This window comes from Phaseolus vulgaris, chromosome 10, assembly GCF_051622355.1.
Source record: "Phaseolus vulgaris cultivar YP4 chromosome 10, ASM5162235v1, whole genome shotgun sequence".
In the NCBI taxonomy this organism is placed as follows: domain Eukaryota; kingdom Viridiplantae; phylum Streptophyta; class Magnoliopsida; order Fabales; family Fabaceae; genus Phaseolus; species Phaseolus vulgaris.
Window position 1 is genome coordinate 7,583,948 of NC_143507.1, and position 71,424 is coordinate 7,655,371.

General features: G+C 34.8%; 6 protein-coding genes across 12 annotated transcripts; 1 reads left to right on the top strand and 5 right to left on the bottom strand.

The window, feature by feature from the left end:
• The first annotated feature begins 6,340 nt into the window (after positions 1-6,340).
• LOC137818463 (signal transducer, putative (DUF3550/UPF0682)) lies at positions 6,341-18,292 on the top strand. Of its 6 annotated transcripts, none has more exons than XR_011082076.2 (11): positions 6,341-6,667; positions 7,505-7,892; positions 8,296-8,502; positions 8,655-8,876; positions 9,813-9,879; positions 9,989-10,051; positions 14,846-14,937; positions 16,587-16,763; positions 16,882-17,018; positions 17,628-17,931; positions 18,014-18,292. XR_011082076.2 is itself a non-coding variant. In XM_090296472.1 (11 exons), the coding sequence occupies exons 2-10, from the start codon at positions 7,870-7,872 to the stop codon at positions 17,857-17,859; spliced, it is 1,257 nt and encodes a 418-aa protein (XP_090152598.1). In that variant the 5' UTR covers positions 6,359-6,667; positions 7,505-7,869; the 3' UTR covers positions 17,860-17,869; positions 18,014-18,292. The 6 variants fall into 6 exon arrangements, 2 of the variants coding, with proteins under 2 accessions (XP_090152598.1, XP_068478010.2); XM_090296472.1 differs by having other exon boundaries at positions 6,359-6,667; positions 8,259-8,502; positions 17,628-17,869; XM_068621909.2 differs by having other exon boundaries at positions 6,363-6,667; positions 17,628-17,869.
• A 1,785-nt stretch (positions 18,293-20,077) lies between these two features.
• On the bottom strand, positions 20,078-26,788 carry ERS (glutamate tRNA synthetase). Of its 2 annotated transcripts, XM_068621910.2 has the most exons (13): positions 26,495-26,788; positions 26,283-26,401; positions 25,130-25,251; positions 24,247-24,426; positions 23,522-23,640; positions 23,390-23,438; positions 22,875-22,976; positions 22,603-22,705; positions 22,412-22,475; positions 21,880-21,994; positions 21,623-21,723; positions 21,248-21,404; positions 20,078-20,563 (listed from the first exon to the last, which is right to left on the bottom strand). In XM_068621910.2, exons 1-13 carry the CDS (start codon positions 26,716-26,718, stop codon positions 20,339-20,341), a joined length of 1,680 nt encoding a protein of 559 aa, XP_068478011.1. In that variant the 5' UTR covers positions 26,719-26,788; the 3' UTR covers positions 20,078-20,338. The 2 variants fall into 2 exon arrangements, with proteins under 2 accessions (XP_068478011.1, XP_090152599.1); XM_090296473.1 differs by lacking the exons at positions 25,130-25,251; positions 26,283-26,401; positions 26,495-26,788 and having other exon boundaries at positions 23,522-23,650; positions 24,247-24,386.
• Positions 26,789-35,814: 9,026 nt separating this feature from the next.
• Positions 35,815-39,321, bottom strand: LOC137818917 (uncharacterized). Its single transcript, XM_068622573.2, has 5 exons — positions 39,064-39,321; positions 38,930-38,979; positions 37,945-38,050; positions 37,779-37,837; positions 35,815-36,239 (listed from the first exon to the last, which is right to left on the bottom strand). Exons 1-5 carry the CDS (start codon positions 39,157-39,159, stop codon positions 36,188-36,190), a joined length of 363 nt encoding a protein of 120 aa, XP_068478674.1. The 5' UTR covers positions 39,160-39,321; the 3' UTR covers positions 35,815-36,187.
• Positions 39,322-41,256: 1,935 nt separating this feature from the next.
• LOC137818959 (uncharacterized) lies at positions 41,257-45,510 on the bottom strand. Its single transcript, XM_068622628.2, has 4 exons — positions 45,396-45,510; positions 43,999-44,125; positions 43,810-43,882; positions 41,257-41,734 (listed from the first exon to the last, which is right to left on the bottom strand). The coding sequence occupies exons 1-4, from the start codon at positions 45,463-45,465 to the stop codon at positions 41,462-41,464; spliced, it is 543 nt and encodes a 180-aa protein (XP_068478729.1). The 5' UTR covers positions 45,466-45,510; the 3' UTR covers positions 41,257-41,461.
• Positions 45,511-51,833: 6,323 nt separating this feature from the next.
• LOC137818466 (uncharacterized) lies at positions 51,834-55,322 on the bottom strand. The gene is made up of 4 exons (XM_068621913.2): positions 55,141-55,322; positions 53,716-53,842; positions 53,538-53,610; positions 51,834-52,321 (listed from the first exon to the last, which is right to left on the bottom strand). Exons 1-4 carry the CDS (start codon positions 55,187-55,189, stop codon positions 52,055-52,057), a joined length of 516 nt encoding a protein of 171 aa, XP_068478014.1. The 5' UTR covers positions 55,190-55,322; the 3' UTR covers positions 51,834-52,054.
• An 819-nt stretch (positions 55,323-56,141) lies between these two features.
• On the bottom strand, positions 56,142-58,961 carry LOC137818465 (2-alkenal reductase (NADP(+)-dependent)). The gene is made up of 5 exons (XM_068621912.2): positions 58,523-58,961; positions 57,828-58,005; positions 57,458-57,624; positions 56,868-56,950; positions 56,142-56,774 (listed from the first exon to the last, which is right to left on the bottom strand). Exons 1-5 carry the CDS (start codon positions 58,742-58,744, stop codon positions 56,396-56,398), a joined length of 1,029 nt encoding a protein of 342 aa, XP_068478013.2. The 5' UTR covers positions 58,745-58,961; the 3' UTR covers positions 56,142-56,395.
• Between the last annotated feature and the right edge of the window lie 12,463 nt (positions 58,962-71,424).

The following is a 71,424-nucleotide window of genomic DNA, read 5'->3' on the forward strand; positions in this document are numbered from 1 at the left end:
AGTGAAAAACATCATTGGGCAGATAAAGGAAGGTGTCTCAACACGTAGCTCCATCTCAAACTTCTGCAGGTACACTGCTTTTGTCTCTCAAATTGAACCAAAGTCAATTGATGAAGCTCTCAAGGATGAAAAATGGGTTGAAGCTATGCATGAAGAACTGAATCAGTTTGCAAGGAATGAGGTATGGTTTCTTGTCCCTAAAACAACTGAGATGAACATCATAGGTTCGAAGTGGGTGTTCAGAAACAAACTGGATGAGGATGGTGTGATCACAAGGAACAAAGCAAGGCTAGTTGCCAAAGGCTACAATCAAGAGAAGGGAATTGATTATGGTGAAACCTTTGCTCCTATTGCAAGATTAGGTTGTGAGGTTGCTGCTGGCTTTTGCATGTATGAGTGGTTTTAAACTCTTTCAAATGGATGTCAAGAGTGCTTTTTTGAATGGCTACATCAATGAGGAAGTGTATGTGGATCAACCACCGGGCTTTGAAGATCATCAACATCCCAATCATGTCTTCAAGCTGAAAAATGCTTTGTATGGGCTGAAGCAAGCTCCAAGGCAGTGGTATGAAAGGCTTAGCAACTTCTTGTTGTCTCATGGCTATGAAAGGGGAATGATTGACAAGACTCTCTTCATCAAAAAGTCAAATTCTGAAATTATCCTTGTGCAAATCTATGTTGATGACATCATCTTTGGTGCTACACTAGATAGTTTGTGTGAAGAATTTGTGGTTGCTATGAAAGGTGAGTTTGAAATGTCTATGATGGGAGAATTGCCTTTCTTTCTTGGATTGCAGGTTAAGCAAACAAAGGATGGAATCTTTCTATGCCAATCAAATTATTGTAAAGAGATTCTCAAGAAATTTGAAATGGAGAGTTGCAAGGAAGCAAGCACACCTATGCCATTAAGTTGCTACATGGATGCAGATGCTGCTGGAAAAGGGGTAGATCAAACTAAATACAGAGGTTTGATTGGCACCTTGCTCTATCTAACAGCAAGTAGACTGGACATTATGTTTGCGGTATGTCTTTGTGCAAGATATCAAGCAAATCCTAAGGAGTCACACTTCAAAGCTGCAAAGAGAATTCTGAAATATCTCAAAGGAACATCAACTGTTGGGTTATGGTATCCTTCTCACTCTCCCATTCATTTAATTTGCTATTCAGATTCTGATTTTGCAGGATGCAAGCTAGATAGGAAAAGAACAAGTGGTACTTGCCACCTTCTTGGTTCAAGCCTCATCTCATGGCATAGCAAGAAGCACGCATGTGTAACTTTCTCTACTGCTGAGGCTGAGTACATAGCTGCTGGAAGCTGTTGTGCACAAATTCTATGGCTCAAACAACAACTTGCAGACTTTGGATTGCAAATAAGCAAGGTCCCTTTGATGTGTGACAACGCAAGTGCTATCAATCTTACCAAAAACCAGATTCAACACTCAAGAACTAAGCATATTGAGATACGCCATCATTTCATCAGGGATCATGTAAGCAATGGGGACTGTGAAATGAAGTTTGTTGAGACTAAACTGCAGTTAGCTGATATCTTCACAAAACCATTACCAAAAGAGAGGTTCTTCTTCTTAAGAAATGAGTTAGGTATCCTTGACCTTCATAATCTTTCCTCAATCTGTTTTAATATCTATTAGAGTCTATTTGTGAAGACAAATAGGGGGAGAATTGATTGGTTCTTGTGTATCTATCTCTGGAAATTGTTTAAATCTGCTGAAATCTCTTATATCAAAACTGTTTCTGCTTTTGCTGATAGAAACAACCGATTGTTTCGTGTAAACAACCGATTGTTTGTCTGGAAATTTGCTTTCAATATGTGAAAATCTAACCTGCTGCTGTGAGAAGCATTGGATTGTATATATGCTATTTTTGCAGGAACTGCTTCAGATTCAATCAAATCCAGCACAAGCAACCAGGGATTTGTCTTCTTCAAATAGGGGGAGATTGTTGAATCAAGTGTGTTCAAGATTTGAAGAATCCAAACCCTTTGAAGGATGATGGAAGGCTGGATGTGCTTGTTGTTGCAGAGCTGTCTTTAGATAGGATCTGAGGTAGAATTTATGTGTAAATCCACTCTTGATTGAATCCAAAGCTTAAGCATTCTCAAACCTTTTAAAAGAAAAGTGTTTTTCAAACTAAGTGAAAAACAACCTGTTGTTTTGTCGAAACAACCCATTGTTTTATACTTAGGTGTTTTTAGAAAGGTTGAAAACTGTTTTTGATGGTTGACTTGCTGTCAAACCAAAACAACCGATTGATTCGAGCATTCAACCGTTTGTTTGTTTTGGGACCATAACAGAAAACTGTTTTGTGTTTTGACTAAGCATTAAATGATTTTATAACTGAATACGTTCCAGTTTTAAATGCTTTGACCAAGCTTTGAATGCAATAAATAGTTTGTCAGATTATGTAACAAACAACAACTTAGTTTTAATCAAAGTAAAACAGATTTGACTTTTTCACTGATTTTACTTTTGAAGAGTTGAAGATTGCTTTTGAGTTTGCTTGGATCAAAGAGAGTGTGATATAGGATTTTCATCTTGTATTGATTTCAGATCTTTTCTGTAATAAGTGTAATCCTCTCATATAAACCCGGCCGATAGGAGCTTCTCGACCTCTTTCCTTGCTGCCAACCTTTTTTCCTCCCCCATCTTACGCTTCTTTTTTGTTATCGGTCATGCCTCCTTGTAAACTGACAACCTGTGTGTGATGATATCCAGGCTCACCCCTAACATATCAAATGTCGTCCAGGGAAAGAGATATACGTTCTTCTTCAATACCTAGTGTATCGCCTTGGCCTCGGCTGCCACTATCATTGTTCCTACGCAGGTGGTGTGATCTTCGTCGAGCAGAGGTACTCGCCAAAGATCCTCTTTAGCTTTGAGCCTCGGCTCGACCGTCTGTGGGTCAAGGTCGACAAGAGCAATCGTATGCTCCCTGTGGTCTGGCTGAGCTTACCCTCGAGGGGACTTCCGTCCTCGAGAGGATTTCCGCTTAGGGGATTGATCGTAGCTAGCATCCTGGTTCGTCGACTCCACCCTCAGGCTCGGCACATAGCATTCCCGTGCAACTTTCTGATCTACGTGCACTGTCATAATGTCCCTCGAGGCTGAATGGAACTTCATGGGAAGATGGGGATGGAAACGATCGCCCTCAATCTATTGATTGACGGTCGACCGAGTAGGATGTTGTAGGAGGTGTTGACATCTATCACCAGATACCGTATTTTGATAGTTTTGTTTGCCTAGCCCTCACCGAACGTGGTGTAAAGGTCGATGTAGCCTCGGGTGCCCACTCCCTCACCTGAGAAGTTGACCACTTGATCATCATACAACTTCATTTCCTTTTGGTTATCCTCGTTTGCTTAAACGTTTTCCAGTAAAGGATGTCCACAAAACTCCCCTGATCCACCAACGTTTTCATGATCGTAAAGTTGTCTATATCAACCGATATGACCATCAGGTCGTCCTGTGAATGATCGACACCTTTGAAGTCTTCATCAGTGAAGGTGATGGGTGACATCCTCGGTCGAAACGAGACGTTGTTCACCTGTTGCACTGCCCTCAATTGTTTCTTCCTTGTCGTGTTGGAACTCCCTCCGTCGGTGAAGCCCCCAGTATTGATAACCTCTCGACCACCTCTTCCTTCACCTCCTTCCTTCCTAGAAGGCTCTTCCCTCCTAGGCTGACACTCCGGTCGGCGATCATCCTCTCTCATCCTCCAAGGGGTGTAGTCCCTCTACCTTGTTACTTCTTCCCTCATTGGAGACCGTTTCGAACCTCGACTCTCTTGTACAAACTGATGAAGATGCTCAACTTGGATAAGCTCTTCAATCTTATCTTTCAATGCCTGACATTCCTCAGTGGTGTGCCCACTGTTCCTGTGATATCGACACCTACGAGTCTGGTCAGCGTTTTTAAGGCTCGCAACCCTTCTTGGTGGCGGGATCAAATCAAGGTTCATGGCCTCATCCATAATTCTTCCCCTGTCGGCACTCAAAGTGGTGTACCTTGTGAACCGGGGCCTCCGTTTGTCCCTGTGCTTATCTCCTCGACCAACAACAAATTAGTTCATACGTTCCTTCTCCTTATCTTTCCCCTTATCGCCTTCTGCCTCAGCCCTGGCCTGATTCTTGAACCCCCTCAGCTCTTCTAGTTGCATGAACTTAGCGGCTCTTTGCCTAAGCTCATCCAGGTTTGTAGCTGGCTCCATGCACGAACTATCATCAAACGACCCTAGTTGTAGGGCCTCGACCATGTGATGCATGACCACGTTCGGACTCAGATTTCGGATGTTCAAAGCTACCTTACCGAACCTCTCCATGAACAACCTCAAAGATTCTCCCTTCTCCTGGTGAATATTGACCAAGGTGACAAAAGTTAGGTGATGCGATCGATTGGTAGCGAACTGTATCCCGAACTTGGACACCAACGTCTCGAAACAGCCGATGGAGTTTGGAGGAAGCCTCGTGAACCAGCTCAAGGCTACTCCCTTCAGCGAGGTTGGGAACACTCGGCATAGGACTGCGCTATTCGAGGTGTACAAGCTCATGTGTGTGGTGTACACGTCCATGTGCTCATCAAGGTCAGTCGTCCCATCGTACCGATCCATGTTGAAACATTTCCACATAGCCGACAGCTGTGCCCCCATTATATGGGCAGTGAAGGGATGTTAGCGAGATACGTCCAAGGTATTGGTCGTGGGGACTGACCTATTCAAATAGGACTCACCCTCAGTCTCTTGGGTGTGGATTGCCCTCGGTTCTTCAACAGTTCTAGGGTCGGTGGGGTGGATGAAGGACTTCCCAACTAGGTTGCCCGGTCCGATAGATGGACCTCCTTCAACCCACTTCTTTTTCATCTCTTCATTCTCCATTTGGAGAGCAAGAATCTCCTCTTCGCTCTTTCGCTGCACTTCCTCAATCTTTCTCTTCATTTCGGTCATCTCCCTCTGCAGAGATATCAAGAGCGCCATCTGCTCAGCATCAGACATCTTCTCGTTCACCATGCTTCTAGTCGACATCATTTACTTCTTTATTTGCACTGATTCTCTCGGTCCCATGGTGGTCGCCAACTGTTCTCGAACGAGGTTGGAACCAAGAGAACGATTGAACCACTCCTCAGTCGGTCGATCGGCCAACCTACACCTCGCTCCTTCCTCTCAGCTGAACTCCCATGCTCTCGCTCTCCTACTCCTCCTCCTCGCTAGCTCCAGTCTCGAAAGGTACCTGCAAAGGTACTACGACGCTCAAGTCATACTTCAGCACTCGACACTCAGTATTTAGGATTAGATGATTGCATACCTGATTCTTTGGGATTTGTGCTAATAATTTATACAATTATTGTGGGTCCATTGTCATTAACAAATGTTGAAACATTAGTCAGTCTCTATGTTGATCATGTCGATCGATATAGACCGAATGCCGAGTCAAAGTCTCGATCGTACCAATACAATCACTATATTACAACGTGAAATTAGTTTTTATTCATAATATAAATTTTGGATTTACTGATACTGATACTTATAGTAAACAAATTATTATTGTAGTTTTAGTTTTTTTTAACTACAAACAAGTTTCTAGCATAATCTATATTTAATCTAATTTTATAGTATGAATCAATAAGAAAATTTTGATAAACATAAATTTAAAGTAATTATTATGAAAATTAACAAGTCTACGGTTACTCACGTTAGTATTTGGGTGTTTGAATTCTCTTTACCAAGCTATTTTATATGAATTTTAATTTAGATGCATTAAATGAAATATATGCATTGTTTTTATTTTAGTTTATGTGACTTTGTTTATTATATTTATAACAATATATATATGTATATAATTAATTAAATAAATAATGAGATACTATTTAGTATATTACTTCAATCTATAATAATATATAATAAAATGTTCTAATTTAGTGTTATTTAGTTGCAATATTCTAATAAATAAAGTATATAATTCATTTTTTCCTAAATTTGTTTTATTTGAAGATTGTTGTTATAAAAGAATTATCTATTGTACTTATATTTAGTGTGGTTAAAAAATACTTTTTGCTCAACAGGTCTAAAAATTCTGAAAAATAAATCACGATAAAAAAAATTGTAATTTAGTTAAATTCGATTCAATTATTTTTTATTGATAGCTTAATTAGTGAGTAAATAAATTTATAGATCAGTATCTTTTAGAACAATAATTATATTTAATGAAATTAAAGTAATTATAATTTTTTTAAATACACACATACATATATATATATATATATAATTATTATACTTAAAATTTAAAGTTAAATTTAATAATATAAGTTAAATTTTAAAAATATATATTAAAGAAAGAAAATAAAAAGAAAAACTGGAAAATAAACGTTGAGAAAAAAGCCAAAAGGTGAAGTGGGAAGAATCATCACTGAGCGAAGAAGTTCGTGTAGTTCTTTCTCTCAGACGTGTGTGCGTTGGCGCTGTCATCACAATCCATCCATTTGGGTCGCAAATCCAAACGGCGTCGTCCACGGCGGAAGATGTCTTCGCAGCAGCAGCAAATGCAGAACAGTGGCGGCGGCGGCGGCATCCCGGTGAGCGAGGTTTTCTGGACCCTCGTCGATAAAGCCGACAAAAAGTTCTCCAAAATCAGAGACCTTCCGTTTTACCAGCGCAGCAGGTTTCCATTCGTAACTACACTCGTTCCTTTGCTAGTGTAAATTCACCTTGAGATTGGTGTGTTTTGATCCAGGATTCGCTGTTGTGAGTGTTTTTTTAGTGTTAGGTCGAATTGCTTTGTTTTTTGCTTTATTATTTATTTGTTTGTTTGTCTCGAGGAAGGTTTTAAATTTTGCGGTTCTGTCACAATTCTTGAAATTCCGGGGAAATTGCCGGCAAATGTTGCCGATGCAGGGCACTTAAACGTTAGTGTTGTGCCTGAAATTGTGGTTGCGGCTGTTTGTTGAGTTAGGTCTTATATTGGTGGTAAGAAATCAGAATTTCATGATTTTGGTTAATCAATTGGAAATTAGCAATGGTATGGTTTACAATTGACTTTTGGCTAATTAGCAATTTTGGTCCCCTTTAATTTCTGTTCCACGGTTTTGGTTCACCTATTCTTTTTTCCATGATTTTAGTTATGATATTTTAGAAAACATGCAATTTTGATCTAATCCTTAATTCTGCATACGTTTTATTTTGTTTATTTTGATACAATTAAACTCTAGACTGCATTTAAGGTACCATCAAGAAACTATTTAATTATTTAAAATGTACTAAAAAAGAAATAAACATATTTAAAATTTAAGTCTGGGTCAAAATTGCAGATTTCTAATATAAGGAGACCAAATTGACAAAAAAAAGATGGGGACTAAAATTGTGGATTAGGAAGTAAAGGAAGATTAAAATTGCAATTTAGCCTTAATTTTTGTAGGTTTACAGCACACAAATATATTGAGAGGTTACATATATGTTTTGGTTGATATCTGAAAACAAATTTTCTGTGGCTTTGTTGTAGGCATGATACGTACTTTTACAAGGTGTTCAAGCTTTACACACAATTATGGAAGTTTCAGCAGGAGAATCGGCAGAAGCTAGTTGAAGCTGGGCTTAGGAGATGGGAAATTGGTGAGATTGCATCTCGCATTGGGCAACTGTATTTTGGGCAGTACATGCAAACAAGTGATGCAAATTATCTTTCAGAGTCATATATATTCTATGAGGCCATATTGACTCGGGAGTATTTTAAGGAGGGATTGTTTCAGGATGTGAATATTGCAAACAAACAATTGAGGTTTCTTGCTAGATTCATAATGGTGTGTTTGGTTTTGAATCGAAGGGAAATGGTACAGCAATTGGTTAATCAGCTTAAAGTATTAGTTGATGAATGCAAGAGAGCATTCCAGGTTTGTCAATGTTAATTTTCTCTTCTATAGTTCATTGAAACATAATTTCATTTCCATTATAATTGGGAAATTGTTAGCGAATCTGTTTGTTTTGCAAATGATGTAAAGATGTTGCATGTTCTGAAATAGTTGGGTTCCATGCTGCATGCTAATGGTTGTCTAGTGCCTACTACCATGCAACCTATGTCCTTTTAAATATAGCCCTTCATATCTATTTGGATTTATATTATGGAGGTAGATCATTTACTGCACATTTCTTACAGATTACCTAGTCTACGTTGGACTAGACTGCTAATTTGAGTGTTCCATGCAAAACATGGTGTTGTCCAGTACCCAGAATATGTTTTGATAGATTGACATTTGCAGATGTATTGGAAGTGACCTTCGAACAATTTGGTTACAGGAAAGTGATTTTAAAGAATGGAAGCTGGTGGTTCAAGAAATACTCAGGTTTTTAAAAGCTGACACCGCATATATGAATCTCAGGCCCTTAAGATACAGTCTAGTTTTGGACCCTCATCCTGATACCTTGCCACATGTTGCTGCAGCCATTACAAAGCGACATTTGAAACTACGGGATGCTGTATTAAGTAGCTTCCATCAAAATGAGGTTGGTATCCACAACTCTTTTGGTTCATTTATATAGAAGAACAATTTGTTAAAAATGATAAAATCGTAAGGTAGTTTTCTAGTGCTACTATAATATTCTGCAACAAAATTTATGATCTTTCATTGTTGTTTTCAACTATCATTCCTGAACAGGTAAAGTATTCAGAGCTCACAATTGACACTTTTAGGATGCTTCAATGTTTGGAGTGGGAACCTAGTGGCTTATTTTACCAGTCTAGTGGTTCAAAACTTAGTCAGAATGGAGCTACTGGGACTAGTCGTATCAGCTACATCCAAGACATTGCGGACCCTACTTTACCAGCCAATCCACGGAAAGCTGTGTTATACTGTCCTACACTGACACATTTTATAGCTGTAAGTAAGAAGATAAACAATTCTTGCCAGTAGTTCAGGGGTTTAATGTAAAAGATAGAGGAGAGAATACTTCATCTATGTGTAAAATGGGCTTCCATCATTTATAATTGGGCCCTAGCCAAGCCAATGTGTCTAACATCTATTTAAAGGATGCATGGTTCTATTTGGTTGCAGACTGTTGTCCCTTGTTGATATAAGGCCATTGGCAACTTACAATCTTATATGTTATACTTATAAACAAACTCCATCTCCATTGAGAATTCCCAACTCTGCTTTGTCCACATTTCAAGTTTAAAAAGCTGCTACGAAAGGGGGAGGGGGTGGGTATTTTAGAGCCATGAAACCACTTTGTGTGCCTCTACCTAACTGTTCAAGCTTGTATTAAGTATTTGGTAATATCAAATCTGCCTATTCGCTCTGCATATTAAAAGAGCAATTCCCTTGAAACGGTTTTGCAAACTTAGGTCACAGACAAATTATAGGATCTAACTGGACCATGATTCTTCATTCTAAATGCTTGAAGTCCAAAACTGCTTGTAGTATTGGTAGCTTATTACTCATAAAACTGCTTTTCTGTTGCACAATAATCTAATAGTTGTGAATTACTCTTTCATTTGCGTTTGAAGTTCTTTGTCTTTGATTTGGGCTTCCCAAGCTTGTGAAATTGAATAATTAATGAGGTCATCTCATAGCTACCATATCATGGCGGCTAGTTGAACTTACTTGGATCATTAGCTGGAATTATCGTGGGGGGATCAGGGTATCAGATCATCTGTTCTAGGTAAAAATGTGATAGATTTGGACCTTTGTGCTTCTTTGCAATCATATGCAACTAATGTAATAAAGGTTCACATTTAGCATTAGAATGACCATTTCTTGCAATAATTTTTTTTTTCTGGATTTCCTGATATAATTGGGTTTTCCTTTTATTGGTAGGTTCTTGCCACAATATGTGAGGAGCTTCCTTCTGATGGTATTCTCCTTGTGTATTTGTCAGCTTCAGGTTAGATATCCTTTCAACTATGAATTTAATTTATAGGTTATCATACTTCTTATGTCAACTAAATTCCATTAGGTAAAGATGAACTCTGTCTTTTCAACATCAAATGCAGGATATTGTAGTGCTCCTCATAATGAATCTGGTTGCATACACTTTGGTCCTCATGGAGATAGAGGTATATCTTGGAGACAACTTCTGTGTATTTCCATTCTTGTATTTCCTTATATGTATAATGTCAAGGAACAATAAAGAACCACCCTTGCACCCTTTTTTACTCAAATTTACCCAATGCAATTGAAAGTGGCTTGATTGTGGTGTACATAACATGTTCTAGCTATTATATGCTTGTTCTCAAGACACTAGGAGTGGGATATCATAAAAGTGAACAAAACTGAGTAAATTCTTCGACAGATAAGAAGTTAAAGGGGAAAAGAAATGAAGTAAACACAGAGCATAACATAAAGAGATAGAATCAGTAGGTTGTGCATTTATCATTCCTAATAGTAGAATCAATGGAACCATTTTGCAAGAAGACAATAAATTGTTGATGTTAGAGATTTCACATTGACTAAAGATATGGTATAATCATAGTATAAAAGTGAGTGTAAACTTCACCTTGCAAGTTGGTTTTGTAGGGTTTAATTAGGCTTAAATCCACTTCTAAGTCCAGCCCTTGGCATAAAGGAGTTGTTGTAGACAATTTTATCACTTTTCAGTTATGCCAGCGCCATGGCGGAAGGCGGTGGTGATGCGGTTTTCCGATGGCGGCCGCTTTTGGCATCTTGGGGTGCTAATGGAAAACGGAAATATCCAAAAAGGCATAGAAAAAGATGGTGGTAGCGACACAAGGTGAGCGAGTGCAGTGGCGGCAACGAAAAATGAAGGAGAAGGGACTATTGTGTGCGGCGCATGAAGATAGAAGACCCTAAACCTAATTTTGAAAAAACCCTAAGAAGTTTGGGCCTTTGGCCCATTTCAACTTTTAACTAATAAAACCCTAAAACCCTAATTACTCAAATTAAAATTTGAATGTGCTATGCGGCTGCATGTGTTGTTAAACCTAATTAAAAGTTCAAAATCTACTTAAAATTAGGTTTTTTTGGGCCTATTTTTGGCCTATTTAAAACCTTATAATTATTGCAATCCACAACACACTTTTTTTATCTTTGCCACAACACTTTCTTTGTTTTATTTCTCTCTGCGACCACATTTTTTGAAGTTATCTATATGTATTATTATATTTCTTTCGACCGCAATGCTTCCGCCATAACCCATTATGGTTTCCGTTATAACTTTATAAAGGATTTATAGGGTCTCCGATATGATCCGTTATCCGATATCGATAACACTAGTTGTAGATCTTATATTAACTAGAGATATGACCAAATAAGTGAGTTTTGTAAGCTTAATTTAAACACTTTCTAACTGTTGAGATCTCACATTGAGTAAAGATATCACCAATGTGGTTCTTATAAGGCTTAAGCAGTCCTTTGGTTACGAGTTGGATTTGAGGTTCAGTTAGGTCCTAAACTCTAATTTTAAGATGATATCCAACTCTATCCTAGATCTATTATTGGGCTATGTGTATTTGTCCACACAATAGATGTCTATTCTTGTTTAGGGAGTGTTGTTATTGGTTCACTTGCATTTGTCCATGCTATATATGTTTAGTCTTAAAGGGGGGGAATGGTGTTGAGATCTTACATCAAATAGGAATGTGACCAATGTAGTCCTTATAAAAGGGCTTGGACTTGGTGATAAAAAAAAAGGGGCTTGGACAATTCTTACCTTATAAGCCAATTTTTTGGGTTGAGTTAGGTCTTTAGTTCAAATTCATAACGAGGAGAAAGAGAATTTGCATGACGAGGAGAAAGAGATGGGGTATCCATAAATGGGCTTGTCCATTTTCTCTGTTGGTGGTTTAACACAACCACACACCATGAAATTACAAGGCACCGTGAAGGGGAGAACTGCACTGGTGTTAATTGATAGTGGGGCCAATCACAATTTTATTTCGACAAAGTTGGTAAGTCAATTGGGTTTTACACATTGAATCAACACCGACTTATACCGTGAGGCTAGGGGATGGCCACAAAAAATCTGCAAGCGAATGTTGTCCTAAGGTAGAGTTGCAGCTGGTAACCTATGGACTCAAGGAGAAATTTTTCATATTTGAGCTAGGAGGGGTGGACATGATCTTGGGAGTGGCATGGTTGGCGACTCTGGGGAAGTGAAAATTAACTGGAAGACTTTGACCATGAGTTTCTGCAGGGGAGGAAAGCAAGTGCACATTCGGGGAGAGCCCAAATTAGCTCGAATGTTGGTGACTCCAAAAGCCCTCAAAAAAGAGAAAGAAATTGAAGCGGTGTCCCTTGTGTGGGGAATAGAAAATGCTGAACATTCAGTCTCAGACCAATCTAGAAATAACCAATTTCGCCGATTTAATAACAAGCAGCAGAGTTGGAGAACGTCCTGAAGGAATATGAAGGGGTTTTTGAAGAACACACAACTATTGCCCAATAGAGAAGTTGACCATAAAATTCTGATCAAAGTTGGGATGGATCCTATCAATGTAAGACCGTATAGATATCCCCATCTGCTGAAAACGGAGATAGAGAAACAGGTGGAGGAAATGATGAAGATCGGAATAATTAGACCCAGTAACAACCCCTATTCTAGTCCGGTGATACTCGTGAAGAAGGATGGCAGCTGGAGGTTTTGTATTGATTATAGGGCTTTGAACAAGGCAACTATTCCGGATAAATTCCCTATTCCGATGATAGAGGAACTACTAGACGAACTAAGTGGGGCGCAGTATTTTTCTAAGGTGGACCTCAGGCAGGATATCACCAAATTTGCATGCACGACTCAGATATACAAAAGACCGCTTTCCGTACCCACCATGGACACTATGAATCACTTGTTACGCCATTTGGGTTGACAAACGCACCTGCCACCTTCCAGTGCACCATGAACGACATTCTACAGGCTTATTTGAGGAGGTTTGTTTTGGTCTTCTTTGATGATATTCTGGTCTATAACAAAACTTGTGAGGAACACCTGGCTCATTTGAAGCAGGTTTTTGAGACGCTGCAACACCACCAGCTCTATGCCAACCACAAGAAGTGCGATTTTGGCAAGCGGGAGGTGCAGTATTTGGGTCACATCATCTCGGGTCAAGGGGTTCCAATGGATCCCCAAAAGATTGCGACTATATTGCAATGGCCAATACCTAAGTCCTTGAAGGCCCTAAGAGGGTTTTTGGGTCTCACGGGTTACTTTAGGAGATTCATTTATGACTACGGTAAGATGGCTAGGCCTTTGACGCAATTGTTAAAAAATGGAAGTTTTGTGTGGACAACAGAAAGCACAGAAGCCTTACACAAGTTGAAAACAACAATCACCATAGCTCCGGTGTTGAAGATGCCAAATTTCAGTCTAGCTTTCTATATTGAATGTGATGTGTCTGGAACAGGTCTAGGAGCAGTGCTATCTCGGCACAAACAACCTATTGCTTTTTTCAGTAACCCGAGACTTCACTAACCAAATCTGTCTATGAAAAGGAGTTAATGGCCTTAATGTTGGCTATTCAACATTGGAGACCGTATTTGATTGGGCGGCGGTTCACGGTTTATACTAACCAAAAGAGTTTGAGATACCTTCTGGAACAACAAATAACCACCCAGAACCAACAGAAATATTGGATAGACGAGAACTGTTCGCCGAAGGAGCATATATTCCACAACTATTAATAAAGTGGAATGAAGGAGAGAGGGACACGACAATGGTTATCAAACTCGCGAGTCAACTCGTTGACTCGTCCGAGTTTATGTGCCCACTTTGCCTTACGGAGTTAACTCGGTAGCAGACTCGTTTTTTGGGTAAACTCGGTGGACTCGGAGTGGACTCGCGACTCTGTTCTGAGTTGGCGAGTCCAACTGGGTTTTTTTAACCCGAAAACGGTGTCGTTCTGAATGGGGAAATTAGGGTTTCACGTTTCATTTTCGTTTGCGTTTGCGTCTTTTGAGCATTGCGTCTTCTTCTGTGGAGTGTGGCGGTCGATCGAGTGGAGCGTTCGCGGGTTGCAAGTGGTTCGTGCGGTGTTCGCGGGTAGATCGTGCAGTGGTTGTGGTGGTCGCGGATTGCAGGTTGAAAGTAGACTCTTACGAGTTGAGTCTGCGAGTCGAGTCTACAGAGCTCCCACGCTACGTAGACTCGCGAGTTTGATAACCTTGGACACAACTACTTGGGAGGACATGACGACAATCAAAGAACAATTTCCTAACTTCAACCTTGAGGACAAGGTTGTTTTGACATAGGGGAGTATTGTAAGGACAAAGAATAAGAATAAGGAAAATACATGGAAGGTATATCATAGGAGAAATAAAAATAGGATCCATGAAGGGAGCGGTTATTTAGGGGGTTGGGTATGGTTGGTCTTTAAATAAAGACCAACAAGCTTTGGGAAAGGGAGCTTTTTGGATTCTTTGGATTTTAGAATTCTGGACAGGAGTAGTCCTGTGTGAAAGGGAGTTTGTTCCCTTTGAAGGCATTCTTTTTGTAACAGTGAAACAACAATAAACAGAGGAATATTCAGTGAATTGTCTGTGTCTTTGTGTTTCTTGATAGCTTTTTCCTGGGATCCTAACACAATCAAAGTGTTGTAGTCATTGCTCGCAATCCATTTTTTCATAATTGTACTAGACACAGAGATTGATGTTTTTTTTGTGCGAGAGAAGGCACTGGCCAAGCAGCTCTGTTGAGAAGACATTATAATTTTTTTCTGAAATAGGTCCAAGCAAACTGATGAGAAGACATTAATTATGATCATGGGTATACATTGAAAAAAATCCTGTAATATCTCAATGGGTCTGTAGCTAATAAATTTGCATAAAGATAATCATTCCAGTGTTCATATCACATTATTTTTGTTGGATTTGCAGAATACTTTAACTCAATCCCTTTTCAGGATCAAACTGCATATATCCTTCTGACTTTCTACCATTTACTAGAAGACCACTTCTTTTAGTCATTGATAATGACAACAGCCAAGCATTTAAGGCAAGCCTCAGATACTTTATATATTTATCGCATCAATCTTGTTTTAAGCAATTTTTTGTATCTAATACTTGTGTTTATAGTATTTATATATGCAAACTTTACCTTATAATTAGGGGGAAGGTATAGGTTGTGCATGTAAGGGCAGCGAAGGATTATGAATAGAATCTATAGGATTAGAGTTATCCTGCTTTTGATACCCATGTTAAAGTTGATAGATAATTTAGGAAAAAGTTTTTGTATTCTGGAAAAATGAATTCCCAGTTACAAACAATGAATGATCAGCTGTTTATAGTTGTACAGATGAAGCACCTAAATACCAACCCCTCTTTATAGTTAGTTACAGACACAGCTGGGAAATAACTAATTGAAAACAACAGTTAACTACGGTATTTGCAAAAGTACACGAACTGACTTCTGAGTACTACAATAATATGGCGGGGAGTTTGGGTCGGTATAAGGGATGAAAAAGGTCCACATCCACAGATATTTGTGTATAAATATGCAATGGATACCAAACGGGTATCTTTTAATTACCAACTTGTTAATAACATTGTTAGTGATTTTTATTTAGATATTATTTTATAATCAAGTGATCAAAGTAAAGTTATTGGTGAGGAAAATATTAATAATTAAATAATTGTTTATACTTTTTTTTATAGATTTATGTTTTTAATTAGATTTATGGAATTAAAATTACTTTTAAAGAGACTAATTTTATTTAAATTTATATTTTGTGGTGCAAATTACTTATTTGAATTTTTTTTAGAAAGACTAGTTTTATCTGTACTAATATTCTGTGATGCAATTTTACTTGGACTATATTTTAAAATCAATTTTTATTTAAGTTTATGTTTTAATGAATAATTTTAAATATCTTATTTAAAATTAAAAAAATATTCACGAGTACCTAGGGATATCCACGGGTTTGATTAATTTGTGGGTACCCAGTTGCTAAGGAGATAATTTTTTTTAGATGAAGCGTGTAACAGGTAGTTATTATCTGTGCCCGCATACACATGTCATGTCACCCATTGTTGGTATTCGACATTATCCTCCGCTTGGTTTGGTGACTTCAGCACTTCTCAAACATTCATCATGGTCCATAGGAAAGTCAATGGTTCTGTTTTTTGTCCTTGTGAATCTCCCGATCAACCCAAGTGATTTACACTTTGGCAATAGTATACTGTTAGGATTCAAGTGTGGGGTTTATAACCGGGCTTTGGGTTTCCAATAAGGTATGGAATTCTAGTGTGGAGTTTCTAATAATAAGGCTTTGGGCTCTCCAACTACTATAGCTAGTTTTTATCGTGTGGTTCTCCCAGGGTTCTTATCACATACCAATTACACAAAGGAATAAATTCAACTTGTATTTACAAGAATAAATAATTATTTATCTTGCATCCATAATCTTTGGTACGGTGGTCTTCTTTCTATCTGCTATACCACTAGCATTTTCAGTGTTGGCAATTTGTGCTGCAATCTGGTATTGACAGTTTTGCTTTCTTGAATGTCAAGCACAAGTTTTAGGAATTGTATAATGGAAAAATGTTGGTTAGTCTGGAAGAAGTCATTGCTACTGTTTTCCTTCTTCGGATTCTGTGATCAGATTGCTCTATGACATTTAAAAAGTAATTGATCAAAATATGCAGGTCATAGCAGACGCAGAAAAGGGTGAGCCAGTTGCAATGCTCCTTTCACCAAGCTGTTCTCCTGTTGTGTCTGACTGCTCACATCATTCAAATGGGAGCCTATTCACCATGTTTCTTACAGCTCCGCTGCAAGCTTTCTGTCTTCTGATAGGACTTTCAGGCACTGATATTGATTTGGTCTGTAATTAGTGCCTCTTCCTTCATGCTTGCAAGTTCCATTTTTAAGAAATTTTTTTTTCATTTTCTGGAAGTGGAAAGTTTATATGCTCAACAAACAACTTAAATTTGACTTCAGGACACATTCAACAAAGCTGAAACGTTACTCACATCTTCACTAAATAACTGGGGGCTAGCATTGGCAATATCAGACACACTTAATCCTGTTTGGGGGCAGATTTTAGGTGATCCCTTCATAAGGAGGCTTCTTTTGAGGTAAAACTTCACTCCATTCCTGTTCTAACATGTATTATTATCTGCCATATAGTTCTCTTGCCTCTCTGATCAGTACTACCATGCCTTAATTCATTTTTTGTTGAGGATTTATCACAATTTTGAAGATTGAGGAGGCCATTGTTAAGAACACCACAGATTTTAATGTGTGATTATGCTCTATTTGAAGAAATTTAGTTTCTTCTGCTGCTGTGAGGGTGCAGTACATTATGTTAAAAACTTGACTCTGATTCAATGTGTGGTCATGCTTCATTTGAAGAATGTCTTTGGACCCTTCTACTGTTGTGAGATCTCAATACACTACGCAACACTTCTTAAATCACTTGAATTACCTTTTCAAATTATCCAAACTCAATCTTCCCATATTTTTTGGTTGTTTTTTAACAATGGATAACTTGGAGTTAGTCTCAACTAACTAAAATCTTTAAATCTTAACTGATACCTAAAGTTTCTATTGCAAATCTCTGGAGCGTTGAGTTACTTTTACATCATGAATGACAGGCTATTGAATAATTTTTATTCACATGAATTGTGTTTTTATGTTTGCAACTGTTGTGTTCTCATGCCAAGTTTGTTTCCCACTTTGTTCAGATTCATATTTTGTCAGGCAGTGTTGACCCTATATGCACCAGTTTACAATGAAAACAAATTCCTTCCGACATGTGTCCCTTCTCTTCCGATGCCTGTCCTGCAACCAAGTTACTCATATCAGAGTGTAATTCTGAATTTAGCCAGCATGTTTGGTGCAACTAAGTATTTCGTCTTCTCAGAGGATGTTCTTCCTGAAAATTTACAAGCCAACATGAATCAGTTGAACCTATGAAGATAACAATGTATACAGATTGTTTGTATAGCAACTAAATACATGATTTCTGTCAATATTTGTATTTTTCTGGTGGGTTTCCTAGAATTTAAGTTGCTCAGCCTTTGGTGTGAACATGGTTTTTCTTATTAAACTATTTTTTTTTGGATCTTAGGTTATGCCTTTTGACAAGAGAATGTCTAACGTGGATTGAAGCTCAACGTGTTCATTACATGGCAAGTTGCATGGTCCTGAAGAAAAGGGATCGGTATTTATTTTTTTTTTATAAAAGTTTTCATGTTAGACATTATAGGGATCGATATTTCTGCGAAGAAAGAAACCTTATATTTTTTTCATTTCAGTATAACCAATGCCATGATGCTTTAATATTTTTTTTCTACTTAAATGCTTCGTTAATGTGTTTTTCAATGAATAGAGAATGTTTGCATTTGTATCACGGCTTTTCCTCTGCATCTTGATCAAACAGAAGAATACATTGCTATGAAACAGATATAGAGCCTAGAGAATGCGCCATAAAATTTTGTAGTTAAAATTAAATTCTGATCAGGATTTAATTCTTAGTTGTGTACAATATGATTAGTCTCTAATTATTGACTGAATAATGCTCTCAATGGAGATAAACAAAAATTCCAAAAGTATTGTAATTACATAACAGTAAATTTGGCAGTAAGTGAAAGTACATGTCCATGACTAATTAGAAGTTAGTTGGTTAAAGTTAGAATTGATGAGGCTTGTGTCTGCCATATTTCTTCAAGTTAAATATAGGCTCAAGAGTTTAAGTTGATAGAATTAAGTTTTTAAATGGCTTAAAGCTACTAAAATAAAATATTTATTAATTTGACATTAGCATGTCTTGTTTATTTGTTATAACTTGAAGTATCCAGATCTTTGTTTTACCATTCATATCAAGTTTAACTTCTATTTTAATTGTTTGATTTGCGTTTAAAAACTTGTAATTGAAGTTTGTGAATTCCAAAACAGTGAGGGAAGAGATAATCAACTTGTGACATTGAAAGTAGGTTGAGGTTAGAAATGTTGAAAATCAAGCAATTCAAAAATATAATTGAAAACATATGATAAGCCTTGCTTTACCTTTCTTGTCTAGCAACTTCACTGTTATCATAAGCTATTTGCCTTGTCTTTCTTCTCTTCAACTTTTGGTCATCGTTAATAAAAGTGAAGTAGATTTGTATCTCATGAAAAGTTTGGAGAAAACAAGTAGTCATTTTTACATCTTGTTGGGAAAGTGAATTCTATCAAATATCTTATTCAAAGTGAAACACAATTATACAATCCAGGACATGTAAATAGAAAAAATACATTTCTGGATGATAAAATCGAACAAATTTCAAGATGTATTTTTTAAAAAATAAAATGATTTTTTACTTATTTGTGGTTGAAATTGTGGAGATGCATGAATAGATTGCCCTTGAACGATTGTTTACTCGGTTTTATATAGATTTCCTTCAATACTGTCTAATACATTTTATACATTTTCAAAACCGTGGTCCTCGAGGACATGCTTGCCCAACTTTCTGATACATTAATGATGTTAGGCTGCTTCTTCTTGCATCTCTATGCCTTTGCATGGAAAATATATTTTTATCCATTAGTAAAAAAATAATTCTAGATTATAAGTCAGAAACATTTTTTTAAATCCAAATCTTTTTAAAAAATACTTTATAAATTACATAATTCATAAATTATTCCAGAATTGAGAAAAGACTTATGGAATGTATTTTTTTCAAAATTTAGGAAGAGTTTATAAATTATATAATCTAAAATATATTTTTAAAATAATACTTTCAGTCTATCATAAATTGACTTCTAAATTATGTAATTTATAATATTTTTTAAACACATTCCAAATTACATAATCCAAAATATGAATTTACATTACTAAGTAATTAATCTTGAACATTTTACTAGATTTGGAAAAAGTTGGAAAAAGTTATGAATTATGGATTACTTAATCCGAAAGAAATACAAACATTTCGATTAATTCAAGAGAATCACCGTATTACACAATTTGGACTAGACAGAAAAGACACCTCCATAACCAAACCTTTAAACATTTTATTTTTTTTACAAAAGGGTATTTTTGAAATTATAAAACTTATGGAGTGCTTTAAGAACTATGGAGGTGCAGGAAGAAGCATCCTTAATGTTATTTAAATAATTTTGAGGCATAATCATAGCAGCTTAGACTAAACATACATTTGAGCTCCTCAATAGATATTCAAATAGTTATAAAAAAAAACATCACTCCAAAATATCCATGTTTCCAAATCAAAATAAAAGGAAATATATCTAGTCACATTGAAACAAAAACTTTTATATAAAAAAAATCTTAAACTCATTATTAAGCCTGAACAAGATCCCTCGGGAAAATTACAAAAACAGATTTCTGTACTAAAATTTGCATGAAAGTGAAGTGTAAGAAACCAAACCATGGTTTTATTTGATAGACCTTTCTGAGTTAGACAGGAGCAGCAGTCTCTTTGACAGGTTGATCCTTGGACAATGTCTCCCAGTTGATTTCCCTAAGCATTTTGAATCTTTGATCCAGTGTCACAAACCCAGCTTCAGGGGCCACTACATCACTACTTCCAGCTTTATACAGCAATACAACACTTGCCCCCATGTCAGGTCCATGAAGTTTTCCAGTCAACAGAACTCGAAGAGGCATGAAAAGCGATTTTCCCTTCAACATCAAAGTGGAGATGTTTAGTTTCATCAACAAATTCTTTATTATGAAAGTACAATTGGCTTTAAACACATTTGACCAAAATTTAAGACTAAAAGAACACATTTTTCCAAAATACTTTATCAACAAACACTACAAGAAAATCATTAGATAGAAACTAAAATAATTAGTTACTATTTGACAAAATTAGATGTCATTTTATAAATTAAAAAAATATTGGTATTTAAAGGGATTTCTATTATTAATAAAAATTTATAAAATAGTTTATAGATTGATATATAATCATTAGCTACTAACTACTTCATATTCTAAATTAATCTCTAAAAAAATATTAGTAGTTAAAACCTAAATAGCTAATTTAGATACCAATTTAAAAATCATTTAATAATTTTTTATTAATAATAGAAAAAAAATTTGACAGCAATAACTTTTTAGTTAAGATTAATTTGGAATCTAAAATATTAATAACTAAAACCTAAGTAGGTAATTTAGAAACCATTTTATAATATTTTATTAATAATAGAAATCATTTTAGATATCAATTAGTTTTTAGTCTCTAAAATGATATCTAATCGAGTAAATATAGTGACTAATTATTTTGTCTCTAAATTTGGTTACTATTTAATGATTTTCTTGTAGTGAGAATGCAATTGATGTTTAAGACTGTCCACTTCAACTCACCTTTCGCTTAAGCGATTTGCCGAAGCCTTTCACCCACTTTTGCCAGCCGGCATGGCCTTCTTCAAGTGCTGCCACCAGATCACCATTATCATAGGCTGCCAAGAGACTAGCAGCAAACCCAGAAAGATTATCTTGCAAGAGAGGTTCTGCCTCATCACTGCCAGCAACATGTAGAGAGTTTGTAACTATTAATAATGAAAATACCACTGCCATTACAAATCAACACTTACTGATCAACAAATATAATACACAATTATATAGCCAGTAACAAGTTGTGACCCTCAGACTTGCAAACACAAAAGCTTGCCCATTTCAGCCTTGTTCACTTTATAAGGTCAATTGAAAAATACCCTTTTAGAAGAATATGATTTTCACCTCTGTAAAGTAGAATGTAAGGGATAAGAAAGCAAGTTAACAAGGGCCTTGTCTGCATCATTTATCAAGTCAATCCCATCCTTGAGTAGTTGAACTGCTTCCTGTTAGTCAACCATGTATTATCAATAACTTGAGTCCATTGTTGCAAGATGGGACCAAAACCATATTAAAAAAAATCACTATGCTTCTGAAAATTAAGCTAAGCCAATTGTATCTATAAGGGGTCTGAATCAAGAAAGCATGCAATTAGATCTCACATCAATAAAGGGTCCAGCTGATACTGTGAGTATGCCAGATGTCTTCCAGTACTCTCCAATAAGTTTGGTCAACTCCTCTGACAGACGTGCTCTTAAATGTTGACCATTCATCCACCTAAATTGAAGGCATAAAGGATATTCAGGGACATTAATTGTAATACTTGTTTACTTTTATCAACAATGCCTGAGAACAACCACTTATAGAACCTAATATTACAATTTGACTAAATAAAGTTATTGTACATACAATACAATCATAAAATGCAACATTTACTCTGCAAGAGAAATGCTAGTTAAGTAGTAACAATAAAAGAGTGTTGAAGAAAGTGTGTTAGAGAATATGCTGCTAGCACTCGTCATCCTAGAATTGATGAAACAAAAGCAATATTTTTCCATTCAGAACAAAACCTGCCTGTATATTTAGTAATTGTAAGAAATTTGACCCATTTGAGCTCAAAATACAGGATATAGGCTAGCTGTAGAAATAATACACCGATTATGCTTATGAAGTAGGCAAAAAGTAAGAAATTACCTTAACTTCGTTGAGTCAAAGATAGCACCACTTTTATTAACACGTTCAATAGTGAATTTTTCAACTGTTTGCACAACAAGAAAAGCATTCTTAAAGTTAGAAAATTGCCAAGACAATTTCCTGTTTAGAAAACAAATAGTACAATTAATATGATAGTATTCTCAAAAAGTAGAGTAACAAAAATCACTAACCAAGTTGATCTAGCGTAAAAAACTCATTTTCAGTCCCATCTCCCCAACCTAATAATGCTAGGTAATTCACCATTGCTTCTGGTTGGTATCCCATCTCCTGGAACTGTGAGTGAGCAGTTATTAGAGTGAAACTAATTATCATTACAAGAGAAGAAACTTTTTGGGAACTTACATAGTAAAATTATGAAGGAAAGAGAATCAAGTGAGACCTCATAAGTCACAACATAACTTTAAGATGGATAATAGACAGAAAAATGATAAATCAACCTCACCTGACCCACTGATGTTGCTCCATGTCGTTTTGATAATTTGCTCCGATCAGGAGCTAAAATCAAGGAAACATGTGCAAAGTAAGGCATGGGAAATCCTAGTGCCTGTAAACACATTCATGTTCAGATGCAGAACAAACCTTAATCAGTAACCTAGATTATTGAATGACTTAAGAAAAAAATATTAAAAGTGAGAATTACAAATGAATGAGGAAAATTTTAAGTAAAACTTAACCAATGGTTTAAGCCCACATTGACATCCCAATTAATAATATATGAATCACTTATAAAAGTACAACTTAAATTTTATAAGTGATACCATACATACTGATCTAGACATGTTCTGACGATCAATAGGCCAAATAATACCAAGTTCAATCAATATTTTAATTAAATTCAAATTTAATTTTGGTGTTGGCTTGCATTAAGAAACAAACTACAGTAGACTCACTTTGAACTTTAAGGAAAAACTGATGCTGCAAAAGGTGATTAGATATACTATATGACTTGTACTTTACCTTATATATTAATGCCTGCCTTAGAGTGTTTGGTAAATGCTCCTCTGCCCTGAATTCAAAATATATAACAGAATAAATTAGTGAATTTGTTTTTGAAACATTCTGATTAACTAAGGATTATAATCACACTACCTGATAACATGGGAAATTGCCATGGTAGCATCATCCACCGTTACACAGAAGTTATAAACAGGCTGACCATTACTCCTCATTATTACAAAATCTCCAAGTGTATCCAAGTTCCAACTAACCTTCAAGATACTACCACGGTAAGTTAATAGCCAGTAAATGTTATAATGAAAGAAATCTCATTGCATCATTTTCCATATTTTGTTCTATAACTTGCACAGCTCAAATGTGCGAAAAAATAAAAAGGCGTAAATATGCTTTCTCTGAAAATTAACCAATTTTAAGTTATCCCAAACGACTAACAGTTTTGAATTTGATCCCTCACTTTATTGAAATGCATCTAGTCCTTAGATATCCCCTGTAAAGTGGTCACATGGCACAATCAGGTTAAGCCTGTAAGTGATCTATGTATCAGATCACAACTGAGAAAATATAATCCTCTAGGCTAAAGGCTTTTTATGTCAATAAAATTAAGAATCTAGCCGAAAAATTTTAGGCACAAATATCAAAATTGGTAAATTTTCTGGAACAAAAAACATTTAAGTGCTAAATTCACAGCATCATAAATATATTCTGTTTCGATAAGGATCATTGATAGAAAATTATAGGATACAATAAAATACTTCCAAGATATCAGTGATTTCTGTATATTCAAAGAAATAAAGGAATTTGTTTCTATCACTCACAAAGAATGAAAGAAAAATCTGAAAAGGATGGAAAGAACTCACTTCACCCCGTATTAGGTCATTAATTTTTAAGCTTCCTTTAGGGACTCGAAACCGGTATGTATAAGGAGTCCCTTTTGCCAGCTCTTCTTCTACTTCCTCATCTCTTGCATTGGCCCATTTACCTGTGTACACTGGTGGCAGTTGCTTTAGTTTAGCATCCTCCTTCATCTTCTCTAGATCCTGTGAAATAAACAAAAGTCAAGATTAATAGGTAACCCTAACACATTTATGATCAAAGATATAAAAGCACCAAAACTAGTTCAGTAAAAAATGACCAAACTCCAATGGCCTAACCTCATAAGTGGTACACATCCCAAAATAAGAAACCTTGGTGAAAGCAGTTTTCAATAAACTGAACCAAAAATTGAAGCTGAGGAAGCTTTTACGTCAGGTCAATTCTTTCAAAAAAGGACAGCCAATGCACTTTTCTGTTTCAAATTTAAAAGTTTGGATGGCATGCAATGAAGGGAAAACTGTCTCATGGCACACCTTTTGAAGCACATGGGCAAAATCGGCACTTCGTATCTTTATTAAGTGTGTGCTTCATATTGGTTTATTTCAGGAAAATGTTTTTTTTTGGCAGCTTCTTAAGTTTCTATTTCTGGGGAGCTGTTTCTCATAATATGGGTACATTTCTTCAAGCTTCAAAAAAGGCAATTCTATGACAAAAGGTACTAAATTGTTTGGAAAAATTTACACAATTATCATAAAATCTTCTAAACAATTTTAAATTAAAAAGTCCCCTCTTCCATAATACACAGACACAAACAAAGTGCACTACTAAAATCCTCCCAAATACATGCAAACATGCTAAATCATCAAAGGTTACAAATATCATAGAGTCCAGAGCATCACATTCACATGAAGCAAGTTCCAAACATACCTCATTAGAACAGAAACAGCGATAAACATGACCAGATTGGTGAAGGTTCTCCGCATGTTGTTTGTATAAAGAATTCCTCTCAGACTGCCTATAAGGACCATAATCCCCTCCAACACCAGGCCCTAGCAAATTCACCAAAACACACAAATATACACACTTAACTATCAACAAAAATGTCACCAAAGAAAAACCATTAAAACTGCCCAAGGAAAAAGATTAATGAACACCTTAATGTTATTTGTCAGTAATGATACATGAACACCATATCATTTCAAACACGGCATTTCTCTCTATCTTTCTCTTCCTTTCACATCAACTTACCCACCATACTTACATTTCTCTTTCTTCTCTCTATATCTCTCTGTGTCAAATGTCTTAAGGTGTCTGCAAATCATCTTTGATGTATATAGTAGATTATTGTGACAAGAAGAACGACATAAAAAGGGTGTCAGATATTCTTGGTCTCCAAGGTAAACGATTAGTGGATGCCTAATGTTTTGTGACACCAAGAGGAATAAAGAGAGAAATATAGATGTAATGAATTTCCCATGTCATACACTCCATCAACACTTCTTGTTTCTCTCTAACTCTTCTTATCATATCATACAACCCACTCTAATATACCTGTCCACTGATATATTCCCAGATATAATTGGGGATGATATAAAGAGATAGACAAATAAAGGGTGCCAAATGGAATTTTATAATATAAATGTATCCATGAATCACTCTTCAGAGCAAATCACTTACTAACCTTCCTCCCAATCAAGTCCAAACCATCTTGTTTATCATTTCACTAGACATCCTGTTATTTAATCATGTACTAATTAACTATGGTGTTGCAAATTTAGCTGCAAGATAGACTTTTTACCAAACTAATGTACCCCAAAGTCAGAAGGCTCCTCATTTGTTCATAAACTTATCCTTACATATGCAAAAAAGAGTCTGTTTATAGATTTGAACTCATAACTAACCAGTCACCAAGGTACAACTTTACCGTTGCCCCCAATCTACGATGTCATTCAGAGATTCAATTGTCTTATCTCTTTTAAATCTCCATTTCGATGAGCAGATTTTACTTTACTTAAAATTGCCTATTATAGAGGTATTCATATATCATCAAACATTGTTGAATGCACACTCACTCGCTCACCTTCATCCCAATCAAGTCCAAGCCATGAGAGATCTTTGAGCACGGCCTCCTCAGACTCCCTTGTGGACCTCTCCAAGTCAGTGTCCTCGATTCTGAGCACAAATTTCCCACCTTTGGACCTGAAACCGCACCCCCAACATACCACAGAGCAGAAAACTCAAAACCAACGAATACCCACCACTAAAATTGAATTTTTATGATGAAAAATGGACCTGGCGAACAAGTAGTTGAAGAGGGCCGTTCGAGCACCGCCTACATGGAGGTTTCCGGTGGGAGACGGAGCGAAACGGACGCGAACGGGTGGCTGTTCGGAGAGAGCAGAGATTGAGAAACGGCGCCGTTTGAAGAATAGGAAGGTGCGAGGGGCATGAGAGCGGTGGAAAATGGGAGGAGCAACGAGCTTGGACCATGGCGTGCCACCACTCAACAACGCCATTTCTCTGTTTTTTTTTTCTGTGTTATGTTTCTCACTGGATAATGGTTTTGCTTCTTGTTTATGTTTTTGGTGTCTGAGGGAAAGTAAAATAAAATAAAATAAAAATGAGAACAATCTAAAACAATTAATTAACTTTAATAAATTCAATATAATTGTATTCTCACTACTTTTAACTTCCCAACATCTATATAATTGATATAAAAGATAAATATTTTTATTAATATTTTTAATTAGATAATAATTTTATTCTTTATTGAATCAAAAATAACTTTATTATTTGATAAAATATATAATCTTCTATATGCAAAAATAATTATACCATTCCTTAATTTTTATACTTATAAAATATTTATATTATTGCCAGTCATACTTTTTTACATATAGAGAAGAATAAAATAACTACAATTTCTTAATCATTTATACTTTTTCTAGGTATAGAAATACAGCTTGGAAACGTATATAATTTTTGCTAATAGTAATAATAACAACTAATTTTTATTATAATAAACTTTTTAATTATATGCTTTTATAGTCTTAAAAGATGAACACACTAATACTACTACTTATATTTTTACGAGCAATAACTAGTTTATTTTTTTTTAGAAAAGAAATATTTGTAATTATCAAAACAAGAAAAAAATAGTTGCAAAAATTTATATTAAATCTATAAAAATTATGTATATAAAAGATTATAAAATAAATATTTTTATTAATTTTTATAATGTTACAATTTCATATAAAAAGATTTATAATTTTCTACCAAAATAAATATACAAGTAGTTTTTATATATCATTAAATTAATAAAGGTTTTTGTGTTTATAAAGGTAATTTGGTAAAGAAAAAAATAAAAAAGTTTAAAAAATCATTATATTAATTATTGTAGATACCAATAATAATTTTTCTTACAAATTTTAAAAAGTAAAAAGAAACCTATAAATTATATAAATCGTAAAATGACACATAATTGTTTAATAGTTTATGGTCATCTACTCTTTCAGGATCATTTACTCTTTCAGGGGATATGATAAACCTATTGAGTAAAAAGTGTCTCATTTGGTGAAGTTATCTTGCATACCCATCTAATAGATTACATATTGTATCCTCTTATGGTGGAAGATATCTTACAAGGCAATTGTGTCTATTGTTGGGTAGTGAGTCTAAAGTGTTTCCACTACATTTAAGTGTCATATACACTTCTCTCGTGTCATAGATTTTGTGGATTAATACATAACATGATTCTAAGGGATTTCGTTATTATTACCGGACAAAATCATTATTAGACTTAATTACAGGAATATAATCACTATTAATGAGTCTATAATTAGACTTAATTATAGGAATATAATCACTATTAATGGGTCTATAATTAGTCTTAATTACCGATGTTATGTGAGAAAAAGAATCTGTACGGTTCTAATGCTATGGTTATATATATATATATATATATATATATATATATATCATTGCGATGTCCTATATATATATATATATATATATATATATCATTGCGATGAAGGACAGATTGAATAAAACAGAAAATATTCTTTCATGGTATTAGAGCACAAAACTCTGATACCGACAAACACAAAGCAAAGGCAACGGTGCACAACCATGGCAGATGCACCAGAAAAGAATAATGCCAACAAAGCAGAGCACGAAGGAGGAGGTGCTAAGAAGACCTACTCGCCATATGATCTCAACGCGAGTGACAATCCCGGAAACATAAGTCCAATTGCGCAGAGAAAATTACGACGAATGGGCAAGAGCGGAGAAAATGGGGCTTCATTGATGGAACACATATCCAAGATGAGGCACCCGACCTTGAAGATTGGTGGACCGTGCAGTCCATGATTGTCTCTTGGATTCTAAACACCATTGAACCAAGCTTACGATCCACAGTAGCATATGCTGAGACTGCACATAACTTGTGGGAAGACATTAAAGAAAGATTCTCGGTCGTGAATGGACCTAGAATTCAACAACTAAGTCGGACTTGTCAAGATGCAAGCAGGAGGGAATGGTGGTGGCAACTTACTTTGGAAAATTGAAGGTCCTTTGGGATGAGCTTGCTAACAGTGACAAAATTCCATCTTGTACGTGTGGTGGATGCAAGTGTGGGATTGGTACTCAGTTGGAAAAACGAAGGGAGGAGGAGAAGGTTCATCAACTCCTTATGGGGTTGGATGACGCAAGCTACGGGACAGTAAGATCAAACATTCTGGCCTCAGACCCATTGTCGTCTCTGAACCGCGTATATGCTATGTTGGTAAGAAGAAAGAGTGAGAATGATGGCCAAATCAACGGAAGAAAGGGGGTTGGTCGTGGGTCTCGCGATGCAGGCCAACTACAAAGAAAAAGGGCGTGGAGATATGGTAGAAAAATTAATGACGTGCAGTCATTGCGGTAAAAATGGTCACGACATGAAGGGATGCTTCCAATTGATCGGATATCCCGAATGGTGGGGTGACAGACCAAAAAGTGAAGGCAAATGGAACGGCAGGGGACGCCAAGGGATGCGAAACAAAGGTAACCCGACACGTGCAAATGTGGCACACGCTAGTGGAAGCAACAGTCAAGCCAACAATGACGACAAGAAACTTGAGATGGCAGGTCTGACCAAGGTACTGGTTGATGTGATCAGCAAACAAAAATCAAATGAATCAGAGAAAATGACTGGTAAGAGCATTTGGGATTTGTGGATTATTGACAGTGGGGCATCAAACCATATGACCGGGTCACTGGAAAATTTGAGTGAAAAGGAAACTATACAAGGGTGCCCCGTAGGGTTACCCGATGGTGAACGTGTTCTAGCTTGCGAACAGGGAACAGTGACTCTTGAAGAAGGACTTGAATTGAAAAATGTCCTTTATGTTCCCAAATTAAAATGCAATTTACTTTCAGTACCTCAATTGACGGATGAAGAAAATTGTGTTGTAACATTCACTGATAAATTGTGTATTATACAGGACCGCACTTCGAGGACGCTGATTGGAGCAGGTGAACGGAAAGATGGGCTTTATTGGTATCGTGGGGTACGGAAGACTCAAGCATGTCATGTCAAGATGGAAAATCAACTAGCACTTTGGCACCAAAGATTAGGACATCCGTCATTTAAGATTGTGCAAATGCTTCCTGATATAAGTGGGAAATGTACTCGTGATGAGTTGAATAAAGTTTGTGAAGTTTGTGAAAAATCGAAACAAACGAGAGATAAGTTTTTCTTAAGTGCGCATCAAGCTTTGAATATTTTTGATTTAATTCATTGTGACTTATGGGGTCCTTATAAAACTCCTTCATCCTGTGGTGCTTCATATTTTTTGACAATTGTGGATGATTGTTCATGGACAGTTTGGATCTATTTGTTAAAAGAAAAAACAGAGGTATCAGTGACTTTGAAAAAAAATTTCACACTCGTTGAGAGGCAATACAACAAATGTGTTAAAATTGTTCGCTCTGACAATGGAACCGAATTCATGTGTCTAAAACAATATTTCATTCAACAAGGTATCCTTCACCAAACTTCCTGTGTCGAGACCCCGCAACAAAATGGACGCGTCGAACGCAAGCATCGGCATATTCTGAATGTTGCTCGGTCATTACGGTTTCAAGGCAATCTTCCCATTAAATTTTGGGGGAATGCGTTTTGACTGCAGGCTACTTAATCAATCTCACACCATCCTCCATTCTAAAAGGAAAAACCCCTTATGAAGTGATCCATGGATGTGTACCCAGTTACGCGCACTTACGAGTATTTGGTTCATTATGTTATGCTCATAATCAAAATAGACAGCGGGATAAATTTGATAGTCGTAGCCGAAAATGTGTGTTTGTCGGGTATCCATATGGCCAAAAAGGATGGAAATTATTTGATTTGGAAACAGAAACTTTCTTTGTCTCTCGTGATGTACATTTTTTCGAAAATAAATTTCCATATTTTGAAGCCAAAAAGATGGACACTGCACCACCATTGCAAAACCCAATTATTGCCAACTCTTTAGAAACTGGAACGGACCCACATTTTCTTCATGAAGTTGCCTCCTCAAACCTAGATGAATGCATCGTCAACCAACCCATTGCATCTCCCATCCCAGCCAAGGAGGATGCTACCCTCACAGATGACTTCGACCACACTATCAACGACTTCGATCCGTGTATAGAAGCCTCGACGCTACCCGCGGATCCACCGCCGCGTCCGACGGAGACGGCGCCGTCGGTTTCTTCACCACCTCTGACGGCCGCGGTTCCCCTTGGGCGAGGGCATCGCGCGAAGCTGCCTTCCGTACGGTTACGCGATTTTGTCGCAACCACCACGATACCGTCAAGCCCCTCTGTTCCGTCACCTCCTTCAACAGAATCCTCAGGTGTTTCGTATCCTATACATGATTTTGTGAATTGTGATTCCTTTTCTAAACATCATCAAAGTTTTCTTGCCTCTTTACACACCGAGCAGGAACCCCTGTTCTTTTCTCAAGCGGTCCGAGAACCCCGGTGGCATGATGCTATGGCACAGGAGATTCATGCTCTCGAACTCAATGACACCTGGAAACTCACCGCTCTCCCTCCTGGAAAGAAGGCACTTGGGTGTAAATGGATCTACAAAATCAAATACAACTCGGATGGAACAATTGAAAGATTCAAGGCTCGATTGGTAATTCTTGGCAATCATCAAGTGGAGGGTTTGGATTACAACGAGACGTTTTCTCCTGTCGTAAAGACGGTAACCATTCGCACAACTCTAGCAGTAGCAGCCGCAAAAGATTGGAAGCTTCATCAGATGGACGTTCACAATGCGTTTCTCCATGGTGATCTTGATGATGAGGTTTATATGAAACTCCCTCCTGGCTTCCAAGAATCTCAACCAGGGGCAGTGAATATTCTTTCAGTTATATCTATGTATTATATATAGATACCTCGTGTAAATCATGACGAAGGTTGTTGTTATAAGTTTTTAGAGACTAAATGTGTATACATTGTGAGAAATCATTCACTTTACTAAGAGAGTAACAATTGAGTTGTAATTTCTAAAATTCTTCTTGAAATTTGGCACGCATGCTTGTAAATATTTCTTATTTTTACATATTTAGTTATCATTGTTTGTTGCACACATTAATCAATTAAATAAGGAGGTTAAAAGAAACAAGTTGGATGACCTTCAATCAAATGGATCACTTAGTAGTTGACTACTTATTTATTGACAAATTTGTTGTTGATTTGCAAGCACAGACTTATGCATTCTATTCGTGGAGTATAATTATGTAGGAATTTGTATCACTAATAAATTTTATTAGGAGAAAACTAGAAAATATGCATTCATATTACTTTTGTTAAGAAAGTAGAATTTAAATTTAACTTAACCTCACAAAATCAACTCTAAAATATGAAATTTTGCACCCATCTATGTGTGTGTGTGTGAGTGTGAGTGTGAGTGTGAGTGTGTGTGTATGTGCGTGTGTGCGTATGTGTGTCAAGTTGTACAAAATGTGACAACAATAACTATAGTAGAAGAGTTACAAGATTGTGGTCCCTTTTATACAACAAACTTCAATTGAATTAGATGATGAACAACCACTAAGTAGTCAAACTTTTTCAACATTTGTAAGCCCATTGCATTTTATTATTCATTAGACTTACACATATTGTTACTTATAATTTAACATGACCTAACCCCAGTATTTAGGTAACCGAAGAAAATCGTTACAGGATTGTACATTGTGGACCAATACATTTTGGACAGAGTTAATTTAAATTATCACCTATTGAATAGAGCAATTTGTACCTAGTTCATAAATAATGGTATCTCGTGAAAAAAACTAATAAGTTCTAAAGTAAAAAAAAAAAAAAAGAATTAGCCTAATAACATAAATGGTAAAAACTGGAACAAAATTAGCATGATCATTTTAATAATTCAATTTTGGAATTTTATAGTTTTAATGACACGCACTTAGGAAGTTGTTTGGATAGTTTTGTTTGGTTTCAAGGTACTAGAAGTAGAACCAACATTGTTACTGACATAACATGAAGGCGATTATAGAGTCCTACAAAGCATTTGATGAGATTTTAAAAGTTGTGTCAACGTCAAAGTTGATGAAGAAGACCTCCAAATTATAGTTGGAGAAACTTTTTTGTGGGTTTTGTTTCATTTAATGTTCTTAGAGTTCTTTTTTTGGTCTAATGATCTAGTTTACTTCATGTTGGTTATGTTAAACTGATATAAATCTAATCCTATTTTGGACATTGTAAATGTATTTGATATCAAACTTGGTTATTTGCCTTTATTTCAATATAAGACATGTGGGCCATAATTGTTGTCAATCACAAAAGCATTTGACTCACAAACTCCTTTATTTTTCAAAATCTTTTTTATTAGTTATTATAATTAGAAAAAAGACAAGAAATCACAAACATTTTTCTTTTTACACACTTTAAGAATCATACAAGAATTTCGTAAAAGAACGTATAAATATATTCATTTCAAAGAAATCGTTGTAACAAATTGAATAAATTCGTAACAACAATAAAATATGAGATTGAATCATGAGTTTTCAAATACTTACTTTTCATTAATTATATACATCCAACCATTACAAAACAATTTATATGAAGGAACACGAAACAATTAGTTTGTCCTAAACAACCAATCACTTCATTTATCATATTCATCCTATCACATTTCATATGCATTAACCCTATTACATTTCTTAATATATACAAACAAAACTATTATGCTCACCATTCAACTAACTACAATAGATAACATGAGATATTTTGCTTTCATCCTCTTTGTATTTAGTTACTTTTGCAACTATCAAATATTCTTCCTATGCTTCCAAAATCATTCTATCAACTTCATCAATCTTCTCATCATTCAAATTATCTCACTCAAAATAATTTTAATGCACATTCTTAAAAAAAACTAGTTCAAAAAATAAACAAAATGAAACACAATATTAAAAAAACCTAACTTTACCTTCCACTTTGGACACCCCCGAAAACAACCTTCCTAGGTTTCTTGTGTTTTGAGAAGTTACAAGCACTTTTTTATTTCAATTAAAGTACTTATCCACCTATGTATAATGAGTTATGTCGAGTTCATTGGCATTCTTCCATCCATCAACGACCTCATGTAACTTTAATAATTTTGTTTGTCCACCTCAACAAGACCATATTTTGATCTGGATCTATGAGTCCATAAAACTCATTGGGATAAGTAGTATTATTAAACCAGACAAAGCAACAAAAAGACACTAATATTTTCATTGTTTAACTATTTAACAACATGAAAAAACTATCTCTCCCTCCTCTCTATCTATTTAAGGGATCAAAGGTCAAAGAAGAATTAAAATAAACAAAAATAAAAACATTTGTCAACTCGTGACCATATTTTGATCACTTGATTTTATTAAAATACTCAAATAAAATTCACTAATAAAATTCACTTGATTCCATTAACAAACACATAATTAAAATGCATATACCTATTATCTAAGAGTATCCATTAAAGATAACTATTTAATATCAATCACATACTTCACCTACAAATATCGTATTCACCTTATATATGAATATTATTTAATATGATTTGAGGAAAAATAAGTGCAATTTTTCTAATTATAAGTTCAATTAAATTTAACAATTCCAAATGTGTATTTAAATAAAAAAAATACATATCATTTTGTTAAGGAGAAAGGAAATCAAAGAGAACTATAATTAAATAGAAAATTATAATTAAATACATAATTTTAATTACCGATTTTAGTTTACTAGGTATTAGAAATAATAAAGAATTCTTGCATATTTATTTCATTATCTCTTTCTCTTTATACACTATATATTTTATACAATCCCCTCACTTGTTCAATTTGGATTTTCACTATTCTAAAATGAATATTTTAGGTTGTAAAATAAACATTATTAATTTTACGAGACTATCAATAGCTAATATCAGGTTTACACATATCAAAATATTAAATGTTAATTTCTTATTATTATTTGACCCAACCCCACATAATACTTAGCTCCTATTAATTTAGTGTTAGAAAATAAGTTAGATAACTCTAACATGTGCTTTTATTAAAAAATTAAGATAGCATAGTGCAACTTTACTAAAGTACCCATTGTATTATTGATAGTGTATTTTAATATATTACTTGTTTTTGTTTAATAAATATATTATCTATTTTATATACTAGACATTTTAATATTTTCACATGGAAATATATTATTATTTACATTTTGTCTTCCATCTTTTTTTTCTTCATTTTAGTAAAATTATTACTGGAAATTTACACTTTGATTCTTGAAAATAATAAACACTCACAAAAATGATTAATTAGGAAACTTTAATAACTTTTCATGAGGAATTAAATCATATTTTTATATTGACAATCATTTAAAATCTAAAACATTTAATACATAAATCCATTAAATTTTTTTAAAAAAAATATAATCTTGGATGTAATACACACACTTAGTTTTTACCTTCCAAAACATAATTATTCAAGTTCTCAAAAATAAATCCCAAAATAGATAGTTAGATTCGTTGTCAAGATTCAATTCATGATTATGTGTATGAAAAAGCTCTTGAGATATCATATCACTAAGTCTCCAAAAGAAGAATTAGTTTATGTGTTTCAGTTGAATGATATTGCAAACTAAATTAAAATAAAAAGGAGTGCAAAAAGTAATACCTTCAGAAGAAGCAAAGCAACATACTTTCAATAGGACTGATACAACACCAGAACATTATTGAATAATCTAATGTCCAAACTCATTAAATTAAGTAACTGGCTTTTCATGTACTTAAAAACTGCATATCATAGAGAGCAAAAGACATAAAAAAAAATGATATATTGATAAATGGTATCAAAAGGACAAGCCAACAACCATATAATCTTCTTGTATACCAAGTTAATCCAAATGGACAACCAAATTGACACAGAACAACAATGTTTTGGGGCTTAAAGATTCACTCATACCTTTGCAGTAGATTACACTATCTTGTTTACATTTTGTTAATAATTATATTCAAAAGTATAAAAACATGATTTCTATCTGATTAACAATACAATATTTTTATACTCAAAATAGACAAAACATTTGATCATGATCACTGAGCTCTCACAGGGTAAATTTGTTTATTTGTAATGTTGGTTTTAAAGACCAAACAATAGTTTTTTTTTCAAAGGGAATTGGCACTTAAGGAGGATCAAAGGCATAAACTTTTTGCCCATTCCAATATCCCATCTCAAGTATTTGGGAGGTTAAGAGTATCTCTAGCTATACTCAAACCCTTTTTAGAGTAATTGCTCAAAATGCATTAAGGAGATGTCAGAGAAAGTAGAAACATATCAAGAAGCCAATAAGATTTCAGTAAGATAACCAGAAAGTGGCTTGTTGTGCCCTTGACTTGAGCAATGATCATTGGTGAATTAAAAGCTGAGAAGGTACAATTCAGAAATTTCACAATGATTAGTTGCTAAAGGCACCCTTCACACCCTCAAGGCTCTCCCCCAAGGACGACCTGAAAGGTAAACAAAAAATAATGCTTAGACTAAAAACTTCATCCACACATGCCATTTAGCTCTCTCAGCATATCAAGGTTCAATTATGTTAGCATTAAACTCAAAGTCGTCATCAGTTTTATTTTGAAATTGAATAGCCAATAATTATTATCTTTAATTCTAGTTTTGAATGTCATTTATACTATGATTTTAAATGTAATTTATAGTATAGGTTTTATGTGAGAGAAAGTAGAATTTGAGAAGTCTATTGTGAGACTACTTAGAGAGATTGTATTTTCATTTGAAAAGCAACAGTGGAATAAAAGTTATATTCTCTGTTCACAAGAATAACTTGTTCTGCTTTGTTTTCCCTTTATTTTGCTGTCTACCTTCTATTCCTCAACACCAACAAATTATAATAAGTTTTTTAACATGTATATACTGAAAAGGAAAATAAAATTGATTAAAAAGGTAAACATGAATCAAACATGTTTTCTTATTTAACTTCAAACCAATTACTCTTATTGCCTGTCATCCAACAACCTATATCAACACTACAACTAGAATCAATGACACTTCAAATCTCTGTCCATTTTACCCAAAACAGCACTGTAGAAAAGAAACCAATAAATTTTCTAGCCTGAAGCCAAGGATGATGTTAATCTATTGTTTCCACTCTGAGCAAAACATTCAAGTTCTCATCGACAACCTAAAAATATCTGTTAAATTTCGCCAGACAGTTGAAGTTCTTTATTATAATAATTATCACGCATATATTGCTGTTACTGATTATACATCAACCCAAGATAACTTCTCAACAAGTGCTGGTAGGAGAAGAAAATGAAAAAGTAAAATGAATCAAACTTCTTTTTAAGTTAGAATCAACTTATGCACTTCAACATTTTTAAAAGCTTCACTGTTTATCTACTCCAAAAGTTGAAGTGCATAACTTGATTTTAACTTTGGGGGAAAGTTTTATTTATTTTACCTCCCTTTTTCTTCTCTTATAACTGTTTATGAAAAAGTTTATCCAGATTGAGACTATTATTTTGCTTATTTTACCTCCCTCATCAATGTCCCTTGCCAATCTGGCCTGTTCTTGCAACTATAAATAATTCCCTCTGGCTATATCCTCTCTGCACAAACATATCAGGGTCCTTCAATTTATACTAGCCCTCCAAAATCAGATAAAACTTCAAAGTAACGATATATGACTTTCCTAAGAAACAATGATCTTCTGAGGTCCATTTTTCACTATCCCTACTTTCAATAGTCAACGTATCAACACATGGATCCCAACCAAACAATAAAACTAAAGTTAACTAATAAAAGTGATTCATGATCCAACTTATTTACTTCCCTAGGCTCTCCGTTGACTACTTGGCTTAATCATACAAGCAAATTATGTGTCCTATTTACAGATTTGGGAATTCAATGATATGTTACAATAATGGAAAAAGGGCCACAACTAAATGTAAAATCAAAGTCCATGCACTGCAAAACTTCAACCCTTCCAATATAAAAAATTCCAAGCATCGAGTTGCACAAACTATACGTACTTATGCATGCAGTATTTGTACTCTTGACTGCGAGTTAAGTCTTTTTCTCCCTCTTCAAGCTACAAGAAAAAAAAAATTCAATTCAATTGAAAAAGGTATCTGAACTCTATTGAAAAAGGTATCTGAACTCTATTGAAAAAGGTATCACACGAAGAAATTTCCTCACCGGGTCACTCTCATAGATGAGCTCATAACAAGCTGGTGAAAGGCATCGCAGAGCACAATTCTCCCTTGCTATCGCTGATGATTTGCACGACCAACCCCACAACCCACTAACCACCAAAAAGAAATAATCATAAATGTAGATCAATAGTTTCCAAACATCACACATACTCTACAAAATTCATTAAATTTCCAAAAAAAAAATCCACCCTAGAACACCAAACAACAACAACAAAGAATAGCACTGAACTAGAAACAGATATGGTTCAACTATAATGGTAAAAGAAATGAGTCAACAAGGATGAATATGTATCAACAACAGTTGCTGAACATCACAAAAATTCTACAACCCAATTAAATATCCACGAAATAAGAACCAGACCAGAAACAGCAAAACCAAGTGCACTTGACTATAGATATCAGCATAGCTGTGAACACGCTTTCAATTATAATGGTAAATAGGTTAATAACAAATTTAGTAAATATACAATGTAGTCCTGAAAATATGTTACTTGCTATGGTCCTCCAAACACCAAAGTTTCTGTTTATACAAATTAGTCCTCAAAATTCTCAACTTGCTATCAAATTCACTCTACACAAATTGCTGTCAAATTAACTCTTACCAGATTCTCAAACTGCTATCAAATTCACTCTACCCAAATTGTCAACTTGCTATCAATTCAGTCTACCCAAATTCTCAACTTGCTATTGAGTTCACTCTACCCTAATTCTCAACTTGCTACTAAATTCACTACCCAAATTGTCAAATTGACATCAAATTTACCCAACACAAATTATGAACTTGCTCTCAATTTCAAAGTCACTCTACCCATATTCTCAACTACCTAACAAGTTCATCCCTTTGGATACGAATTTTGCATAGACAAAACTTTTGGGACCAATACAACAAGTGTAACATCGTTAAGCATGAAAATGTAATTCACTCTAAAAGACATTCTACAACCCAATTCCTTATATTTTTTACGAACCCGTCGATATCAGCGTAGCACTGCATCTTGTTCTTCCTGACTTCGGAATCCTGCCAGATACCCAGATATTAAAATCAGTCGAAAAACGAAAAGGGTAACAGAAAACACAAAAAGAAAGAGGGATAGAGGCTTACGGAGATTGGGTGAGAAGACTTGGCAAGGAGTGTTGGGCAAAAGAGTGAGGATATTAAGAGAAGAGATAGGAAGAAATTTGGTGTCGGAATCAGCATTCTGAAAGTGATTGTTATGTGAAAATCAAAGAACAATGAAACAATTCAACTTTGATGAGAAGAACCAAAGCTAAATCAATCATGCAGTGACAGTGGCTAAATGCGCTATTCCTCAAATCAGTTTCACATTAACAACATCTTTTGCAGTACAATGTTTTACCCATTATGTAGGATCATTTGTAATTATTAATAATGAAAAATTTTCAATCATTTTTTTAGTATACACATTTTAATTTACAAAAAAATACTTATCATCTATGTACCACACACACGAATACAAATACTCTTAGACCCACGGACACAAAAATACGTATAATTTTTAAAATGTAAAACACGGAAATACGAATTTATATATTATATAATTATAAATTATATAAATTGATAATAAATATTTATGTGGATAAGTATGTTTCAGACTTTGTTGGAAGCAAGGAAGATGCTTTTCATGACTAGTTCAAAAGAATTTATTCCTTATTTTTATAATTATAATAAAAATTTATACAATAAATTTGAGTTTTTAGAAAATTATTGTATTTATCCATTTTAAAATGGTGTTAGAATTATCAGAAATTGAATAAATATTTTTTGAATTGAACATTTCACCAATAAGAGTTCTTCGAGTGTCATATGAGTGGCGACACCAATACGTGTGTCTGATCTCATAGTTTATCATAAATGATAATTATTTGTTATTTTAATAATAAAAAAGAATTTTTGTAACCATTTTTAATGCATACATTTTTATCAATACATTTTATAATTATCTTTAATTATTATGTAATTGCAATATTATAAAAGTTGATAAAAATATTTCTTTTTGTAATTATTTGTTATTTTTTATATTAATTTTTTTATAACTTTATTTCAATAATTATTTTATTTTATGTTAATAAATATTGTAATATCTATTTTTTGAGTTTTATTTTTATTTTTTATTACCATAAAAATAAATAAATACACAACAGTGTAGATAAGTATTTCCAGTAGTTATTATAAAGAAGGGGTACTATAGTATATTACTTTACTTTCTTTTTAGATATTAGTGCAGATTAATATGATACATTAGTCATATTTATAATAAAATGGAAAAATTAAATATGCCAAATACATGATTTTTGTACTATAACGAAGGTGTGATAAGTATATATGAAAATTATATGTTATAATAATTTATTTTCTTTTTCTTTAATATAGAATTACTTAAAATTGATATTTTTTTAAAATTTCTTATGTTTTAATTTTACATCAATAAAAAAACTAAACTTAATTTAAAGAAATTCCTTATAAACATTATCATCGTAAATAAACCTAAGTACATATTTCAACTTAAAAGAATTACAATAAAGTGAAAAAAAAACAATTCTTAGTGAAATACCACTTTGAAAAAAAAAATCCTATGCATACATATTAAAAATAACAAATGATTTGAGGTGGATGTATGAGATGTACAAATTGATTGACTCTTTTTTTTAAGGATTGTCAAGTTTTTTTATGGTTAAAAACGAATAATGATTCACCTGCAGAATACTTTATGAGGCTCAAGTGAGTGAGAGTTTAAGAATATGAGTAATAAATGAATGAGAGATATTGAGTTTGAGAATAATACTCATTGTGGTGGTATTTATAAGCTTTTAAACCTGTAAAATATCTCACTATTATGGCTGAATATTAAGTACTTTTTATACTTGTTTTTCGTCTATTTTTTCTATATCCATTCCAAAATCTGTAAGTGATGTTTTAACCCATCCTGATCGATGTCAAGCCATGATTGATGAAATAAGTAAGGTTGACTTAGACTTAAATCTCCTCTTACTTAATAAAAAAAGATTAAGATGAAAAAGAAAGAAGGGGCACTAAGACATATGGGGCATTGTTGTAAAAGAAATTGAGAATAAAAAAACTCAATTTTTACTAATGCATGTTATTCTTTCTATGCTCAAAGAAAAGAAGTAAAATTTATACATATGGTATGACCTATAAAAGCTCATAAGGTAGCCTTCACCCAAATGAGGTCCTATGAGTTTTCATTTCAAACATATTTATCAGTCAGATAAAGCTCATTACAGAAACCAAGATATTAGAGATGAGTCAATGTAATAGAAGAAAGGAAATGGTTTTAGATAATAATTGTATACAATTTTATTGAACAAAGTTTATTTACATGCATCTTATATAACCTTTGACAGAAAAAATAAAGTTTTTATCAACTGCCAGTTTATATCTAACATGGAAACAGTTTCAATCCTATGTGTACAATCAATATAATTCTACCATTCTGTGTAATAGACTTGATGAGCAATGGCTACAGTGAAGAACTTTGAGCCTTTTTCTGGAACCACACAGCTGCAATGGTCACAAGGGAAGCATAAACTGAATTGGGTATCTTCTTCACCAGTTTCCCAACACCTGGAACACCCTCAGTGGCTCTCTTTGTTGCCACTGCCACTGTTGGTGCTACAACCAAAGTGACAATAAGTTTTTGGCTAACAACAGTGAATGTATCAGCTGTCATTTGCAGAATGAAATCAAAGAATTCTTCACGGTCAATATCCCCATCAAGGTTGATATCACAATTCTGTAAATTGTTATATGAATCACACTTTTTAGTTCCAACACACTAATAATTATAATATACATGAAAAAAAAAAGAATCAAATGTAGCTGAAGTATTATGACAATTTCTTTTGGTATGAACAAAGTTGTACTTTTACATTTAACATAGTTTAGCATAAACAATAAAAGACCATTTGAAGAAAAATGAAAAGGTGCCTCTCAATTCCTAGCACATGATAGATTTTGCCTCTTTGTTGATTCTTGTTAAAAAAAAAGGGTAAATCAACATAAATCAAAATAGTTAGCTTCTTGCAAATAAAGTAAAGCTTTAATGGGAAATGCAGAACCCCTTTGATAATTTGCATGAAAGGCATGTCCAGCACAATTGTTAGACTCAGAAATTCACAAACCAGAGTGTCTTGTGCACTTCTACAAAATAACAGAATTTAAGAATCCGCATCACCAAAACTTACATTTGTATTCCAACCATGTTCATGGTATTGAAACTTTCCAGTAGCACTGCTGAATCACTCTTGACTTATCTTTGAAATGTGATGTGGAATGAATTCAAGTTTCCTAAGGTATTTCTGCATGATCTTCACCCAAGGAAAAGTTTATCTTCTTTACTTTACCCCATTCTACTAACGTGATTTATGTATTTGAAATATGTTGTTTGGTTTTCACTTATCATGCAGATGATGCAACCTTACACAACAATACTGACAAAGGATCTTATTACATTTCCCCTAAGATGTATAACCACACTGATAAGCTTCTTAAGTTAGAAATCAGTACCTTCCAGGCAGAATGATGATCAACATATCAAAGATACAATTCAAAACATTATAAGCAAATTGTCAATGTTTGAATCCATCAAATTTCAAGATATTTTCCTTGTGTTCCAATACGACAAATATTTCACATCACTTAAAAATACCCTCCTCCTCTAATAAACAAAGACGCCTTTTAACAAGGACAAAACCATGATAGAGCATTGAACATCAAAACAAACAATACTTTGAATATAGTGACCTTATTGATACTTGCAAAATTGAAGTCAACACACTTTGTGGCTTGTAGTTAATGTTTTGTGATGTATTCCCATCCATCATCGGTTAGAAAATAGTATTACAATTTATGACGTCTTTTGGGATTGAAAACAAACCTATTCACTGAACACTATAGCACACAATTAGTACACAACTCAAACCACACCACAAACCATGGGCTTTGAACCAAAGTAGTCAGTTATGTTATCCTGCCCACAGATTATAGTCTGTCATACACGCTACAAGTCCCTGACATTCAGGCAATGTTTGAGTTGATGAAAGAAGATGGAGTGGAATATTTATTGCATTAAGTTGTATGAATTGGTAAGATGAGTATGAAATATAAAGGAAATTAGTGCGACCTATTCCATCCTTTTTTTATTCTCCCCTATTTGAGAGAGGAAAGAGAATATTTTTTATTATATCTTAACATATCTAAAAAAAAGAATGGGTATATTATTCCATTATGTTCCATAAAATCAATGTGAGCACTAGTGAAAACAAGGAGGCATCCTTTCATCTTCACCCTTCAACCATCAAGTTTCTGGTGCTCCTAAATTTTATATAACTTTAATAGCCACGAAATCCAGAATGTTGAAGTCCTTCTCAAATTGTATACTAAGATTCATTACTTGACTTCCATTTTGAGATATGTTGTAATACAATGATGATTTATATATCTTGACTTGAAACATGCTTTAATACAATCAGAATTTTCATTTGCCATTTTGAATTTCTCTCATTATCACTTAAACTTTCACCAAGTATGCACTTAACCATAAATACATCTGACATGGTTATCTCTCAAATGAACCAAAACTCAAACAAAAAATTTATTAGATGAAGCAGGATTCCTACTGGTATTCAAACTCTCCTTTGTTATCATGATGGAAAAACCAAATTAGTATTCTATTATTAAAAAGATAAATTCATTCAGTACATAACATGACTATAACAAAAAGCGCCATAGCTTAGATTCGTTTCCACTGTGCAAAACCTTTACATATATAAATAAATAGTTTGATCTCATTATGTTACAACAAAGTACCTCTTTGACTTCTTTGACTCTGGCTTTTGATGGAGGGTCAAAATGGGGACCAGGTATATACTTGTTGATATCACTATAACATAGAAACAGGTCTCTTTTAGAAGAAATAATCAAATGTATTCAGTAGTTGAAAAACATATCATCAAGGCCACCAAAATGTCAAAAATAACAATGAAGCAGCTTTCTTACTTGTACACAAGTAAAACAGCAATATACAGATCTTGAAAACTCAAGTTTTCAGTTTCCTTTTGATTCTGTACTTTGTCAAAAACTCGATCTGTTATCTTTCTTATTTGCCTTTTCCTCCACTCCTTACCTGTGTAAAATGCAAAGCTATTAAACATTAGCAACTGAGCACTGTAATTTGACCACACAATTATGTGCTACTTTTAATATGCTGTATCTTACATAAGCAAGAATGTCATGTCCAGTTAATGAAGGCATACAAACTGAATTGCCATTAAATCCAGTTACCACACGTTCCTGAAGAGTGAAAGTTTTCAACCATCAAAAAGTGGTTTTATAGAAATACCAATTATGCTGAACAGAATAATTAATAATTTAGGGGTTTGTGTTAACAGTTAAAAGTTTGAAAGATTCTGGAAGTAATATCAAATTAATATCTTCTGCCTGAATTTAGGCTACTTTTGGTTTAGCTGTCAAAAATCACTTTGTAAAATTCAAAAGTGTTCAATTCCTGGACGGAGACCCTAATATTACAGCAACTTTTCTTGCTCTCATACTTTCTTAACCATTTTCCATGTTTCCCATCTATCATTTTCTCTCTTAAAATGGTTTATTTTCTATCTTACATCTCAAGTTGGGTTACATAACCAAATCCAAATATTTATTTAGTCTTCCCTCACTCTGAGCTTTCTTGTCCTCTAATCTTACACATGTAAACTTCTCACATTCTGGCCATCAAATCACAGCCTTTGCTGTACACAGGGAACAAATGATGTCACTGGCCACAACGTATCCCAAAAAATGGCATGACTTTAAACTTCAAAAGCACAGCATCAAACACCCCCAAAGCATGATTCAACAAATAAACAACCCCTTTAATGGGATTTACATAACTTCCCAATTCAAAAGCTTAATTTCCAGCAGAAACCAAACATAAGGGTTTTGAACAGCTTGAACAACCGTCTTGTTACTACTTTACCAGAGTTATCAAAAATTCAAATTAATCCACACCCCAGTTGAAAAGCACTATCATTTCCTTCAAAAATACCATATTTGGTACAGCATGAAACCCCAACTTCCCCAATTTCATACTTTCTTCCATAGCACAACACAGCAATAAATTCAATCACCGTGAGAGAGATAAGTGGATTTATACAGTATAAAAAACAAATCTATGTTTCAAGTTTCAAGCTTTTGATCTCTTGTTATTATTACTATTAATTAATATTTGGTTCACTATACAAACGACCCTTAATTGTGGGCACAAAAGGGAAATTCCAAAACAGAGAAAAACAAGAAGAGAACAAATGAATGAAAAAGGTGGAGGAACTCAAAATCAGAAAATGGAAGGAAAAGAGAAGGTAAAAACAAGAACAAATGAGAAGGGACACAAGGAATACCATCTAACTTGTCAAAGACTTGTCCCATGGTGTGATACCAACCAACTGAAACAAGGTTACTCTGTCTCATTTGAATCTTTGTCTCTATGGTTGTGGTAATATACCAAAAGAAATTAATTTCGATTGAAATAAAAAATATTTATTTGAAACTACATCTAACTTGATAAATAAAAAGTGAAAATTTTAATACAAGAAAAAATTTAAGAAATCAAAATAAAATATTCAAAATATTAAAATTTATATTAAACTAAAAAATATAAAAACAAGCGATACCAAGGCATTTTGGTCCAAAATAGATTTTTCATAAAAAAAATTGACTTTGTCACATACAATTTTCTCATTTAATTTTTTTTTTAAATAAATTCTGCGTGAAATTCTCTTACTTAATAATTCTTGAGTGGGTTTTTTCTTCGTAAAAATTAATTAGGAAACTTTAAAATAAAAGTTCATGATGTTTTGTAAGACTATAATTATAATTAGGTAAAAAAGATTAATATCATACACATTTTGTATTAAACTAATTATTACTTACTTTTACGATTGTATTTGTAACTCTTAAAAGGCAAACGTCAACCATGGAAAACTATAAAAAAAAATTATTATATTAAATATACCTACTTCATTTTATATTTATTTTTTAAAATGAGTAATAGCATTTGATTTAGTATTTCTAATTATTGTTTGAGTACACTTATCAAAATTAAAATGACACTTAACATTATCAGAAATTGATATAGTGGCATCAAAATTTTACACTTATTTTTTTCTGAAGTTAGATATGGCTAAAGTGATGTTGATAAATTCTCATATTCATCAATTATTTTGATTCAGTTCAATAATTTTAATGAATGGTTTATTTGTTTATCATTAAATTAGAAAATAATAAATTATTTATACGACAAAGCACTTTATGATAATAAAAAAATAAGTTAAGCGTTTTATGATCTTGACGTGAGAAAAATGTATAATTCAAATATTTTAAAGGTTAAATTAAATTATATATAGATTGTATACAGCAAATGATAAAAATAAGTGGTAAAATATTAAATTTCTAATACTAGCTTTTTCTTATAATAATAAATTTTTGAATATATTATTGAAGAGAAAGTACATATATTTACAAATCTATTTTAATTAATACTAATTTTTTAAATCTATACATGTCTTTTAATTACCATTTTTATTTCTTTTACGAATAAAGGTTTATATTTATTTTATTAAATTCATTATTCCAACAAATTTTAAGGATATATTTCAATAAAAAAAAACTCAAATAGTAAATCCATACTTTTCGAATTTAGTTTTAATATAACTTTTTCATAGTATCAATAATTAAAAATGATTTTAAAGATAAATTTTAAAGTATATAAATAAATTTCACACTATCATTTTATAAAATTGAGTTACCAAAAGCTAAAATTCTTATGAGTGGAAAGTAATTTTTATATTAGAAAGGATTTACTTAGACTTAAGTCTAAATTTTAAGATTATATCATATTTTATTTAAACAATTACTTTTTGATAATTTTTGCTTAATTTTTCTTTTGTAAAACTTTTTGCTAGTTGTTTATTGTTTTAATTGATTTATATGTAAATTTTAATTATACATGAAACATTTATTTTATGTGTTTATGTGATGAGTTTTGATATGATGAGTTATAAACATAGTTATTTTAAGGGAAGAAATACTATATTGAGATGTTTAGGTTGTGTATTGAATTAGAGATATTTTGACTATTAATATTGGAATCACATAGAACAAAATATCAGGGGATGAGAGTTGAAGAAGATTTATATGACCTAGTATGCAGTGTGAAAAACAAAACTTTGTCTAGTAGGTCATAGGGATTTACCCTACCACATGAGAGGAAAGATGTTCTATCATGTAGCTTTATTGTAGTGAAAACTTAGTGAAGATAATATGATTGGTGTAAATCTTTGAGTCTAAATCAATGCACATGTCTTCCATAAGTAAAGTCAAGTATTTGCGATGTATGGCATGAGAAATAGCTAGTTGGACTGAGAGTTTAACACTTGATTTAAATTAAATGATTGAGTGACTGAATATATGAATGAGAGGTGATTGTTATGTGTGTGTGTTTATGATTTTACCTTGTCTTATATCAACTATGATGATATTGTGTTACATGGGAGCAGATAATGTTAGAGGAGGAAAATCTCAGTAGATATAAGACGAAGATATATAAAACGATATATATATATATATATATATTATATTTTTGAATTATAGTTTTATTGTTGAAAGTATGTAAATATAATATTATTATTTATGAAAAGTGTAACACCCCGAAAAATAACATCTAACTATTACAATACAGGTTCTACATATTTCTATACAAGCATAAAGTTTTTCAAAACATTCCTAATACATGATTAAGACATATAGAAATACAAATATTTACAATATAAGTTTCAACATCAACACCTTAAAGCTCTTCAGATCCTTAAACAAACACCTGTAAGATCATCTGCTCATGTATGTAGTACAGTCATCGCAGTTCAAACACAACAAGAAAAGCAAGGGTAAGCTAGTGAAAATAGAATTTTATAATATACACAATTAAATCAAAAGAGAAAACCAAGTTACATGATCAATTTCTCAAATTATTCAATCTTCTTCAAATCTCAACAATAAAACAATCACATAGATCTCACATGGATCTACACATTCAAAATATTCAACAAACAACGTCTTCCGGAATACTCATATTAAGTAAGTCCTACCAGAGACTAATACTTGATCCAAAGATTACCAGCGAATCCAACAGAAAGGATCAGGGTAAGTTCAATACAATCCAAGTTGTGCATCTCATATGTCACGGTGTGCATGAACTCCCTCATCAGCTTCTCACCACCTCATATCTTAGTCTATGTGACTTAGATCATCAGTGAAGCTCGGAGATCTCTGTTACCACATAGACATTAACACTTAATACACAACAAACATCAGTCCATACATTATCCCAAATGTATGAATTCAATTCCATACCATTTTGTCATGCTATATCATTCAAAAAGTGATCCACAATATTTAAAAGCGTAATTAACATAAAAAAAACAACACTTAAATATTAAACCATCAAAATATAATATTTTTACAAATTTATAATATATAAACAAACAACCCAATATATAAACACACAACATTCCTGCAAGAAAAATTGAATATTGGGACCACGTCCCTTCCGCATTTAGATCTTCTATCCTAGGGTGCTATTAAAAATTAAATTTAGCTTTTCTTACATCAATTGCTTGTTTTCCAAGCAACTTTTAGAATTTTATTCCCCACAGTTTGGATAAGCTTCAAGATTTACGAACCTAATGCAAGTTATCCAAACAGAACAAAAATTCAGTATATAATAGAATAAGTTGAGAGGATTAAACTTCTCAACTGACCACACCAAGATTGATGACTAAATCCTAAGGAAAAAATAGAGAACAAAGGATTTTTGGAGTAAAAATGAACTTACTTTGTTTGAAAATCTGATCGGGTTGAAATATTCCTTAATTCGCCAACTACAACGTGGCCCGATCATATTCTAAAATAGATGAAGATTGGGAGAGAAAATTAAGAGAGAGGGAGAGAAGATAATATGGAGAGAGTGAGAGAAAATGAAAGGTACGAGGGGCTATGTAGCTTTTTAAAAAACGATGTTACAAAAAGAAAAATTATTTTAAAAAACATCAAAGATAAATGAAAAATAAATTTTTTTAAGTGATATAGATGAAAAAAATTATGATAGTGATAATTCTAGTTATAACTCTTTTAATAAATACAAATATTATGAATTGTTTAGTTTAATACTAATGTAAGGGTTAATGGAATGTTATATACTACAACTTATTTATAAAAGTTTGACACTTAATACTTATGCTGCAATTTAAGAAAATTGTTAAAAATATAAAAATATCATTTATCATTAATTACTTTATTTTAAATAATCAACTTGATGATATGATTCCCTCTACCATTTTTGTATTTAATGACATTTATAAGAAACTTGCCTCATAGGTATACTCAAGTTTTAACAAATGTTATAAATATATGATTTGATTATGATAGAGATATGATTTCAATATTTTATTAAATAAAGAAATATGATATGATTTGATGTGGATATATTTTATCCAATATTTCTTATTATTAGATTTTGATTTCTTTGTTTTTACTTAATTCCTTCTTCATTATAAATAAAATATTGATGTATACCTAACACACAACTATAAGTAAATAAATTAAGATATAAAAAAGTAGAGCAAAACCACTATTTTTAAGTTTTCATTTTAATTTATTTATTCAGAGATTTATTAGAAAAATCTCTTTTTTTTGTCACGAACTAAACTACAATTTTCCGTTTCATATAGATATATAATTTTACATCATTAGTGTTATATATAAACTATTGTGTACAATATATATTCATTTATTTAATAATAAACGTAATTTACACAATAACTAAAAAATGTTGCTATGCAAATTTAATAATAATTAATATTTATAATTATGATAGGGTTTAATTTTAAGATAATTGATTTTCACAGTACTTAAATTTATTTTAAGTTGATTGTGTTATCAATTTAAACTATAGAATGTAAATGTTTGGAGTAAATTAACAATATCAACTTTTTTTAAATAAATGTTTATTTTGAAAGTTTCATTTTTAAATATGATTTTTACTTTAAAAGGAAAACTTAAGAATTGACCTTATTCACAAGATTTTTATGAACATTTTGGTTTTATAAACTTTTTCTTTTGTGTCTTTTTTTACATGAACTTTTTGACCCCATGTGAAGTCCTATGGGCCGAACTAAATTCAAAGGCCTAACAACAAAATTCGGTTGTTTCTTCCTACACATCCATCCATAGCTTCTTTTGACACCCCATGTTTCTTAAAATATAAAAAAAATTCTTTTTTTCTATTGATGTCTTTCATTTTGGGATGGATGATCCGAAAAACTTTTGACTATAGAATTTAGAAGGTATTTGATCTGGAAATACTTTTCGAATTTTACAATGCATGACATGTAAATTAAAAAATAAATACATTTTGAATTATATAATTCAGAAGGTATTTTTGGATTTTTATAATGTATTTTTTTTAAAAAAAATTATTTTAGATTGTGGAATCCACATAAGGTATTTCCGAATCCAAAAATACCTAATGGATTCTACAACCAGAATGTGTAAATTGAAAAAAAAAATAGATTTCAGATTGTAGAATTCCGTAGATATTTTCGGATCTAAAAATACCTTCCAAATTCTAAATCTAGAATGTATTACATAATCTGGAAGCTAATTAAGACTTCCGGATTATGTAATCCGGAAAGTAATCATGCATCTGAAAAAAGTCTTCTGGATTACATAATCCAGAAGCTAATTATAAATTTGAAAATGACTTCCAGATTAAGTAATCCAGAATATTATAGAGGGACATTTTTGAAAATTTGAAAATATATGGAGGTGAGAGAAGAAGGTATGGAGGTGCAGGAAGAAACAGTCACTTTTTGACCCTATGTGAAGTCCAATGGGCCGGACTAAATTCAAAGGTCTAACAATATTCGATTGTTTCTACCTGCACATCCATAACTTCTTTTGGCACCCCATGTTTCTTAAAATATAGAAAAAAAGATTCTTTATTCTATTGATGTCTTTCATTTTGGGATGGATATCCGAAAAACTTTTGATTATAGAATTTCGGGATCTAGAAATACTTTTCGAATTTTATTTTTGGAACTTTAGAATGTATTTTTTTAAGAAAAAAAAAACCATTTTGGATTGTGGAATCCACGTAAGATATTTCCGAATCCAAAAATACCTGATGGATTCTACAATCCAGAATGTGTAAATTGAAAAAAAAAAAAAAATTCAGATTGTAGAATTCTGGAGATATTTTCGGATCTAAAAATACCTTCCAAATTGTACAATCTAGAATGTATTATTTTAAGGATAAAATGGTTTTTTCATCTAACCTATGGGTGCCGGGAGAAGCTATGATGTGCAGGAAGAAACGGCTCAAACATCGAGGAGTGTGTGAAGCTAAAAAATAAAATGGAGAATTTGAGAATCTACTAAGCAAATTCCAAACAATTGAGTGCACAATGGGCATTGTATGAAGGAAGCAAATTGAAAGGAAAATTAGAATAATTTAAAGTAGATATATACATACCAAAATCCTTACATTCAGGATTTTTCATGAGCATCACATGCTGATGAATCTTATCTATCTATCTATCAAGAATTGGCATTGGTAGATATACTCAAACAACTTCTTATGCATGTTATTCCCAACATGATAAAAGAATAGTAAAATCTATACAATGCAAGTTATGAAAAACTCATATGAAGTCATGTGAGATTTCATTTCTAACATATTTATCAGTCAGATCAAAGTAATGATAGAAATCATGAAGACATATGAGTAAAGGAAAGAAAATAATTTTCAGTTTCATTGAAGACAGTTCATTTACATGCATAACCATATCCTTTGACATAAAAATCAATATTTGGACTTTTGTCCAAAATGCCAAAAGGAATCATTGTTTTCATCAACTGCCACTTTATAAGCAATGAAACCTTTGTGTACAACAATGAAGAAAATTCTATCTTCCTGTGAAACACACAAGTGAGCAATGAATGACTAAGAATCCTGATTGTTCTCTTGGAACCACACAGCTGCAATTGTCAAAAGGGCAACATAAACTGCTTTAGGTAACCTTTGCACCAGTTTCCCAACACCTGGTACATGTTCAGTAGTTTTTTTTGTTGTTGCTGCAACTGTTGGTGCAACAACCAAAGTGGCTACAAGTTTTCTACGAACAACATTGAATGTTTCAGGTGCCATTTGCTTAATGAAACCGAAAAATTCATCACGATCAATTTGATCATCCTTGTTGTGATCACATTTCTGCATATTATTTCATGAATTACACTAAATTCCATAGACCATCGATTGTAATATACAGGAAAAAAAATTCAATGCAGTTATGCAATTATTGACAAGTTATGTTTTTCTGAACAAATTTGTGCATTTAACTCATCTTCATATAGCTGATATAACCATATATCAAACGACTCCACTAAGTAAGCATAAAAAGAAAGAAGATTCTTCGAAAAATGAGAACTCTCATGATAAAAATGTTCCATGGTGATTCTGATTGAAAAGCATGAATTACAACAGCTAGCTTGTTGAAAATATAGTAAAGCTCTAATGGAAAGTGGAATATGTTAGGGAAGTCTAAATTGTTTGTTCAACTTTTGAACTGTGACTTATATATCTATTAGACAACTTTGTTTATGTCAAATAGTTTTATAAGATGAAGTCTGACAGAGTATATGTCAAATGATATGTGCAATGACATGCCAAGTCTAATTCATGGTATTGAAACTATCCAGTGGGAGCTGAATCACTCATAGTTCTGAAATGTTATGTGTAACAAATTCCAAGTTTTTTAAGGCATTTCTGTGTGATCTTGTTCACTCCTAGTGATGATGATCTTCTTTTGCAGCATTTTAGTTAATGTTTTGTGTTCTATTGTCATTCCATGATTTACATTTTAAATTGTGAGTTTCACCGAATAACTTATAACTTATTGTTAGTACACAACTCAAATCTTTTTGAAAACCATAAGCTATTGAACAAAATGGTTACTTACATTCTCCTCCCCTCAGAAACTGGCTCAACACACTCATCCATATGTGCCCTAATCATCTAAGTTAGTGGCAATTTGAGCACATGATAATAGAATAGTCTTTGTTACATTCTCCTTCCCTCAGAATGTGAGTCATCACACTCTTCTAATTGTTGATTTCACCAAATAAACACTTAAAACACATCTGAAACAACACAACTATCTCTCAAGTGAATCCAAAACTCTAGCATAAACAAGTTAATATACGAAGCAGGGTTGCTTCTCAGATTCAAACCATCCATTGTTACTAAATTGAAGCAAATGAATTGGTAACGGATGATTACAAAGATAAAGAAATGTGTACAGTGTACAGTGTATTACAAGGTTAGAACAGAAAGCACCTTAGTATAGATTTATTTCCAGTCTAAAATTTGCATATTTATAAAGTAAATAGAATACTTAGTTTGATCCCATTATGCCACAATAAAGCACCTTAATGAATTGTTTGACTGTGTCTTTTGAAGGAGGATCACAATGGGGACCAGGAATATACTTGTTGATACCACTACAATGTAAAAACATCTCATTTTAGAAGAATTGTTCAAAATTTATTTAGCATTTCAAAAAAATATTATCAAGGCCACCAAAATATCGAACACAGGTTTCTTACTTGTACACAAGTAAAGTAGCAATATAGATATCTCGAAAACTCAAGTTATCAGATTGCTCTTCATTCTTGAGTTGGTCAAAAACTTGGTCTGTTATCTTTTTAATTTGCTTTTTCCTCCACTCCGTACCTGTGTACACACAAGCAAGGACATTCAGCACTACAACAACTGTATGCTATGTTTATTGTGCTGCATCTTACAGTTACACATGAAAGAATGTCATGCAGTTAATTAAGGCATAAAAACTAAATACCAACAACGAAATCCAGTTACCTCACTTTCAGGAAAAATGAAATAATTAAGATTGTTTTCAACCATAAAGGAAGTGGGTGGGTTTAATGAAGTACAATTATGTTTAACAAAAATATTAATAATTTAAGAGTTAGTCTTAACAGATAAACATGTGAAGTAATCAAACTCTACGGGATCTGCTTCTCAATAGATAAACCAAGTAATCTCAATCATAATTGAGAAAATTAACCGTTAATAGCAAAACAAATGATACATATATTGGAATTTTAACTGTTGATTTGTCAATGATTGAGGAGCCAAATCCAACTCCAAACTTAAAATCACAGGGTTTGATGTGCATACATTGAAGTGATGGGACATTTAGAAATCCAATTGTGAGTCTAAGAAAGTTAAGCAACATATTAAAAAGAAGATCATAAATCCACTTTCTTAATGTTTTTGGTTGGAGTTGGTTTCAATTTCTTATCTAGATTTGGCTATCACTTTTATCACATTAAATGTGTATTAAATGATACTTCTTATTGTGAGACTTGAAAACCAAAGAAACAGACCATTAAATCATATTTGAACAATAAAGGTTAAAAGAAAGATGCTTCTAACTTTTTAAAGTGATCATATGACCACTAAATGACTTCTAATATTGATAATTCCTACATGGTTGTATGACCCAGATCTATGTATTCCTCTCTCTCTCTCTCTCTCTATATATATATATATATATATATACATATACTTTTCATGACATCGATCATCATTAACATGGTCATCGTCATAGGCCTTCTAAACGGAGTTAGATCCAAAAGAGCTTAAAACTGACCTGTAATTCATGAAGATATTATCCAAATGTGCATAAAAAGAGCATGTTTTAAAGGGTGCAGATCTTTGCAGTTAAATTTAACTGTAGAGAATCTTGATCTGAAGTAGTGAAGAAATGAAACAAGTGGGGGGATGAAAAGGGTGCAGGAAGAGAAAATCAGAAAATGGAAGCAACAGAGCAGAAGTTGACAAGAAATGAATAACTGAGAAGGAAAATAGGAAAGTATAAGCAATGGATCCAGGTTCTATTCATGTTTAAAACAACAAAAAAGCATGAAATGAAATGCAGAATGCATGCACATCTATATTTATTGTTGAGAAACATAGTATAGAGGATGTTTGTAAGCAAGAACACATACCAAGTAACTTGAAGAAGATTTGTCCCAGCCATGATATGATACCAAACATTTCCTTGTTTTCTCAGAGTGTGCTACCCTGGTTTAGGTAGCTTCCAACCAAAGATATTCTTGTTTCCAGGAAAATGCCAATACCAAACATCTCAACCAAGCTAACTTTCTCTTTCAAGCTTTTATCTTAACATTTGACAGTTGGAAGTTAGAAGTTGAGAGTGAGACTCCTTTGGGACATAGACCATGTACTCCATCCTAGGTTATTTTTTGGTACACTTTTCTTTTGTTGAACTTTGGGTCCAAGTTATCTGTAACATGTTTGGGTTCTTTATTTAAATTGATGTACACAACAGTTATTTTATAGAATTTCTCAATGTTTCTTTAACAGTACCTTTGACCATTCTTTATTATTTTGTGAAAATGAAGAAAGGAAACTTTTAAAAATACATTATTCACTTTCTGTTCCTGAACCAGCTGTCTTCTGCATAAAGTAATTCTGGTTAGTTTGGAATATCTTTAGCATAATACAACTTTTCTAGTGAGTTTTTTTCTTTACATAAAATACAGAATGTCTAGTTATATTAAGTGAAGAAAAAATAGATAAATGAAAATAAAAAAGGTAAATGAAAATGTTAAAATAAATTAAAAGTTAAAAATATTTAATTAGAAAAAAAAGAGAGAGACAAATAAAAAATAATGTAAATCATTTTAGAAGAGCAATTTACTTTCCTAGTTCTTTTTCTCCTATTCCTTTTCTTCAAATAAATATAAATAATTCATATCTTTTCCATTTTCACGTCCTCCTCTCCGTACCATTTCATGCAAATACTGGTTCAAACATTTTACTTGAATGATAAAAGTATATGGACATTAATCAATACAAATTATTCTTAATCAGCATCATACTGAGATAACATTATGTTAGTAATATCCGAAAAAAAAGCAATCAATTTTCTCTTCTTCTATTTCTCTGATATATATCTTATAGGCATTAGCAAGCTCTTCAATCATAGAAAACAATAAAACTTTATTATGGTCATAAAACGCCAATGATGTGAAAATTTGATGTTGTAAACTCTCAATTATTAACTCTTTACTAGCTAGAGAATTATATAATTGAGAAAATTGCATTTCAACAGACATCTACTCACTGTTGTAATAGACATTACAATTCAAAATCATTCCAAAAGTCATACAAAGAGGTTTGGATATTAATCAAAAACTTAAAAAAACTCAGCAATGTCCAACAAAGACATATGCATATTCAGTCACGAGCAACAACAACCACTTGTTTACCAACATTTCGACCAGTGTAGAGGCCAACCAAGGCTGCAGGGCCATTCTCAAGACCCTCAACAATGTCTTCCACATACACAACCTTCCCTTCTCTAATATGAGGCAGGACGAACTCCAAGAAATTGGAATATAGGTGATAGAATTTGGAAACAATAAAACCTTCCATTCGAATTTGCTTAAATATGAGATTTGTCAAATTTGTTACACCTTCAGGCTCTGTGAGATTGTACTGTGAGACCATTCCACAAACAGGTATGCGACCATGGAGTCTCATATTAGGGAGTACAGCATCAAGTGTCTTGCCTCCAACATTCTCAAAGTAAATATCAATGCCTTCTGGAAAGTATCTGATGTGTACATTGATATGCAGCAATCATTAACATTTATGGTATGGATAGATAAACTCAAAATTCTCTATCACAAAAGTGTTAAATCCTAACCTTTTCAAAGTTCCATTGAGATCTGACTCTTCTTTGTAGTTAAAAGCTTCATCAAATCCAAATTTATTCTTCAGAAGATCCACCTGGTTGTAAAATACAGTTCAAATGAGAGGAGAACTATATATTTTAGTTGGTGAGCAAAAAAAATTCAAAGGATTTCATTTCAGGTCCTCTTAATCAGACTAGTAATGCTGGTGTATGCCATAATTCTCTTAAAAAATTTTAAAGGCTTATTTTTGGGGTTAAGCAGATTGGATACATAACATGATACTTCTGTAAACAAACTTCAGCAAAGAACCAACATTGATGCAATTTTATCAAGTATACAACAAAATTTGCAAGTGCAACTTCTGATGTGTGAAAAAAGGTTATTGTTTGATCCCTTTCATGAAAACAAATTCTACATCTTGGAAAATGCCAAAACTATGAAACATGTCACGTAAGTTTTCACTGTCTTGGAAATAGGCAACAGCATATCCGCAAAATATTTAGACTAACTCAAAATAGTAGAATTATAAACCAAAAAGTTGATGCTGATTTACCATTCATGCAGGCATAGACATATAAAATAACAACAATTAGATGAATACCTTCTCTTTGCTTCCAGCACTTCCAACCACATAACAACCAGTCAATTTAGCAAACTGACCAACAAGCTGACCAACAGCACCAGAAGCAGCTGAAACGAAAACATTCTCTCCTTTCTTGGGAGAGCCTAGTTCAAAGAAACCTGCATAAGCAGTCATTCCTGGCATACCTGTGTTCAAAGAAGAAACCAACACAACATGCATCCATAAGCTTGCATGACGATTCATCTTGAAGAAGCAAAATTATCAAACAGAAAATAGTAAAACAACAAAAACAAAATAATTTAAGGCTTGCACATCAAATTGACATGAGGAGCATATATGATTGAATAAGAAAGAACACAAAATTAAGTTTTTTTGAATATATACATACCAAGAATACCAGTGTAATATGAAAGTGGGACATCAGTGTTCTCAATTTTGGTTCGTATTTGAGCTGCAGGCACCAAGCTGAATTCTTCCCATTTCGTAATTCCCCAAACTAAATCACCTTTCTTGTAATCTGGGTGTCCAGATTCTACAACTTTTGACACCCCATATCCTGATAATGGCTGCATTTACACAACTGTTAGTTCCATCATAAATTTCTGACTAAAAAATGCATTTTTCAAAGCCACCTACAGATTTTGCAAAAGTTAATAAAAGACAACAATGTCTACAGAGGAAGTTAATTTTAGATTCTAACGAAAAATATTATTCCATTTCTCCATCTTTTTTTTTCTCCTTAAAATATCCATCAAGAAGTTCATATAATCAAACTTTGTTACTTACACCAGAACCTACTTTCTCATTGAACAGTAGCATTCTCATCACTGAACTGCTCTTTCAAAACCAAAAACAACAACGTTTAATTACAGTCTACCATACCAAATCAGATATAACAAAAGTTTTCAAATGGAATTGAGTTAGCTATATATTTTATTTTTTCAATTTTACAATTAGGTCTTTATCACAATTTCATCAAATATTTAACACTGAGAAGAAAAACTAGACATGATATACCATTAACACATAGCAATATGAATTAAATACCACAAAATTAAACGATTTTTTTTTGTCATGACTTACAGAGTCAGGTGTGTAGCTCCCAAATCCTTCCTGGTCTATCTTGCTCATCAGCATTCTCATGTAAGGGTCACAAGAGAGGTAGAGATTTTTGAGGAGCACATCATTGGAACCTTCTGGAACCTTCAATGTTATGCTTCCTTCGACAGTGTTCATGTCGGATTCCTTGGGAAAACCAACCACATAGTCTCTCAGAACCACTTGCTTGTTCCTCACTTCTGCCATCGAAATTCTTAGAATTGAGAAAGTGAATTGTTCGAGATTATTCCCTTACAGCGAGGACATTTATAGAGAGAATTGCAGAGTGTGAAATGGGAAAATCGATGAAATGGGAAATGTGTGATCACTGCTCACGTAACGTTGTTAGTGAACATCGACGTCGAATGTTGCAACGGGCAAACCATTGCTACGTGTTCAATTTTGGGTCCCGCATCGGACATTCAAAAATTAAGAAAAATTTATTAGTTATAAAGTCTTCACTTAACATTTACAAAAGAATTATTCAAATTAGTTTCAGATTTAGACAATTATGAATACGATTTTATTTGGTATGATATTAAATTAAATATATTTATGAAAAAAAATGTAAATTAGGTTATTTTAACGATTATTATATTTATAATTGTTTAGGATCAGAATTAATTTTGGTTTGTATTAATTTGTTGAAAATGGCTTTACAGTACTTAATTTAATTATTGTATAAGATAAAACAGTTGTTAACTTTAATTTGATTTAGACAAAAATTATTATTTATGGCCACAAATGATGATGCAAAGTGTAAAAGGTCATAACTTTAACATGTGGCCACACTTTGAATGTGAAAGCTCTAACATGTATTGTTATCCTAAAACTTGTGGCCTGCATTATATATATGTATATATATTTTAATTTCTAATTAATTTTCATCATAGAAAATTGAAATTTTGAAATAAAAAAGATATATAATAAAAAGATAAATTTAAAATAGATTATTGGGTTTCAGAAGTGAAATTCTAAAATAAAATTTAAAAATAAAAATCTTATTCTGAAAAAAATAATTTCAAAATATAAAAATGATATTTTAGAAATTTTTTGTTGTGAAAAATTAGATCTGAAAACGTATATCAGGAAAAAGAGATATGTTTAAAAAAAACAAATCGAAAATTATATTTTGAAAAAAAAGATTTTAAATTTTGAGCCACAATTCTCTTCTATTGAAGAGTGTTTTTATCATTTGATATAAAACTGGAAAGAGATCAACATCAGAAATCAATTGTTAAAATAGATCCACTTATTATGTCTATATATTCAAAATCAAATTTATTAAGTGATTAAAAAACTTCAACCATAACATCAATCAAATTTTATTTTCATAATTATTATTATACTTATTAATATAATTATCAATATTAATATAATTAATAATATAAAAATTATTAATATTATTAATATATTTAATATTATTTATATTATTAATTTTATTATTATTATTATTCGAACTAAAAACATTATTAATTATTTTAATAATATTGTTGTTTTGGTTAATTATTTTAATAATATTATTCATAATATTATTAGTATTAATATTAATATAATTTTTAATATTTTTAATATTATTAATATTCATAATATAATTAATATTATTAGTAATATTATTTAATATTATTAACATTATTAAATATTATAAAATATTACCAAATATTATTAAATATTATTAAATATTATGAAATATTACTAAATATTATTAAATACCATTAAATATTACTAAATATTATTAGATATTATTAAATATCATTAAATATTATTAAATAATACTAAATATTACTAAATATTTTTAAATATTATTAAATATTACTAAACATTATTAAATATTACTAAACATTATTAAATATTACTAAATATCATTAAATATTACTATATATTATTAAATATTACTAAATATTATTAAATAATACTAAATATTATTAAATATTGTACTGACAAGACCGAACGACTCAGTGAGTCGGCCAGAAACTCGACCATTCAACCACTCGGACCATCTTGAGAAGGTCATGTGACGACACGTGACCGGCCGACCCATGACGACGAGTCATGGGTTGACCAAGTCAGTAGGGTTAATCCATAATTAAGAGCGGTTTAATGCAACCCTAAACATGAACCAACCCCCTAATCCAGCCTACAACGAAGGCCCATTAAGGTAATATAAATAACACAAATTCTAAGAATTAGGTACGCCATTATCTACAATACTCTGACAACCGAGTGTCAACATCCTAACTGACTTGAGCGTTGGAGTGCCTTCTGCAGGTACCATCCCAGCCTGTGAGACCAGACGACCGAGAGGAGGAAGGCAAAGCAGGAAGCCTAGAGTGACAACGACCGACCGAAGGGAGGAGCAGAGCAATTGTTTTCTAGGCCCCAACACCCGTTCAAGAACAATTGGCGTCCACCATGGGACCGAGAGGATAGTGTGAAGAAACAACAGTAGATGGTATCAACCCGTAGCATGACAAGCGAAAGGATGTTAGAGGTAAATCAGGTGGCGATGCTCATGGCTCTTTAGATAGAGCTGGCCGAGATGAAGAAGGCGCATGAGGAAACCACCAAGAAGAATGAAGAGAAGATCAGGAACCTCCGAAAGGAGAACAAGGAGATGAAGAAACTTGTGGAAGGAGGACCGTCGGTGGACCCGACCAATTAGGTTGGAAGGTCCTTAGCCATCGCTATCGACCCTCAGGCCAAGAGGGAGCCGAGGAACAAGGTTCTGACTTTGGAGATGGATGGCGAGTCTCACCCCAATAAGTCACTCAACACGACCGACACTGGCATGACCGATCGTCGTCACCCTTTCACTGACTTCGTCATGGGGGCTCCCTTGCCGGACAAGTGGAAGGGGTTCAACAGGGACCGTTATGATGGAACAACCGACCCTGATGAGCACATGGACGCATATACCACTCACATGAGTCTGTATACCACGGATGATGCAATCCTATGTCGGGTCTTCCCTACCTCTTTGAAAGGAAGTGCTTTGAGCTAGTTTATGAAGCTCCCTCCTAACTCCATTGACAGTTTTGAGACGTTGGAGGTCAAGTTCGATGTCCAATTCGCTACCAGTCGGCCCCATCATCTGACGTCCATCGCCCTGGTCAGCATCCGTCAGGAGAAAAGAGAGTCACTAAGGAAACTCATCGACCGGTTCGGGAAGGTTGCCATGAGCATCCGCAATCTCAGTCCCGATGTTGCGATACATGCTCACCACCCTCCGACCGGGTCCTTTTGTGGACAACTTGTGCATGTAGCCTGCTGCAAGCTTGGACGAACTTAGGCGCTGAGCCGACAAGTTCATGCAACTGGAGGAGTTGCGCGAATTCATAAATCAAGCTCGAGTAGAGGCGAGCGGCGAGAAGAAGGACGATAAGGAACAACAAGGAAAGTGTGGGTCTGGATGAGGAGACCCTAGACGGGATAATCGTGGTCCCCGGTTCTCACGATACACACACCTCAATGCCAATCGAGGGAAAATCTTACAAGAAGCTCTTAGCGCAGAGTTGTTACCACCTCCCATGAGGGCTTTAAGTCCCGACAATGCTGACCGCAACAAGAAATGTCGGTATCACCAAAACACTGGTCATTAGATCGAGGAGTGTTAAGCTTTGAAGGACAAGATTGAAGAAATGATACAGGTCGGACACTTACGCCGCTTTGTGCAGGGCGATTGCACCACAAGCCGCTCCCCACGACATGAAGAGATGACAAGGAAACGAGACCATATGCCTCCAAGGGCAAGGGAAGACGATCAGCGACAGGAACGTCGCACGCGGAGGGACGACCCTCCGAAAGATGACTGAAGAAGGGGGCGCGAGGTCATAAACACCATAGCTGGTGGATTTGCGGGGAGAGGAAGTTCCAACAGCGCCAAGAGAAGCATTTACGGGCAGTACACCAAGTCAACTCCGTGACCGTTCGGCCGAGGATGCCACCCATCACGTTCACTGAGGGGGTAGACCCCTCCTAGGATGATCCAATGGTTATATCAGGACATTGATAATTTCACTATCATGAAAACCCTGGTGGACCAGGGAAGCTCGGTCGATATCCTCTACTGGAAGACCTTCAAAGCTATGAGGATTCCAATAGAGGAAATGACGCCCTACGACGACCACGTGGTCGACTTCTCAGGGGAGCAGGTAGGCATGAAGGGGTACATCGAGCTGTATACCACCTTCGACCTAGATAAGGCTAGCAAAACCTTGAAGATCATGTATTTGGTCATTAACGCCAACACCTCGTGCAACATTCTTTTGGGACGGTCGAATCTGAACAAGCTCGGAGTGACCGTGTCTACCCCACATCTGGCGATGAAGTTCCCATCTCTGTCGGGTGATATCTTGACGATCCATGTGGATCAGAAGATAGCAAGGGAGTGCTACGCAGAGAGCCTGCGAGTGGAGTCCACTCGGCAGAAGGTCATTGACAATCACTCACCCAGGCATAAGATGTCTGGGCGAGGGAGGTCTCCTCGAAGGCATGCACGACCAACTGAGCATGCGATTGCCATGATCGACCTTGACCAACGAGAGGTCGAACCAAGGCTTGAAGAGAAGGACGAGCTACGCCACGTCCCGCTCATGGATGAAGAACGGTACACGAGTGTTGGCACAACCATGGCAGCTGCTGACGTCGAGCTCATACATCTTGAAGAAAAATGTTGATCCCTTTGCCTGGACGACCATCGAGGTGCCAGGCGTCAACCCTGAGGTTATAACCCACAAAATCTCAGCATATGAAGAAGCGCGTCGGTCGCACAAAAGAAGAGAAACCATGGGGAAGAGAAAAGGCTCGCGGCCAGAGCCAAGGTCGAGAAGCTCCTAAAAGTCGGGTTCATTCGAGAAGCCTGGTACACCACCTGGTTGGCCAATATGGTGATGGTCACCAAGTCCAACGACAAGTGGCAGATGAGCATGGACTATAAGGACTTAAACCCTAAACCCTGCAAGAGAGTTTAGGGAGTGCTACGCAGAGAGCCTGTGAGTGGAGCCCACTTGGTAGAAGGTCATTGACAATCACTCACCCAGGCATAAGATGTCTGGGCGAGGGAGGTCTCCTCGAAGGCATGCACGACCAGCTGAGCATGCGGTTGCCATGATCGACCTTGACCAACGAGAGGTCGAACCAAGTCTTGAAGAGAAGGACGAGCTACGCCACGTCCCGCTCATGGATGAAGAACGGTACACAAGTGTCGGCACAACCATGGCAGCTGCTGACGTCGAGCTCATACATCTTGAAGAAAAATGTTGATCCCTTTGCCTGGACGATCGTTGAGGTGCCAGGCGTCAACCCTGAGGTCATAACCCACAGACTCTCAGTCTACGAAGAAGCACGTCGGTCGCATAGAAGAAGAGAAACCATGGGGAAGAGCAAAGGCCGAGAAGCTCCTAAAAGTCGGGTTCATTTGAGAAGCCCGGTACACCACCTGGTTGGCCAATGTGGTGATGGTCACCAAGTCCAACGACAAGTGACGGATGTGCATTGACTACAAGGACTTAAACAAGGCATGCCTAAAGGACTCCTACCCCCTGCCTAACATTGATCGACTCATCGATGTGGCGGTCAAACACAAGATATTGACGCTTACTATGGCTACAACCAGATAAGCATTCACCATAGGGACAGGGAGAAAACAACTTTTATGACCGACGGTTCAAACTACTTCTATGAGGTAATGTCGTTCTGCCTGAAGAATGCGAGGGCAACCTACCAACGACTGATGGATAAGATCTTCAAAGGGATGATCGACCGAAGCAGTGGAGGTTTACGTGATGACATTGTGGTCAAATCTGACTCGTGCGACCAACACATCAAAGACTTGTAGGAAGTCTTTGATGCTCTGAGGAGGACCAACATGCGCCTCAACCTCGAGAAGTGTGCGTTCGAGGTCGAGGGGGGAAAATTCCTGGGTTTTATGTTGACCCACACGAGAATCGATGTCAACCTCGAAAAATGTAAAGCCATAATTGAAATGAGGAGCCTGAAAAATCTGAAAGAGGTGCAACAGCTGCTCAATCGGTTGACAACATTGTCTAGGTTCGTCCCTCGGTTAGCCAAATGAATCAGACCAATGGCGCAAATGTTTCGAAAGACTAAAAAATTCAGCTGGAATGAGACATGTGAAAGTGTTTTCAAACAACTCAAAGAATTTTTGTCATCACCGTCCGCCATTCAGAAGCCTAGGCAGGATCTACCAATCATAGTATACCTAATGGTCTCAGAAGAGGCGGTCGCTCCGCCTTGTTATAAGATATCGACAAAGAAGAATGCCCAGTGTACTTTATCAGACGCACGCTCCATGCGACCGAGACAAGGTACCAAATGATAGAAAAGATAGCGCTAGCGCTGGTGCTGACCACAAGGAGGATGCGATCGTACTTCCAAAATAACGCCATAACGGTAAAAACCAACTACCCTATATATAAAATATTGTCTAAACCTGATCTTACAGGGCGAATGATAGGGTGATCGGTCGAGCTGTCAGAATTCGACATCAAGTATGAACCGAGAGGTGCCATTAAATCTCAGTGCTTGGCAGACTTATCGACAGAGCTAGCACCACAATCTGATGTCTCCACCACGTAGACGTTGTATGTTGATGGGTCGTCCAACAAGACCTCTTGCGGCACAAGAGTCATTATGGAGGGACCAGGTGACCTGTTGGTTGAGCAAGCACTGCAATTTGCCTTTAAGGCAACAAACAATCAAGCCGAATACGAAGCCATCCTGGCTGGCCTCAACCTCGCCCACGACCTTAGGGCGCGCGAGGTTATATGCAAGAGCGACTCGCAGCTTCTCGTCGACCAGATCAGAGGAGAATTCAAGGTTAAAGAGCCCTTACTCCAGCGGTACTATCACACGGTCGGCAATTCAATCGCCAAGTTCGATAAGGTATCGAACACATACCCCGACAAGACAACGAACGAGTGGACGCCTTGTCTCGCCTTGCATCCATCAAAAAGCAAAATCATCACCGTTCAGTCGTTTAGATCCATTTGAAGCAACCAAGTGTGGGGGAGGCTGAATGCCTGACCATCACTGAAACCGATACTTGGATGAGTCAAATCATCTAATATTTAGAGCATGGAACATGCAAACCGGGCGATGAGAAAATGATCAGACTGCAATGAACCCGGTACACCATCATCGGCCATGATCTATACCGAAGAGGATACTCAACGCCACTCCTGAAGTGTCTTACCAAGGAACAAACACAGTATGTGCTGCAAGAAATCCATGATGGAGCATGCGGTAATCACTCTGGCGCGAGAACCATGCCGGCCAAAGTCATCTGAGCAAGGTACTATTGGCCACCGTGCAAGGCGATTGTGCAGAATATGTGAAGAAATGCTTGAAGTGTCAAGAGTTCGGTCCCCTACACCACTCAAAACCAGAAGAGCTCCACAACATGACATCGCCCTGACCGTTTGCCATATAGGGAATGGACATCATCGGTCCTTTCTCGCTCGACAAAGGTCAAACAAAGCACCTACTGGTTGCAGTGGACTATTTCACAAAGTGGATAGAGGTCGAGCCTCTAACGTCTATATCAGCCAGAAATGTCCAAAACTTTGTTTGGAAGAATATTATGTGTCGATTAAGCTTGTCGAACATAATCATGTCAGATAATGGACGACAATTCATCGACCGAGGGCTCCAAACCTTCTACGATGACCTAAGCATCAAATCTGTGACCAGTTCGGTTGAACACCCTCAGACAAATGGTCAGGCCAAGGCAGCTAACAAAGTTCTGATGAACGAGTTGAAGAAGAGACTTGGCGCGACAAAGGGAAGATGAACAATAGAACTACTTGAGGTCCTATGGGCATATCGATGCACGCCTTAAACGATGACACAAGAGACGACATACAACCTCACATACAACACTAAAGCCAAGATCCCAGTGGAAGTGGGCAAACCGTCCATAAGGCGACCGTTGTTTGACCTATCTCTCAATTAGGAAAGCCTAACGGTCGGGCTTGACCTCATCAATGAGCTTCGTGATAAGCGCAAGATCCGCGAGGCCGCGTGCAAGCTTCGGGCGACAACAACGGTCACAGAGGTTTTAACGAGACGTTTCCGTCTAACAAAATGCAAACTATAAAATCAACCTAAGAGCCACGACTCGCCCAGGATGAAGCTTTAATCAGCATACCCTCCCAAGACCCAAACGCGAGTGTCGGCCAGGATGAAGCCTTAATCGACATACCCTCCCGACACTTCACACACATGGTTCAACTAGGATGAAGCCTTAACCGACATACCCTCCCAAGATCCAAATACAAGTGTTGACCAAGACGAAGCCTTAAACGACATACCCTCCCAATACCTTGTCTCCACGGTTCGACCAGGATGTAGCCTTAACCGGAATTCCCTTCCAACACCCATTTAAGTGTATCAGTCCATCCCGATATCGCTAGCCATAACCGAATGAGGCTCTACACCGACTAAGGCGCTACACTGAATGAGTGTTTTAACTTGTCTAAATAAATGTTTGATTATCTTATTATGCTTCAATCGTCGACCGCCTATCCAATTCAACTAGTAATGGTTGACATTTTAATCGATCGAGGGGATTACCATACACCAATTGGGTTAATTAGATTTGTTGTTTTTAACTCACACTGCACAAACCGATCGAAGGAATTAACTTGTGCAAATTTTAAAAGAGAAAACGACTGATTTTCATTCATTCGAAACAAAGGAGGAGGCCACACCCCGACCTCAAGGGAACAAAACGAACAAGGCTACAAAAGCTAAAAACTTAAGCTACAGTCTTCAACATCCTCGCTCGGCACAAGTTAGTCGGCACTCTGAAAAGTTTGAACCTCGTCCGCGGGGGCGAGGCAACCTTCAAAGACCTCCATCTCGTAGTCAAATTGATTAGAAGGTGGAGGCCCACCATTTAACACCCCAACCTGCCGAATGACAAGGATGAAACTCTGACTGATTAAGACCATGGTGTCGTCCATGGTCTTCTCGAGTTTGACCTCCACCGCCCCTTTTCCTATTTTTCAGGGAAACAACCTCGGCTTCCAAAGATGCCTCCCTAAGGTCGGCCTCCTCCAAGGCCCTCTTCAGTAGGGCGTTCTCAGTCACGGTATCTCCCTGGAGACGCTCCAACTCGGCTATTTGAGTGGCATTGAGCTCTCGCTCGACAGTTTGATCACACAACTTCTTCTAATAAGTTGTGTTGGCTTCAACAAGTTGCTTCAAATTGCTTTATGCCTCTTGGAGCTCGTGCTCCAAGCGCAAACCTTCCTCCACGCGTTGCCCGCGCTGTTGCCCCATGGTGGGTCAGTATGAGGCCACGACACATCATCTCGATGCCACCCTTGAGCAGGTCGTCCTCAGGGACCGCTTGGATCAATTCTTCAGTATTCGGGGGCAGGCTGAAGTTCACCCCCCTTGCAAAACGTAAGTCACCCCTAACACCGATAGTGGTGACTATTGGACGGTTACCATCGACATAGCAACCACGGGGATTGGCCGATTGAAGTCATCGGGTGGCGGGGAGTCAAGGTTGATGGGCGCCCGACTTGGAGGAGAAACTGGCATCTCGTTAGGAGAATGATAGGTTCGGGCGATGTTGCCGCCCTTCCTCATCCTCTTCCTTGGACTTTTTGGAGGACGACCCCGCACGGGCCTCAGTTTGAGGGGCCTCGGTGCCCGCGCCCCCCTTTTTTCTGCTTGACACGGTCTTTAAAGGCCATCAACATTTCACTCGGTTGTGGGACTTCCCTCTTTGCGATTGCTGCAACAAAAATCAAAGTGTTAGTCATAGGTTCAAAGCAAACGTCCGAAGGTCTAAAGGTGTTAACATACCCTCAAATGTCGCTTCTTAGTCGGACTCTGTGTACAAGGACATCAATGGTCGAGAAGGAGGTTTCTAGGAAGGCTATCTAACAAAGCGAAAACCTCCCGCTCGCCAACACTTGAGTTGACCGGACGTGGCCAATCCTTTATCTTTGTTGGATTCCTTGTCCAAAACAAAGGAAACTTGGACCGGTCGACTGCGTCAAAGAAATGGGGCGTGCCTGCCGGCTCCATAAACACCTTAAAGAATCTTTCTTTAAAGTTCTTGTAGGAGGCCGTGAAGGCTTTGAACAAGACACTACCCACCTGACTGACTAAAGAATGCCATCCAACCGGGTCAAACGGATGAGAGGTGTAGAAGCGTAAAAAACAAGTTGCAAAAGGACGTACACCGAACGTTTGGTACACAACGTGAAAAGTGTGCATGAACACCCATGTATTCGGGTGCAACTGACTCGGCGCCACATTGAGCGCCTAAAGGACATCCACCGTGAACGTGTCGAAAGGAAGCGACACGTGCAAGTCAAAAAAAAGGAAGCTATACATGAAGAAGAAGGGGGTTCGGTAGATGATCGTTCCCTGTGTACACGATTGTCCAACGAGCAAGGACTGAACGACAACAAAGAATCCCTGGTTGAAGCCTTGAGGACAGGGACCCTATTCAAAAAATCCGCAACAGATGGCGTTCGTATGGAAGACGGACGCGATCCCAAACACCTTGGGATCGACCCAGTTAGGGCCCTCATGATGGTGCGGCCGCTAAGATGCGCTCGACCGATTTGACACATTGTCCGCGTCATCACCCCTCACCTCCTCCATCCCAGGGGCAATGGTTTCAATTGCCCCAACCGATAGAATCTTACTAGAGGAGGAGGTGGACGAAGAAGATGAAGAAGACGAACAAGAAGGGGGTTCGGGAAGGGGAGACTGAGCGACCAAAGAGGAAGACGTGGGACGAGAATTAGAAGACATGACTAACCTTGGACGAACAAAGATACCAGCACAGATCGATCAGAGTCGTTCGGGTATCGGAGCTCAATGGATATCAAGAAGCGTGAGAAGTCATTGTTCGCAGCCCCTATTTATAGCCCAAAGACGTCTCGAAAGCCTAAATGTCATTGCATGTGCTTGATCCAACGGTCCACATCGTTTGGCGCCCAAAAAATCCCTCATAAATGCACGTCACATCACCCGCTCAGGCGCCGCCTCCAGTCAGTTCACCCATTATCACACCACCGAACGATACCCAACTCTCAGACTATTCGGCCTATCAGCTCTCGAGCCTGGGGGGCAAGTGTACTGGCACGATCGAACGACTTAGTGAGTCGGCCTGGAACTCGACCATTCAACCACTCGACCATCTTGAGAAGGTCATGTGACGACACGTGACAGACGAGCTATGGGTTGACCAAGTCAGTAGGGTTAATCCATAATTAAGAATTGTTTAGTGCAGCCCTAAACATGAACCAACCCCTTAATTTGGCTCACAAACGAAGGCTCATTAAGTTAATATAAATAGCACAAATTCCAAGAACCAGGTACGTCATTATCTACAGTATTCTAACAATTGAGGGCCGACACCGTAACTGACTTGAGCATTGGAGTACCTTCTGTAGGTACCGTCCCAACCTGTGAGATCAGACGATCGAGAGGAGGAAGGCGAAGTAAGAAGCTTAAAGTGACATCGACCGACCAAAGGGAGGAGTCGAGCAATCGTTCTCTAGGCCCCAACACCCGTTCGAGAACAAATATTATTAATATTATAAATAGTATTAATATTATAAATAATATAAATATAAATATTAATATTATTATTAATATTAATAAAAATATTAATATTATTATTAAGATTATTATATTAATATTATTAATTTTATAATGTTAATAGTATCCATACCTATTAGTTATGATTATTATTTATAATTATTTTCACTATTATTATTTATAAATATTATTATAATTTTATAATTATTTATATTATAAAAATATTTTTAATTTTAGATATATAATTATTATGATTAATATTATTTATATTTTAATAAAAATTTTAAAATTATTTATACTCTTAATATTATTGATATTGTTAATAAAAATATTTATATTAATAATTAATAATAATATTGAGCTTATTTTTATATATAAATTTGTGGATAATGTAAGATTTACTTATGTGTATAGATCTGTGGGTAATATTTGTAAATAATGATGAATTTATCGACGGATTCATATCCGTGGGTAATATCGGTAGGTAATGGCAAATTTACCTACGGATTCAAATATGTAGGTTATATCTGTAGATATGTTGAATTTATCTACGAATTCAAATATGTAGGTAATATCTGTAGATAATATTGAATTTACTTACAAATTCAGGTATGTAAGTAAAAATTCATCCATAAATCTATTTTTTTGGTAGTGTAATTTTATCTAATTTACATTAAAAATAAAAATATATTATATATACTTAACTTAATTTAACAAATTTAACATAAATTTTTATCATAATAAAAATGTATAAATAATAAATAAAGAGTAAGATAATGTAATTCTATACTTCAAATTTCAAAACATTATTACATTTAAATAACTAATTCCAACACAACATTCTTAATAATTTAGAAACAAAGTTTAACAACACTATTTTACAGACAAGTCTAACCAAAAGACATTTGTTAGTCTTCAGTAACAACTTTAATTAGACTAATAACCTCCCTCAAACTGAATGGGAGAAGTTAATAAAAAACATCTTCACATTTAGTTTGTTAATGAAATGAGTTAAGGAAAAGGATTTAGTCACAACATCAATCCATAATTCAAGACACAAATTTGAAAAATACAAAGTTGTTTAACCAAAACATGTTCAAATAAAAACAAAATATAATAATTTGTATTGAAATTATTATATTTTTCATATAAATGTATATATAAAGTGTATAACAATAATTTAATATAATTAGTGATAGATGGATATAATATATATATAATATATGGAATAACAATTATATGAAACATACTCTTCAATTTGATTGTATATGAACAATGCATGTGCTAATCAGTTA

What these genes read in the sequence shown, in the direction of transcription:
- LOC137818463 (XM_068621909.2), top strand. Translation starts at nt 6,528, where the DNA reads ATGTCTTCGCAGCAGCAGCAAATGCAGAACAGTGGCGGCGGCGGCGGC. An exon ending in CACTGACACATTTTATAGCT is followed by an intron (nt 8,877 to 9,812) that starts GTAAGTAAGAAG and finishes TTTTATTGGTAG; the next exon opens with GTTCTTGCCACAATATGTGA. An exon ending in CAGGCACTGATATTGATTTG is followed by an intron (nt 16,764 to 16,881) that starts GTCTGTAATTAG and finishes ATTTGACTTCAG; the next exon opens with GACACATTCAACAAAGCTGA.
- ERS (XM_068621910.2), bottom strand. Translation starts at nt 26,718, where the DNA reads ATGGCGTTGTTGAGTGGTGGCACGCCATGGTCCAAGCTCGTTGCTCCT. An exon ending in GCTGTTTCTGTTCTAATGAG is followed by an intron (nt 24,427 to 25,129) that starts GTATGTTTGGAA and finishes TTTATTTCACAG; the next exon opens with GATCTAGAGAAGATGAAGGA. An exon ending in GGCAGGCATTAATATATAAG is followed by an intron (nt 22,977 to 23,389) that starts GTAAAGTACAAG and finishes ATGTGTTTACAG; the next exon opens with GCACTAGGATTTCCCATGCC.
- LOC137818917 (XM_068622573.2), bottom strand. Translation starts at nt 39,159, where the DNA reads ATGCTGATTCCGACACCAAATTTCTTCCTATCTCTTCTCTTAATATCC. An exon ending in TGCTACGCTGATATCGACGG is followed by an intron (nt 38,051 to 38,929) that starts GTTCGTAAAAAA and finishes TTTGGTGGTTAG; the next exon opens with TGGGTTGTGGGGTTGGTCGT. An exon ending in TCATCTATGAGAGTGACCCG is followed by an intron (nt 37,838 to 37,944) that starts GTGAGGAAATTT and finishes TTTTTCTTGTAG; the next exon opens with CTTGAAGAGGGAGAAAAAGA.
- LOC137818959 (XM_068622628.2), bottom strand. Translation starts at nt 45,465, where the DNA reads ATGAGACAGAGTAACCTTGTTTCAGTTGGTTGGTATCACACCATGGGA. An exon ending in AGTCTTTGACAAGTTAGATG is followed by an intron (nt 44,126 to 45,395) that starts GTATTCCTTGTG and finishes CATTTTACACAG; the next exon opens with GTAAGGAGTGGAGGAAAAGG. An exon ending in GAGTCAAAGAAGTCAAAGAG is followed by an intron (nt 41,735 to 43,809) that starts GTACTTTGTTGT and finishes AACAATTTACAG; the next exon opens with AATTGTGATATCAACCTTGA.
- LOC137818466 (XM_068621913.2), bottom strand. Translation starts at nt 55,189, where the DNA reads ATGTTTGGTATCATATCATGGCTGGGACAAATCTTCTTCAAGTTACTT. An exon ending in AATCTTCTTCAAGTTACTTG is followed by an intron (nt 53,843 to 55,140) that starts GTATGTGTTCTT and finishes GTGTGTACACAG; the next exon opens with GTACGGAGTGGAGGAAAAAG. An exon ending in GCTACTTTACTTGTGTACAA is followed by an intron (nt 53,611 to 53,715) that starts GTAAGAAACCTG and finishes TTTACATTGTAG; the next exon opens with TGGTATCAACAAGTATATTC.
- LOC137818465 (XM_068621912.2), bottom strand. Translation starts at nt 58,744, where the DNA reads ATGGCAGAAGTGAGGAACAAGCAAGTGGTTCTGAGAGACTATGTGGTT. An exon ending in GTGCTGGAAGCAAAGAGAAG is followed by an intron (nt 56,951 to 57,457) that starts GTATTCATCTAA and finishes TTTTACAACCAG; the next exon opens with GTGGATCTTCTGAAGAATAA. An exon ending in CTCAATGGAACTTTGAAAAG is followed by an intron (nt 56,775 to 56,867) that starts GTTAGGATTTAA and finishes TGTACACATCAG; the next exon opens with ATACTTTCCAGAAGGCATTG.